The sequence below is a fragment of the Oncorhynchus nerka genome, linkage group LG15 (genome assembly GCF_034236695.1).
Source record: "Oncorhynchus nerka isolate Pitt River linkage group LG15, Oner_Uvic_2.0, whole genome shotgun sequence".
Lineage (NCBI taxonomy): Eukaryota > Metazoa > Chordata > Actinopteri > Salmoniformes > Salmonidae > Oncorhynchus > Oncorhynchus nerka.
In genome coordinates, this window is record NC_088410.1 from 35,293,636 (window position 1) to 35,345,032 (window position 51,397).

General features: G+C 43.2%; 3 protein-coding genes across 7 annotated transcripts in view; 1 reads left to right on the forward strand and 2 right to left on the reverse strand.

Annotated features, from left to right (window-relative positions):
• LOC115142544 (SWI/SNF-related matrix-associated actin-dependent regulator of chromatin subfamily E member 1-like) overlaps positions 1-3,744 on the reverse strand; it is an 8,599-nt gene extending 4,855 nt beyond the window's left edge. The window contains exons 1-6 of one of the 5 annotated variants that reach the window (XM_065001539.1): positions 3,520-3,744; positions 2,422-2,475; positions 2,027-2,079; positions 1,416-1,520; positions 448-528; positions 1-114 (exon numbers count right to left, since the gene is read on the reverse strand). The exon at positions 1-114 is cut by the window's left edge and continues 18 nt beyond it. In XM_065001539.1, the coding sequence (XP_064857611.1) occupies positions 1-114; positions 448-528; positions 1,416-1,520; positions 2,027-2,079; positions 2,422-2,428 (360 nt within the window). In that variant the 5' untranslated portion in view covers positions 2,429-2,475; positions 3,520-3,744. The other 4 variants (XM_065001541.1, XM_065001540.1, XM_029682082.2 and 1 more) reach the window with 4 other exon arrangements.
• A 7,313-nt stretch (positions 3,745-11,057) lies between these two features.
• Positions 11,058-30,882, reverse strand: LOC115142550 (insulin-like growth factor-binding protein 4). The gene is made up of 4 exons (XM_029682091.2): positions 29,628-30,882; positions 19,792-19,955; positions 19,126-19,251; positions 11,058-15,188 (listed from the first exon to the last, which is right to left on the reverse strand). Exons 1-4 carry the CDS (start codon positions 29,986-29,988, stop codon positions 15,051-15,053), a joined length of 789 nt encoding a protein of 262 aa, XP_029537951.1. The 5' UTR covers positions 29,989-30,882; the 3' UTR covers positions 11,058-15,050.
• Positions 30,883-33,547: 2,665 nt separating this feature from the next.
• LOC115142539 (zinc finger protein Aiolos-like) lies at positions 33,548-47,910 on the forward strand. The gene is given in 9 exon segments (XM_029682078.2): positions 33,548-33,841; positions 34,580-34,644; positions 34,783-34,941; positions 41,982-42,359; positions 42,812-42,979; positions 43,942-44,058; positions 44,924-45,043; positions 46,631-46,774; positions 46,777-47,910. Coding segments are annotated over 8 exon segments (1,659 nt in total). The 5' UTR covers positions 33,548-33,841; positions 34,580-34,592; the 3' UTR covers positions 47,298-47,910.
• The last annotated feature ends 3,487 nt before the right edge of the window (positions 47,911-51,397 follow it).

Consider the following 51,397-nt stretch of genomic DNA (forward strand, 5'->3'; position numbering starts at 1 on the left):
ATTCAAGTAATCCTGTTTCTCCTCATCAGTGAGGTCCCTCCACATGCCACCGATTATCTTCCCAATTTCCCATAGCTTCAGATCAGGATTGGAGGCTTTTACTTGATCCCAAACCTGGTGATGAGAACCAGACAGGGGCTCATTATCTCTAAGCAGATAGGTCATAAACCTATGGAGGCCGTGTTTAAACTCCATCTCCAGGGAGATATCCCATAGTCTGTCTGTAGTGCTCTTAATGGCTAGGCTGCTGTATGTCTAGTTTCACAGTTCACACCTACCTCCATGGACAGGCAGATGATGTGCAGTGTACATTAAGAGTGCTCGTCCCTAACCCTGGCTAAAGTGTTGCGTGTTGTAAGGGTATAGTACAGTATTTTAATATGTCTTGCAATGGTGTGCACGATGGAGCAGTTTGGGTTTAAGTAATGTTACGTGTAGACAACTTACCTTGCGACTATATCGCATGTATGGCATCAACGGCTTGTCTGGTGGCTTGGGTGGCTTTGGAATGTTTATTCCTGAAGAATTCTGGGAAATAAAAAGGCACTTATTAGATTCAAAGTCAAAGTTAGGACACCAACAGGTGCTAAAAATGTCTAGTCATACAATTTGACACTATGCAAAGTCTCGACTGAGAACCACCCTGCAGGAAAATATGCATCCGCATAGTTAATCATCCAACCTTCAACAAAGTATATGTAAAAATCAAACTACAACACCCTCAGTCCAATCACCTTCATTTAATTAAAGCCTGTTTGAGCCCAGCCAGTGCACAGAAGTCACACGGAGACTATGATTGATTAACACTGATAGAAGAAAATACTAAATCTCCCTCAAGCTGAGACTGACACACTGCGTGACATGATGCCATTATTAGAATCCGAGTGCCAACCACAGCTTACATGCAGCGACTGTATTATTCCCGTAGCAGCCCGAAACCCATGCCAAGCATTGGGTCTATAATGCCATGGCAACACTGATGGCATGGGTTACTTAGCATGGCTGTCAGCAATGCAGACTTTGAAGGGCAGGATCGAGCGATTTTGAACACACACAGATGGACACTTGGCCGGTCTGCACTAGTATGATGAGGGCAGCAGAGGAGCGTTGGGATGGCATACATCTCAGAAAGCCTTGGTAATGGAATGGGTTAGACGAATCATCGTGTCTGTGTGTTCAAGAATGTCTGCCCTTATAAGCCCTGGAAAAAGTACTATTTCTAAACAAAGCCAAAGAGCAAAGTTGTCAAGAGCTGTTATAGCTTATATCTGCATATACGTTATTACTGAGTTTCACTAAGCAAGCTAGATTAGGCTGTTTCAATCCAACTAGATAGTTATTTTAAATATTGATGTTAGTTTCCCTCTGTGTCTGGCGTTTTCATCCCGGTGTTTTCTCTACGTCGTTATTCCTACCGTTGCCCGACTGTTGTTGCTTGTTGTCCCTCCCAGCCTGTAGTTGTTGTAAGCCAGATGACTGTAGGGGTTGTACCCCACAAACCCGGGGGTGTTGGGCAATTGCTGATGGAAACAAATGAGACGGAAACACAGATGAGAAATGACATAAAATAATGGGGTAAAGCATGACAAAATCAATGAAAAAACTGGCGAAAACATGAATGTTGAAAAGCTGTAAAAAGAATCTACTGAAAAAGACTTGCACTCATGCTAAACCAACAAGAAGGATAAATCAAGACTGCCATGTTATCTATACATTAGTGTTGTTTGTAAGGAAAATAATGTGTAGTCTACAGTATGTTGTATATGGTACCTCACATCTTAGGGAGTGGAGCTTATTATCTGAGACTGCAAAGCTTATTGCATTGACCAATTCTACTGCGGTAACAGGGACTATCTGCAGGGTATACCGTATTAATTGGCCAAATGGATTCCACTTTTAAAAACAGGTTAGCCCCCAAAAATGTGTGCCTCTCAAAATGGACAGTAGCAAGTTAACATTGAAAGATAATAGATGGCATGGACATCCCTTTCCAAAAGGCTTCCCATGTGCCATCAGAAATACTTACTGTTGTAGGGGCTGGGGGAGGGGGAGGGGCATATGGCCTTTCTCTTTCTCTTTCTGTTATGAAAGAAAAGGTCAGATGTTAAAATCAAGGCAAAAAGGACCCTTTTACATCTCTCAATGTTGATTAAATCAATCATTTCAAGGTAGATCTGAATTTTGTGATTTTTCTATTTCTCTCTCAGCAAATACATGACGGAAAAGTATTAACCTATCAATTATAATACAAGGAAATCATATATCCTACCAGAAACTAATATTTCATGCATAAACTACATTTATTTTTATTGTGATCACTTTTGTAGCCATAGTTGCCCAGCTTTGTCAGAGACCTAACAGAAGTACTCATATTTTCATTATCTGATGGCTAAACTTGTATAATTGCAAACAATTTCTTACTTGACATCTTGGCAGAGAGGAAGAATTGTATCAGTTTATTCCAGTCATTTGGGTCTGTAATAAACACATTATAATGGGGAAAAAGCATTTAGGTGTTTCATTAACTTCATTTGTTATTACAGTACTTCTACAATTGAATAGAAAATAAAGTTAATAGCTTGAGAGGGAGAACAAAAGAGATGTTGGTGCCAAAATGATGTCAGGCGACGTATGTGCAACTTCACAACAGTGTCAGTGGACAGGCATGAACATGACAGAGGTTTGATGTGACTACTAGCAAGCTGTTCGCGTCCAAAAACATCGCTTACACTATTTGGAATGGCATTTGCTTATAATTGCACATACGCAAATACATCAGATAAATGGAAATGTATTTGCTGTAAAATAAAGCGCTGTCATCTTGCGTAGTTGGCTGACACCCAGCTGTGCTAGCTAGCGAGGCTAGTAACGTTGAGTAACTACTTTATTAGTAGTATGCAGCTACTAGCTATAGCTAGCCAGCTGGCTAACTTGGACCATCTGATCAATAGATGATGAGTATGCGAACGTAGATAACACAATCAGTTATCTTGCTAACTGAATAATCTGCCGTTTAAATGATTTAACCATAGCTAAAATACAGAATATTGTATTTGATACACCGCATACGTTGTCAGGTAGCTCGCATTAGCTAGCCACTAAGCATTCAGATTAAAGCAATCTAACGTTAGCTATCTAGCTGTCACTGAAACAATTTGATTTTGATTTGAGGCGGTAAAACAGCAGATTAACAGTGACTATACCCGAACCGTTTTGGATGTGGATTTAGCAGTGGAAAACCTTGGATCAAATAATTTAGCAAGCACCATGCTAGCCACTACCTCATACGCTATATATGAATAAGCGCTATTTTCTAGTTAGAGCTGTCACAATATAGTCACATCATCACCTTGCATGCATCTGTAAATCTGTTATTCAAACAAAAGTGGCATTTTACATACATTTTTGACATACAATTGAAAGACGATTCAACATAAATCAATTAATGAATATTATTGCGTTTCATATTTTGGTTAGTTCACATAGCAAGCAAGTGAAAGTAATGGCCAGCAAACTCACCCCAAAATCCTTTGTCCCCACCAGTGTGTGTGTGTGGCTAGAATCAGGTTTAGTTAGCTAGCTAGCAGAAACAGTTCTCAAAATGAAAAAAAATAAATAAATAAATGATATGGGGTTCACACAGATTTCAGTCGAATTTTCCAGAACTATTCCTTTCTCCTCTGTTAAGGGAATCATGTTTGCATTACACCCCAAGGCTAGCCTACTCTAAATTGAATCATCTAATTTAATTGCTAACATTTTTCAATCAATCTATTACTAAAATAATTGCTACGTAATGAATACACATTTGTGATGATTTTGCATTATAATACTGCATTTGAGACTATCAAATTCATAATTAACCCATTACTGATTTGAACTATGAATGAATCAGTGATGAACATGAACATACAATAAGGAGGACATTGCAAGAATTCATTGACAATTTATAATTTATACATAACCCATATAAACTGCACTAATTGAACTATGCTGCTGCAGTTACATGATGACAGGTCTTGTCATCGGTGCACTGATCCAAGGTTGAGCTGCTGCTGCTTATGGCAGAAGAATGCATCTTGCTAATTCATTCTGACCATACATTTTCATATTCCATTGCTTGCAAAGAGCTATTATCCTTAGCTTCAAATTCCATATGATAAAATGCACCATTTATTTTATTATGTCACCCAAGCATGAAATTTAGCTGCATTCATTCTGCATCACTGACAAAAAAAAAGGGTTTTGAGAAAAGCCAAGGCTGGTCCATTTGTATCTTCTATATTGTTAGCAGTGGTGACCTGTCATTCAGGGCAGGTGGGGCTTACCTTTTTTGCATGTTATTTTGGCATTAATACGTGTCACATATCAGTTTGTAGACAATGTAAGACATAAAAATAATAATTATTGAGTCAATAAAGTCGCATACAAACACGGTCTCTTTTTTGCTTTCTTGAGTAAGGCAGCTCCAAAATACAGGTGTTTCAGCCTAGCTAAATACTTTCTGTGGTGGTGGGAGTGCTAGCAGAAAATACAGAGCGTAGGTGTTGGTAATGTTCTCTAGTTGCATTACATTTTACATTTAAGTCATTTAGCAGACGCTCTTATCCAGAGCGACTTACAAATTGGTGCATTCACCTTATGACATCCAGTGGAACAGCCACTTTACAATAGTGCATCTAAATCTTTTAAGGGGGGGGTGAGAAGGATTACTTTATCCTATCCTAGGTATTCCTTAAAGAGGTGGGGTTTCAGGTGTCTCCGGAAGGTGGTGATTGACTCCGCTGTCCTGGCGTCGTGAGGGAGTTTGTTCCACCATTGGGGGGCCAGAGCAGCGAACAGTTTTGACTGGGCTGAGCGGGAACTGTACTTCCTCAGTGGTAGGGAGGCGAGCAGGCCAGAGGTGGATGAACGCAGTGCCCTTGTTTGGGTGTAGGGCCTGATCAGAGCCTGGAGGTACTGAGGTGCCGTTCCCCTCACAGCTCCGTAGGCAAGCATCATGGTCTTGTAGCGGATGCGAGCTTCAACTGGAAGCCAGTGGAGAGAGCGGAGGAGCGGGGTGACGTGAGAGAACTTGGGAAGGTTGAACACCAGACGGGCGGCGGCGTTCTGGATGAGTTGTAGGGGTTTAATGGCACAGGCAGGGAGCCCAGCCAACATCGAGTTGGACCATGATTAGTTCAATGTTCTGTCACTCGTGAGGACAGTACGTCACCACCAAGTCTAAGGGTAGACCTCTAAAATTCAAGATCCTTGGGTGCTGCCATAGAGTTACATTAGAAGTGTCGATCCAAGAAGGCTCAAGGTCATCGGCCATTGGACATAAACATTACACAAGTTGGAAATCGCAAATTCAACAATGAGGGGTTGGGAAGGAATCAGTGACAGTGGCTAACTGAAAGCATTGCAAAGCAATCACTAGCTTGCTATTCAGCGAAGTGGCTGTGTGGTCCCAAATCTGGGATTAAGTGTCTCTTTTCCAAGTTTAAAATGGTAAACATTCAACATTGGCCATGCTGTCAATGAAGCATGATTGGTGCTGCGCTCAAAACAACTATTAACTCTGAACAGTGAAAACTCGACTTCAGTGAGTTCAAGACAACTGGGAATTCCGGAAAAAAAACGAATGAGAAGTATGTTTTGAACGGTTATCCAACTCGGAATTGTAAGTCGGGAACTCTGGCATTTTTCTAGAGCTATGACCGGAGATCAATGATGTCATCATGATTCAACCTAGTTTTTTTCCCCAAGTTCCCAGTTGTCTTGAAAGCACCATAAATCCAAAGAATGCCAGACTTTGAAAGACAACATTTTCCTACGAAGGACAGCCGTACCATCTTCCTGTTCAAGTGAGCACAGACTCCAAAAATGTTTTGTATGCTGTTGCATGAATTATGTAATATGCCAGGGAGATACAGTTGAAGTCGGAAGTTTACCTACACTTATGTTGGAGTCATTAAAACTCGTTTTTCAACCACTCCACAAATTTCATGTTAATAAACTATAGTTTTGGCAAGTCAGTTAGGACATCTACTTTGTGCATGACACAAGTAATTTTTCCAACAATTGTTTACCGACAGATTATTTCACGTATAATTCACTGTATCACAATTCCAGTGGGTCAGAAGTTTACATACACTAAGTTGACTGTGCCTTTAAACAGCTTGGAAAATTCCAGAAAATTATGTTATGGCTTTAGAAGCTTCTGATGGGCTAATTGACATAATTTGAGTTAATTGGAGGTGTCCCTGTGGATGTTTTTCAAGGCCTACCTTCAAACTCAGTGCCTCTTTGCTTGACATCATGGGCAAATCAAAAGAAATCAGCCAAGATTGTAGACTTCCACAAGTCTGGTTCATCCTTGGGAACAATTTACATACACCTGAAGGTACCACGTTCATCTGTACAAACAATAGTACGCAAGTATAAACACCATGGGACCACGCAGCCGTCACACTGCTTAGGAAGGAGAAGCGTTCTGTCTTACATTTACATTTAAGTCATTTAGCAGACGCTCTTATCCAGAGCGACTTACAAATTGGTGCTAGAGATGAACGTACTTTGGTGCGAGAAGTGCAAATCAATCCCAGAACAACAGCAAAGCTTTGTGAAGATGCTGGAGGAAACAGGTACAAAAGTATCTATATCCACAGTAAAACGAGTCCTATAACGACATAATCTGAAAGGCCGCTCAGCAAGGAAGAAACCACTGCTCCAAAACCGCCATAAAAAAAGCAGACTACAGTTTGCAACTGCACATAGGAACAAAGATCGTACGTTTTTGGAGAAATGTCCTCTGGTCTGATGAAACAAAAATAGAACTGTTTGGCCATAATGACCATCGTTATGTTTGGTGGAAAAAGGGGGAGGCTTGCAAGCCGAAGAACACCATCCCAAACGTGAAGCACAGGGGGTGGCAGCATCATGTTCTGGGGGTGCTTTGCTGCAGGAGGGACTGGTGCACTTCACAAAAGAGATAGCTTCACGAGGGAGGAAAATTATGTGGATATATTGAAGCAACATCTCAAGACATCAGTCAGGAAGTTAAAGCTTGGGTCTTCCAAATGGACAATGACCCCAAGCATACTTCCAAAGTTGTGGCAAAATGGCTTAAGGACAACAAAGTCAAGGTATTGGAGTGGCCATCACAACGACCTGACCTCAATCCCATAGAAACATTTGTGGGCATAACTGAAAAAGAGTGTGCGAGCAATGAGGCCTACAAACCTGACTCAGTTACATCAGCTCTGTCAGGAGGAATGTGCCAAAATGCACCCAAATTATTGAGGAAAGCTTGTGGGAGGCTACCCGAAATGTTTAACCCAAGTTAAACAATTTAAAGGCAATGCTACCAAATGCTAATTGAGTGTATGTAAACTTATGTCCCACTGGGAATGTGATGAAAGAAATAAAAGCTGAAATAAATTATTATCTCTACTATTATTCTGACATTTCACATTCTTAAAATAAAGTGGTGATCCTAACTGACCTAAGACAGGGAATTTTTAGTAGGATTAAATGTCAGGTATTGTGAAAAAGTTTAAATGTATTTGGCTAAGGTGTATGAAAACTTCTGACTTTAACTGTATGTATACTGTAGCTAAGAAAGTAATACTAAGAGTATGTTGTGTAGTAAGCTGTTAGTAGCCCATGTGCCTCAGCCTATAATTTTGTCTATTTACCCCTCTTCATTTTGCCTACTGTTCTGACTTGGTGGTGCACATGTAGTCCATAACCTGTTTTAGAGAGGTGTAATCATCAAATTTTGTAAGAGCTTCCATTGTCTGCTTATATGCTCCCTTTATTTATCCTATGGTTCTGACTTGGTGTACACGGAGAACACTGTAAGAATGGCCCATGTTCTGAATTTGGTCGCTGTACATTTCAAAAGTGCTAAACAAATAGTTATATTGATTACGTCCGTCCTAGCTCGCTCATTAATGTCTTTATCGAAATTACAGATTGCCTCTGATCTGCTTGTCGTCACCTTATTCCATAGTTTGTACATCTCAATTGTCATTAGGAACCACATTTGTTTTTACCAGGTCAGCCATATCAGTTGTGTTTTTTTAAAAGGCAGTAAATGAGGCTGAATTAATTGTTTCTCTGCCAGCAAAGGCTCCGCTGACAGCCAGGTGGAGCAGTGGTAAAATGTTGGGACAGCTTTATGTAGGCCTTAACCTCTTGCGACGAGCAATCCCGTATCCGGGAGCATAATCATAGCCTCAAACGCATTAGCATAACGCAGCGGACATAAATACCCCTAGAAACGTTTCCTATTCATGAAAATCGCAAATGAAATTAAATAAATATATTCAAACACAAGCTTATCCTTTTGTTAACACCACTGTCATCTCAGATTTCAAAATATGCGTTACAGCCAACGCTAGACAAGCATTTGTGTAAGTTTATCATGGCACAATGCTATGCTATCTCTGCTGGCAGCAGGCAACATTTTCACGAAAATAAGAAAAGCAACCAAATTAAATAATTTACCTTTGAAGAACTTCGAATGCTTTCACTCAGGAGACTCCCAGTTAGATAGCAAATGTTCCTTTTTTCCAAAAATATTATTTTTGTAGGCGAAATAGCTCCCATTTCTTCATCATGCTTGGCAGAGAAATCGACCGGAAAATGCTGCAACTATAACGCCAAACTTTTTTCAAAATTTGCTCCATATTATCGACAGAAACACGGTAAACGTTGTTTAGGTTCCATCCTCAAGGTGTTTTTAACATATATATTCGATAATATATCAGTCGAGGCAATTGGTTTCTCATAAGAAGCGATTGGTAAATGGCTACCTCAGTATTTTATGCGAGATTTTCTGCGAGCGTCACCATGTGACCACATGCTATATATGGTCCCTTACGGCCATTCTTCAATGGAAATGCCTAAAAAGACGTCACAATGCTTTAGACACCTTGGGGAATACGTGGAAAACGTAAGCTCATTCGTAGCTCATTCACAGCCATATAAGGAGTCACTAGCATGAGGCGGTTTCAAAAAATGCGGCACTTCCTGGTTGGATTTTTATCTGGGTTTCGCCTGTAACATCAGTTCTGTGGCACTCACAGACAATATCTTTGCAGTTTTGGAAACGTCAGAGTTTTTTCTTTCCAAAGCTGTCAATTATATGCATAGTCGAGCATCTTTTCGTGACAAAATATCTTGTTTAAAACGGGAACGTTTTTCATCCCAAAAATTTTATAGCGCCCCTAATGCATAACTGCTGAAGAAATGTTTTGATAATGGTGTGTGCCTTTCCAAATCATGTCCAATCAAGTTGTAGAAAGATCTCAAGGACGATCATTGGAAACAGGATGCCCCTGTGCTCAATTTCGAGTCTCATAGTGAAGGTTCTGAATAGTTAACAGTTTGTGGGCACCGTTTGTCACCGTTATAGTGCAATTAATGAATTGTTTACTGTTGTGTTGTGTAGTGGCTTTCATGGTATGCATCCCACTGTTTCATTTTGTTTTTTGCCCCACCAAGATTTACATGCTAAAATCGTCACTGATTGTTAGAACTCAAATACTTTGCATTCTTGCTCACATTCTTTGCAATCGGTACAATGTCAACAGTAATGCTTTATTTGCTTGTTGCCATCTTTATAATAACACATTAAGCCTCTTCTGACCTGGATTGAAATGTTTGTCATTTTTTCTTTATGGCTCTGCCATAATCCACTTGTTGTTTGATTTGTCAGGCTATTGATCATGGTGTGACCCTCTATTTGTATTGTCTTCCAACACGACCTTGAATACAGTTCAAATACCTTGAATACAGAAAAAAACGTCATTTTCTCTGCGACAGTTATTGAGATAGTACTGTTCGATATCTATGGAATGGCCAGCTTGCGTACGTTGACCTCCATCACTGCATCACTCACTTGATGTGTGGCACCTGTTATGCAGTACTCCATTATATTTCGTAAGTATTTCATATAGCCTATTGTTCATGTACTGGGGAGAAGTGTGCAGAGATGGATGACCCCTAGACTAAATGCCAGATGTAAGGGCTTAACTGACACACCCCCAGGCCTCCTTGGCACAGTCCTGTGATTCTGGATGCCTGCAGGCTGGGAAAATCCAATCCCATTTTAAATCAAGCAGAGGATTCCACGTAAATCCCTATTGACTTCCCATTTTTGGATTAGGCACATGATTTTTTTTCTGAAAGTTCTGGGGTATTCTGATTCAGGCTCAGTTCTTCTTATGCCTGTAGGGCTCACCAATAATCTCAGGCAGTGGAACGAAGCAGCCTTGAAAGTTGACTCTGGTGGTGGACCATGCAGGTATTTTTAGAAGCGGTGGCAGTCACACTATTATGCTGTATCATTCCTAAGGTATTCGTTGGACATGCCTTGAGTATTACTGTTAACGACGTGTATATTTAAGCGGAGTTAGAAAATGTATTTCTGTTAACAAGTCTTCAAAAGTTACATCCGGCAAAATACATTCTTGAGATTTTCAGTTGACAGAAACTTCAGCCTTTCTGACTCGGTTGGTTGACCTGGAGCTATGATTGTGTGGTGGACCTGGAAAACAGTAATGAGATTATGTTTTTCTTAGCCTTTGATGGTCCAGACATAATGATAGAAACAACCCGTTTAGAAGTGCACCCTCAGTTCTTGTGCAATGTATGGCCTACATACAATGTATGGCCTACATACAATGTATGGCCTACATACAATGTATGGCCTACATACAATGTATGGCCTACATACAATGTATGGCCTACATACAATGTATGGCCTACACTTAGCACAGTATGCACTTTCCCTGAACTCAGTATTTTATTTAACTAGGCAAGTCAGTTAAGAACAAATTCTTATTTTCAATAATGGCCTAGGAACAGTGGGTTAACTGCCTTGTTCAGGGTTAGAACAACAGATTTTTACCTTGTCAGCTTGGGGATTTGAGCTTGCAACCTTTCAGTTACTAGTCCAACGCTCTAACCACTACTAGGCTACCTGCCACCTCAGTATCTCCTGTGTGGTGGAATATTTGATATGCCATGCAGCCGTTTAGAGAGGAAAAGAATCAGGCCAGAGATCAGATGCTACACGTTTATGATTTCATTCGATCTAATACAATGTATACAATTCTCTCATAGAGTAAACATTTCTATGGTAACCAAATTATTATTCCATAACAAGCACAAATTATTGCTGCGTGTTCTTCAATGTTTGTAAAGCATGGCCCTGTTCTGGACCACACATACAAGATCTTGACATGTTTAAACCCAGTATATAGCTAGGCTACACATGCAAAAGTTACTTTGAATCTTTTTACAGTAGAATTAACAGGTAAAGTCCAAGGCAAACAGGAATATCCCTCGGAAATACAAAGACAGTAGAGCAAAAGTTAGAGATCAAGTAATATAGTGTAAATATACACAGTTTAATGTAAATGAAACACCAAGGTCTTGGATCCAACAGGAAAACCAGGACCATTGACTTGAAACATAGCACTATTTTACCTAGAGATAATATCTACAGTAGCACAGAAATGGAATGTTCTACTGTATGACCCATGTGACTTTTTAAACCTTTATTTAACTAGGCAAGTCAGTTAAGAACAAATTCTTATTTACAATGACAGCCTGCTTGTAAAGATAAGGCCTTAGACTTATGTATAGTGTTCTTCAGTACATGACAAGGGAATACAATGTAATGTACACAAAGCACTCCTATAGTTTTTGGGCTTTCATGCCTCAAAATACCTTCGCTCATAACATCTTTGGGGATGCCTTTCATTGTTTGTGTCACTTCATTGCGTTTGGAATACAATCAACTCATCAGCTACAGTATATCCTCCTTCCTTAATACCATTTCCTATGTCTTTCTAGTTGGGAATGACATCAGTAGCTTTGTTGAAATTATGTGTGATAACGGTTAAGAACAAGGAATTTTTACAATGACAATTAAAATATGACCAGCTTTTTGAAGATGGACTTTTCATTGGGTGCTGCTGGGGTGGAACTGCTCTTATGTAGTCTAGGGGAATAGTGGATGTCATGGTGGAATGTGGCTGAAAGTAAGAGCATCCCGTTTCATTGAATAGCCTCAGAGAGCCAAAAATACACTTTAGGGACTTGTCTATTGGAGAAAAAGCTAATATGAACTATTAGTGATCATCAAGAGGCTCCGTTTCAAGGTTAATGACCCAGAAGCAGGCAAAACTGGATGTCGGTTCAACCAGCCCACCGGGGATGTTTGTTTGTTTGGTCACAGGTTTGGTCAAAGTTTACCATATGTAGGTTAAGTAAATGTCTACAGGTTAGTAATAAGTTCAGAAGATAAGTCATCGATTGAGGGACTGCTAGGTAAACTACAACAGTATTAACATACAATATCCCATAGATCCTTTGGATAACTTTGGCAGTGTTTTTATTATATATATTTTTTTTTTTACAAGGAAGCAAGTTACAGATACAGTACAATTGGCTAAGTCCGCAATAATAGTCTTTGGCCCGGCTCATGTCAGGTCATGTCACACATCGACCCAAATGTCTTTGATATTGTGATTCTGAATGGCAATGTAATACAGCTGGTGTTCTATCTACTTTGTCCCCAGGCTGGGAGGTGTGAATGTTCAATGTTGCCTAATGAAATAAGATGTTTCTGTCCCAACATTTACTACCCATGGTAGGTAGCAATGACAGCACAACCATGATGAAGGGCGTTGCTATGTTGGGCTTAGTTGGACTTGCTACAGTATGTGTTCTGCTGCTCTGGATAACAGCCAGAGGAAAGGCCTTGAATGACTTCTAGGCTCCTCTGTCAAACCAGAGGGGTATGTGAGAGAAAGAGTGAATGGTAAAAGTTGTGTGCCTTACAGACACGATGTGGCTTTGTGAGAGCAAATCAGTGCAATCCCAATGTAGCTTGGACTCTCTAGCGCTCTATCACTCACACGGTCTCTATTCCCTCTCCCTCTAGTCTATCTACTCACATCTCTGCTGACAAAAAGAGCTGCCTATCATTTGTAGGAGTCAGTTTTCGGACAGCCTGTTCTGCACTCTTCTTTCAGTTCTTGAAAGAGGAAGCAGGACAACTGCTGCCCACGTCCGTCTGGTTTACCCCCTCGGCACTGTCCCCTCGCCTCTACATGAAGCTAACTGTGCCAGTGTACTGTTAACACCAATAATGAATGTCCCAGCGAGATGAATCCTTCCTGGAGTCAATTAGTAACCCAACTCTCTCAGGGGAGGATTAAGTGCACCATCCGTTTCTAGAAATGACAAACGACCGACCTCACTGAACTCACTGATCAGACTGTCCTGCATTCAAGGGTCGTCTTCTCTCCTGTACTCCCTGTGGTCCACAGGTTTAGCCTGAGTCAGTCAATCAACCAATCACATCATAGATCATATTCCGAGGGAACCAATCATGATCTTTTCCACCCATTTGCAATACAGTACAATCAAATCGATGTAGGGATGTTAACAGTCTTGTCCACGTAGTATATGTGGAAGGTATGTAGAGTATGATGCACCAGTAAGTTTGTCAACATAATAATACAAATCAACGATTCCTTTGCTCATATACTGCTTCATCGATGATGTCAAACCTGATAACTGGCTCTGCCAGAGTAAAAGTCAAGGGTGTTCACTTATTTATACTGGAGGGAGTCCATGTATGAGCATGATGCTACCTCTCTGTGAGGTTTCTAATGTTATTATATTGACATCTGATGTTTCTCCAAACATTTCAACTAGCTAGCAATTACAAAGGATGTCTAGAGCGTGTTTTTTTCATCATGCAGTCATTAAGTCCTCTTCTCTTATAGCCGTAAGGAGTTTTCACTAGCCACACATGCTACAATCATGCAAAGTCTCTACATTAGTCCATGAAACAGTCAGGCGGTTAACTATAGTAATGCTCCCACTGAGATCTGTGTATTTAGTTGTATGTTTTATTTCATCAATGTAGTATAAAAACTTGGAGATATTTGTGTGACAGCTAGACAGTATTTGTGGTCAGTCACACATTTAGGCTATTCTAAGATTGTCCCCCTCATCTGGGAGTTTGTATCTCTGTCTCCTTCTGAAGAAACAATCCCCCTCAAAAAGCACAGGGGGAAGAAAAAAACATTTTTGGCACAATGAGTGTATAGCACCACTATAAACTACACAATACTGCCAACAAGCAGTCTCTTGGTTGGAAAGAAATCCTGTATATAGAAGCATATTCATACAAACATGAGAGCAGCAGCACTGGCGTCTTAGCACTTTAGCCCCAGCTGGAGAAACAAGATTATCCTATCAGCACTGTACAGAGTCCCGAGCCCAGCTATGATGCCAGTCCCCCTGGACAAATAAGCCAGAGAGAGAGAGCTCCCAGTCAAAGAGAATGGGGGGAAGCAGAGAGGAGGGAACGAGAGGGGGGGTAGCGGTAAAGCACATCTATTCTGGGCTCCTCTTGGAGGTACAGTTTATTCTTTCAAAAGTAATCTCTCTTTTCACTACATGTCTCCAAATGTTGTGAAAAGCTGCGGCTTATCATCAATTGGTAATTCTCTCTCTCTCTCTCACACACACTCCCAATATTCATTATTTTCTACAGCTGCTGCTGAATGGTCGATGTTGAGCCATGTTAGGACACTTAACTCATGCGAAAAGGTTTTATGTTTTTTGTTTCAAAGATGCTAAGAGATGGAAATCAGAGTTCAACTGAACTATACAAAACCAACGTTGTCCTGTTTTGAGAAGAATGATTACAACACTTTTATTTGGGGGCCTGTTGTTTGCCACCTGTTATTTAAAGCAAGAGCATCTTCCCAACTTCACAGAATCATAAAATACACACGTGCTCAAAAAGATGCATACAGACATACACTCACACACGGAAACAAACAATAATAAAATAACAAAATTCTATGGTTTCCTTTTTAACTTTTTCATATCAAGCAAGTACCGTTAGCCTCACGTGAAGTGGGGCTTTAGGGTTAAGTCCTTTCCTTCCATAGTTGTAACTGAACAGCACCAGTAGAATTTGGCTGGCCCTAAGCCCTGGCCCCCCAGGGCCCCCGCCGGTCCCCTCCTCACTCTCTCATGGTTGCAGTCATTAGCTGGTGGCAGTCCAGTTCCCCCCGCAGCTCCAGGGGCCCCGGCAGCCTCATGCCCGTCTTCTGGTCGACACACCAGCACTTTCCCCGCTGCCCGTCACGTGCTGGCTGGCACTGTAGACACAGGAAACAAGACAGGTGTCAGTCACAAGCCAAATGATATACTAGTTTATACTATTTGACAAAAACAAAATAATTTCAAACCTTGATTACATTGTGATACGATCACATACGCCTTTCTATGTATGCATGGGAATACTTGCGAACAGATTTCCTAAATTGAATCATTTTGAGCTGATTTCCTGGTGATTCTATAGTATTTTATGTCCAACAACGAAATATATATTTTTGTCGCTGAAAAATTCAGCACAACATGGAGCTTGAGGAAGACCAGTGGAATTAGTTGTAAATCTGTTCAGCGATCATTCCGCTCCTTGCCACTCCTGTCATGCTAATCTTTAGCAAGGAGTGGAACGTTAGCTAAACAAATTGGTACCCAGGCCAGTGTGGCCCATGTACAGTTGAAGTCAGAAGTTTACATACACCTTAGCCAAATACATTTCAACTCAGTTTTTCACAATTCCTGACATTTAATACTACTAAAAATTCTTAGGTGTCTTAGGACAGTTAGGATCACCTCTTTATTTAAAAAATGTGAAATGTCAGAATAATAGTAGAGAATGATTTATTTCAGCTTTTATTTCTTTCATCACATTCCCAGTGGGTCATAAGTTTACATACACTCAATTAGTATTTGGTAGCATTGCCTGTAAATTGTTTTACTTGGATCAAACGTTTCAGGTAGCCTTCTACAAGCTTCAGGTTTGTAGGCCTTCTTGCTCGCACACACTTCAGTTCTGCCCACTCATTTTCAATGGGATTGAGGTCAGGGCTTTGTGATGGCCACTCCAATACCTTGACTTTGTTATCCTTAAGCCATTTTGCCACAACTTTGGAAGTATGCTTGGGGTCATTGTCCAATTGGAAGACTCATTTGCGACCAAGCTTGAACTTCCTGACTGATGTCTTGAGATGTTGCTTCAATATATCCACATAATTTTCCTCATTCAGGATGGCATCTACTTTGTGAGGTGCACCAGTCCCTCCTGCAGCAAAGCACACCCACAACATGATGCTGCCACCCCCGTGCTTCACGGTTGGGATGGTGTTCTTTGGCTTACAAGCCTCCCCCTTTTTCCTCCAAACATAAGGATTGAATATGGCCAAAAAGTTACATTTTTGTTTCATCAGACCAGAGGACATTTCTCCAAAAAGTACGATCTTTGTCCCCATGTGCAGTTGCAAACCGTAGTTTGCAACTGCAGTGGTTTCAGTGGTTTCTTCCTTGCTGAGCGGCCTTTCAGGTTATGTTGTTATAGGACTCGTTTTACTGTGGATATAGATACTTTTGTACCTGTTTCCTACAGCATCTTCACAAGGTCCTTTGCTGTTGTTCTGGGATTGATATGCACTTATCACACCATCTCTAGAAGACAGAACGTGTCTCCTTTCTGAGCAGCATGATGGCTGCGTGTTCCCATGGTGCTTCTACTTGTTTGTACAGATGAATGTGGTACCTTCAGGTGTTTGGAAATTGCTCCCATGGATGAACCAGACTTGTGGAGGTCTACAAATGTTTTTCTGAGGTCTTGGCTGATTTCTTTTGATTTTTCCATGATGTAAAGCAAAGAGGCACTGAGTTTGAAGGTAGGTCTTGAAATACATTCACAGGTACACCTCCAAATGAATCAAATTATGTCAATTGCCTTATCAGAAGCTTCTAAAGCCATAACATCAATGTCTGGAATTGTCCATGCTGTTTAAAGGCACAGTAAACTTAGTGTATGTAAACTTCTGCCCTTCTGGAATTGTGATACAGTGAATTATAAGTGAAATAATCTGTCTGTAAACAATTGTTGGAAAAATTACTTGTGTCATGCACAAAGTAGATGTCCTAACCGACTTGCCAAAACTATAGTTTGTTAACAAGAAATTTGTGGAGTGGTTGAATAACGAGTTTTAATGACTCCAACCTAAGTTGTATGTAAACTTCCGACTTCAACTTTAGATGTTTGGAAATGTACGCCCATGTATGGTCATATACGTCCATGTAGGTATCTGGAAATGGTAAACAGTTTTATACTACCCTTTGTTGTTGATTTCAGTGAACACCTGGGTTACGTTTCATGAGATGACCATGAAATGTTGATGGCTGCAAATAACGAATAGGTTACATGTCGTTTGTAATGTAACTGCTAAACTCATGGATTTTAATCTGTAAAATAGTAATTGAAAACACAAGAAACCAGACAGGTATCAGTCACAAGCCAAATGGCACTTATTGCATGATAAGCATATGATACAGATAAATGGCATCAGGTATGGTGCCTAAATACATTCAGCCGTGGGCCGATTTTTCTTTGAAAGGATCGTCGGAGGCTGGAAAATAGTTATAAATATTTTGTACACTGCAAATTGGCCGCAAGAATCTCAAACAGATATACTATTTGACAAAAACAGAATCATTTCAAACCTTGATTACATTATGATACGATCACATATGCCTCTCTATGTATGCATTCTATAGTATTTTATGTCCAACAGCGACATATATATTTTTGGCTCAGAAAACCACAGGAACTCTAACATAAGGTATTGCAGTTTCTTAATAGCACTTAGGTCCCTTAAAGCTGGATTACTTAATGGTGAAAGAGCCACGTCCGTTTGTGATATTACAACAACAAAGAAGTTACTGCAAACACCTTTTGTCATCCTCGGACATCATTGCACGCACGATAGAAGAGAGCAATATGTACTGCAATCATTTTTTTCACCATGCTGCACGACTCTCCTCAGCTCGGAAACCAAAACAATGACAACGGTGGTAGGGCGGCCAGTGGCAATGTTTACCCCCTACTGCGGATTCCATCTTTAAGGTACCTTACATTTCAAACCTGAGGTACCTTAAAAATCAAACCACTGTTATATTTGACATTGTTCCCTTAGTGAATAACTTTCTCTCAAGCCCCTCATTCTCACCAGTGCGAATATGAAGCAATTGAATAGAAACTCAAAGTTGTATGAATCATAACCACTGAGTGATACATTTCTGTACATAACCTTGGGTGGTTTTGAATCAGCTTGGCTCAACTTTCCTATTGAGATTCCCCCTGTGCAATGAAAAGATGCCTGATGACCTCTCATAACCTTAGTTATGCTCACAAGGGTTGCCGTAAAAGCTCTACCACAATGCAATTATAGATAAACAGTAAACAGATGCCTTTTACACACTATACCGAGCAGACAAGGGTACTTTAACTGTGTTACACAATCAAGCCTGACCCCAGACTCTGATGCCCTTGGCAGGGTAAGCCGTTTACCACTGGCTGACTCTGCTACGCCTGTTGCTTCGTAGCGTATTCAGCTCCACAGAGCAACGAGCCATATCTAGCTCCGTGTTCTCAGATTCGTCCCGGTCTTATCTACAAAGTCGCCCATTTCAGACATAACAAGAAATAATTGCTTCGAAAAGCTAATGACATCTATCCCAGCAATGGAGCGATTACTGTCAACCATTTCAGGTTAACCACTGTGTTGTATGTAGACGGTTCAGCTTGGATTTTCTTTGATAAATCACTGCTTGTCTGTAGATGTAGAGTCTTGGCAGGAGAAAATGTTCACATAAAACAATGCTGCTACACAGACATGTTGTGTTTCGGCTAATAGAGCAGTGACGAAGTTAGAGGGGATTGTTTGCGTAGTGTGTTCGCATGTGCCTGTCTGATGCCAGACCGAGTGAATGATAGGTGATCGGATCTCGCTTGCTAAAGACCTTCTCCACAGACTACCTGGATAAATGTATGCATCCAAAATGGCACGATATTCCTTATAGTGGTCTACTTTTTTGGTAGTGCCCAATATGGCTCTGGTTAAAAGTAGTGCACTATAAGGAATAAATAAGGTGCCGTTTTGGAGTATGTCAAGGAGTACTTCCTGAATAGTGCATAATATAGATAACAGTGGGATAATGACTACTTGTCAGTCGACAAACCTGCTTGGCATGGAAGTCTCCGTTCTTGTCACAGTTGGGTATGGGGATGCTGTAGAGATCCTCGTGAGTGCGAGTGTTGGACACCAGTCGGTCCAGCGCTCTCTGCAGCTCAGCACGACATGGAGCCTGAGGACGACCAGTGGAATTAGTTGTAAATCTGTTCAGGTATCATTCCGCTCCTTGCCACAATAAGGAGTGGAACGTTAGCTAAACAGACTGGTACTCAGGCTAGTGCGGCCCATGTAGATGTTTGGAAATGTACGCCCATGTATGCTCATATACGTCCATGTCGGTATCTGGAAATGGTAAACAGTTTTATACTACCCTTTGTTGTTGATTTCAGTGAACACCTGGGTTACGTTTCATGAGATGACCATGAAATGTTGAGTGCTGCAAATAACGAATAGGTTACATGTCGTTTGTAATCTAACTGCTAAACTCATGGATTTCGATCTGTAAAATAGTCATTGAAAACACCTGTTAGACCTGCGTCGGTCTAGTAACTAGACTCCACTAGACTCTAGTTGAACGTTATGGGGCGACATTATTTTTTACATCCAGCACCTGCTCAAATACTTTAAATGTGCGTATGTAATATTTTCCTATACGTAATCTTTATGTGTAATCTTTTCTTATATGGAGGTGAACGGTGGTTGGTGCGCTCACCAGGGCAGCCTTTGGGTCCTCCCTGGCGTTATTGCTTCTCTGATTGGTGGATTTGGCGGGGTGGCGGGCCAGGGTCTTCTGAATGCAGCGCTTGTCCTGGGGACTGCAGCGGATGTTACTGTTATTTGGGTGCTCAGGGATGATCTCATCCTGTCTGTCCATCGCTGTGGGGACACAAGAGTTACCATTGAGTCACAGCACTACAAGTCACAGGCTTTTTATTTAAACCTTTATTTATCCAGTAAGTCCTATCAATGTCAAGAGACCTCTTTTACAAGGGAAACCTCTAGAGCTACAACTTACACAACGCATGAAAGACTCGCAATCCCAACCCGTACAAAGTCGAAAATCATACGTGTCACAACACAAGAGTTAAAACAATAGACCATGCCATTTTTGACAGGCTTCTCTGTAAATTACACTGCCTCTCAGAGGCTTTACGCAATTTGTTGATTGCATGAAAATGTATAATTTAATGTACCAAATTTACAGCATATTACTGATCTGACCCAACGCAAACATTGTCATACCAACACAGAGCTATCTTTCCATTAATACGTGTATGGGACCAATAACATTTGATTTGATGAAAACACAATGGGGAATTGTAGGCTAACAACCGGGCTTAGCATCAAGGACAAACAGTGGTGTTCCCACTCAGGGGGGTAAAGTACAGTAATCTCAATTTGGACTTCAGCTCTCTTGGTCTTCCTTTAACCACTGGCACCACATTTCTGCCAAGGAGAGCTATTGATGCATTTGAAATGACCACCCCCTCTCTCCTCACTGCCTGCCTACCCATTGTGGCCTGTGCCACATTTACCTTGCAACAATCCCCCAGTTCTTTGACCCTGCAGGCAGCCAGCTGTTTCCTAAGGAAACTGCCCCCTCCACCTCCCCCACAGCAAAAGAAACCCTCACTGTGCCAGATGGAGATTGGAAGAGGGTATTTTGCAGTGTCACAAGGTGCCGGTGGTCAAAGGTATGGAGTGTGGAGAGATTTGCAGCTGTTTTGTTCTGGCTTGACTGTTCACCTGTGGCCTTTGCAGGGTTGGTTGGTAAAACCCAAGCAACTTTTTCCCCCACCAACTGTTCTTTGCTGTTCTGCTTGTGACCTGTGACCTTTCATGGATTGGCACTGCAACCATAGCACCCAGAGCCTGAGTTTAAGTGCGGCCTTGAGCTTTTTCTGCCAGATCACTGGAAAGATCAAAGCACGAATGGTGTCTCACGTCAGTGTGGCGTAATACCAGTTACTTCTGGGAACCTACTTTCTCTCATAGTCAGATCTTCTGCATTGCCCTCTCTGACCTTTCCACGTTTTCCAATTCACTCTGTAATTAGGATTAAATAGCAATTAGCTTTCAACAGGTTTTGTTGTGAAGTTATTTTTGCTATTGAACAACTGATAGACAAGCCTACTCATGAGGTAAGGTGACCTTTGTCTGTTTCAGACTTGGGGTAAAGGGCTTTGCCATTAGCTTTTCTAGTCATATTTTAGTAATGAGACGAGAGGTTTACATTTCTATACCACACCTCTGTACGTGAGGTTGAGGTGAGGGAGTTGCTCTGAAGTTGATTGACAGGCTGTGCTCTGCTGACCGGGGGTTTGTATATTTCCGTTGGCCTTACTCATCGGCACTTTTTTCCAGACCCAGTACGACTTCAGCTGTTTTCCCGTCTCCCCATAAGTTGTTCTTTCCCTCTTTTGCCATTTAGCGGTTTGCCGAATCCATGCTCTTTTGGAGTGCCATTTCATACAAGCCCAAAGTTATTTAAAAGTGGGTCAGGGGTGCCATGTCCTGTTTGCTGCCACCTCTGTTCTCCGGGGAGGAAGCTACTGCTTCATTGTGTGGTTTCGGGAGGATTGTAATCAACATCTCAGTTTCAAACACAGGCAGGCTAAGGCACAAGGCAGGCTGCTGTGATGAGGAATAGAAAGGGTGGGACGCACTCCAGGAAAAAAAATCCAAGTATAATCTTCTTTTAATAAAAAAAGTATCATGTTAAACAAACAGAAGAAGAAAAGAAACAGGGCCAAAACCATTTCAGCTAGATTCCTTTGTCAAGAGTTATGACGAAGAACACAAGTACGGACAGTGTGCAGTTTGCACTCGGATCCAACCCCAGCCACAGGTGCATAGCCAAGATAAAGAAAGACTCGATTTTAAGACTGTTCTGATGAAGGCTCTAACATTTCCCTCTGTTTTGACAGCGTTTAAAAACCAAAGTCCATCAACATGTCAACCCGGGAGGTTCGCGTAAAGTTAATGTGTTCAAGAGCTGCAGGATCCCTCAAACCATCGTCGTTTTCCGTCATATCATTGAATTAGTGCAGACTAGTCTACAACCGACCGAGTTGCAAACCATTTTTCTTGTCATTTCCTCTGACTTAACCGTCCTCCAGTGAGGTGTTTGCTAGGGAATGTTGGTGGTGTGTTCCCACTCCCAGCCCACAGAGGTTCAGAGGGTGGCATGGAACTCCACTGTTCCAGTTGCAGTTGTCACTGGGAGTCTGGATGGAGCATGTGTACTAGTCTCAACACTGTCCTGGGGGACATGTCTGGCTCCGTAGGCTGGACTTTGTTACACTATATAGCATTATAGTATGTCAGCTAGCGAGATGCTTATCGTCAGCCGCCATTGCATCAGTGGAAATCTGGGTGAGGAGACAGTGGGCGTTTGGCACGCTTGAATGTAAATAGTGCACGTTTGACACAAGTCTCCCACTGCATAGCCTATGTCAACTCTTTGCTCTATATGTAAGCTGGCATTAGCAAGAATGTGTACAATCTGTTTAACTAAAGTGTTACCCTCCACTTTTTGGGGTGTATTTTAAGCTTATTGGTCCATAGTGCTTTGTGTGGCATATTTCTATACTGTAAAATAATACATGTGGACATTATTACAATAAAAAGGGTTGTGCTCAACTACCCTTTTTTTCTTAAACTTCCATTTTACTTCTCTGCTTAAACCATAGAGCAGCCATAAATAGAGGTAGGTACCCCACAAAAGTAGGCCAAAATGAATTATCCATGAAATAAGAACTGAACCATAATTACTGGTTGGTTTGGGTTGTTTTTGCTCGTGTACAGTAAGAATATCCCACAAAACAGGATCATGCACCAAAATACAACATAAAACATTACAGCAACACACGACTCATGCCAATAGCAACACTGCTCGCAGTGATTAAGCACATTTTGATTGCAGTATATTTGAGTCTCTAGTGTGCAAACCGCGCGTAAATACAGACAACAGTTTTAATTCAAAATTAATGAGCGACTGTTCAAACAATGCACCATGGGCTGAGTCCCCTGCCAGATGTTCCCCTGACAGATGTTTGTGATATAAGTGTTTACATGGGATGTTTCCAAACAAAGCATGATGGGAGCGGTTGCTGTTTAATACGTTCACACATGAACTCACACAGTTTACGAGGGACTTTTATTTCACTGGGCTCCGAGGATTAGGCGTATTTGAATTTGACGGCCAGCTAGCTCATCGTCGCTCTGTGTTGTTACTCAGCGCCAGTTGGTTTGTTTGTGTATCTCTGTCTCCACAGCTCCAACACAAGGAGGGGGTCCTAAATCCATGGTTCCATGGAGGGATCAATTAGCTAATCACATTTACTGAGTTCTGCTGCAGAAAGCCCAGCTGTACAAATGGGATAAATACCCAAAGTAAGCAAATAATAAGGACCAAAACATGCCATCAGGGACATCTGCAATTTGTTTCCCCAACATATCCTCATTGGCCACAGAGAAATGATTGAATCAGTTTCATCATTCCAGCGAGCACACAGACAAGTGTTTTCCTCACATCGTAAGAAGAACAGGAGTTGTGGGATGGTTGACAAGAACAGATGGCTGACTAGAAGTGCCACTGATCGGGCCTGCCTAAAATGCAGATTCATACTGTGCATCAGACACATGTGGCTCCTTTCAGCTTACCACCCGCGTGAACGGCATTCGCAACACCTCATTCCAGTAATGACATTTCCATTGACATCTGTATCTGCTTGTGAATACTATTACATGTCCGAGTTTCAAAGGGTCGTGAAGCATTTGAATATGACACCAAAGGAGACCCAGTCGGAATGCTGGAATGGATTCCAAGCCCTCGTAATGATTTCTAAGAATTAGGATTGAGAGAGCGTTTCTAAGAATCAGTTATTAAGGAACTGCATTAGACCTGCGGGACATGATAAGATGCAGAATGTACTCCAGTGCTTGCAGTTGCTATGGAAATTGGGTTTCCGAAATACTGTAGCTTTGAACTTGAAGGAAAGTAACAGAATGCGCACAGTAGATTGAATCTGGACATGTATTCCTCAGATTTAAATGGGAAATGTTTATTGACAAAACATATGAAAATGTTATATTCTGAGTATTGACCGTTTCATCGGGATATGAGGCAACATCTCAGTTTCTGGGACTGCTGCTTGATGGTAGCAAGTCATCTGTACACCTACTGTCAATTCAGGATCAGTCATACACCTTCCCCCTACGGTGTCCTTTTCTTTGGGAATCTGTTCCATTAAAAAAAAAAAAAAAAACGATTCTATTTTTATCAGACATGTTCACTGTTGCTAGGTCTGGGGCAGTGCGGGAAGCGTCTCAAGGAGATGTACCCCTCGGTTTAATAATGGATAAACCCGGCAAATGTGCCACAAAGGAACTCATATACTTGTGGCTTGGGTTTTTCTCTTCCTCCCTCTCTCTTTCTCTCTCTGTTCTCTCTCTCTCTCTTTCCCTTTTCTTCCTGTCTCTCTGGCGCATGAGGTTTCAAAGGCGCTGCACCGAAGTGTTGATGTAAGACTTTATGAGTAGGGCTACGTTGGGGGGGTACTTTCCTTCATGACAGGACCCAGGGGGGGTCAACCAAAGCTCAACACTGGGATAGTGGGATTCCAGAACACTGAGAACAAAACATCCAAACATTTCGACACCATTTAGCATTTCATCAATCGCTGACACCCCCTATCTTGTCGAGAGAGTTTACGAGAACTCCCAAACCGCTGAACATTCACACTTTAGCCCACTTCTGCTTTAGCGCTGCTCGCCTCAAACAGACAACACAATGGTGGGGATGGGGAAGTCAGTCAGTCAACAATGTTTAGGGAAAAACATTCAGCCAGATTAAGCCATGCAGAACCAAAACCAAGACAGTCAACCTTTTATCATGCACTAAACAGCTTTCCCCCTGTCTCTGATTCCGTTTAGTCACGCTATGTGCTGGCCTAACCTAGGCTGGCCTCGCACAGAGCAGAAGGCTCTCATTTCTGCTCTGGCAGCAAGCGTGCCGATGAGCTCATCCTAGCAGAGCTGGACGGTGGGCGATGCGCTCCAGGGCAGGGGGGGAGAGGAGCAGCAAGTCACCCAGGCCCAGGGGGAAACTGATGCAGCAGAGCTGGACGGTGGACGATGCGCTCCAGGGCAGGGGGGGGGGGGGGAGCAGCAAGTCACCCAGGCCCAGGGGGAAACTGATGAAGCAGTGCTGGACGGTGGACGATGCGCTCCAGGGCAGGGGGGGAGGGGAGCAGCAAGTCACCCAGGCCCAGGGGGAAACTGATGCAGTAGTGCTGGAGACGACTGGAGATTTGGGTCTCTGGAAGTGCATCCAAAATGGCACCATTATTCTCCCTAAAGCAGAGCACTACTTTTGACCAGAGCCCTGAGAATAGAGTTCCATGTCAGATGAAGCCTGGAAGTTGAGGGCTGTTCAAGTCTGTCCAAAGTCTTGCCTTGCTGTGCTGCTTGGAACTGGGAGATAGTTCACCTTCATTACCGATACCCATTGGAGGTCCCGGCAGCGGCGGTGCTGGTCGAAGAAGCGATGTTGGAACAATCAGTGTGGATGAGATCTGGAACAAATGAGTGAATTGCTTCGTTCGCGGTACGTTTTTACGATCGCTACTAAACTTCTTTGGCATAATGGAAATCGCCACCATGAAAAACTGCCTACGAGTTCCCCCTGCTTTGGAAGGGGAGAGAGGAAGAATTAAAAAGCAGGAACAGTTTCATCTGCTGCAATCTGAAGAATATGATGGAACAGGAATAGCAGATAAGCCATACAGTATTAGATGTTAAAGTGGAACCAGACATCTGCAGCTGCAGTAGGAAGAAGAATGTGACTACCGTGAGAGGAAAAAGACAGGGGTTGTATCAAGATGTCTGCAGAGGGAAGTGAACAAGACATCTCCAGTAAAAGAGGAGTCAGTCAGTCAGACATCTGCAGTGCCAGTGAAGAGGAGGAGGAATGGGGCCATGAAGAGAGTGAGAATGAATTACTGATTGCAGAGAGCTCTAATAGCCTGAGACTGGCAGCACTCCATTACAGAGTAATTTCATACAGGCAGACAGGCAGCTTTTATTACCTCCTCTTGTTAAACACACCCACCCACCCACACACACACACACACGCACGCACGCACACACACGCACGCACATACAGTTCCCTGCAATACAACACACACACGCATGACCATGTATTAACATGCTGAGATCGATAACAGGATACACACAGAGATGGACATACATTCACACATATGGTGCATACGCCCACATATACTGCAGCTACATCAATACACAAATGCATGCACTCACAAATATATACAAATACACTTATAATGCATTCTCACACATTTCACATTCAGTTCACACTCACACAGACACTACATGACCACAAGTATGTGGACACCTGCTCGTTTGAAAACTCATTCCAAAATCATGGGCATTAATATGGATTTGGTCCCCCCTTTGCTGCTATAACAGCATCCACTCTTCTGGGAAGACTTTCCACTAGATGTTGGAACATTGCTGCAGGGACTTGCTTCCATACAGCCACAAGAGCATTAGTGAGGTCGGGCACTGATGTTGGGCGATTAGGCATGGCTCGCAGTCAGCGTTCCAATTCATCCCAAAGGTGGTCAATGGGGTTGAGGTCAGGGATCTGTGCAGGCCATTCAAGTTTTTACACACCGATCTCAACAAATAATTTCTCTATGGACCTCACTTTGTGCAACAACGCGGCTGAGCCGTTGTTGCTCCTAGACATTCCCACTTCACAATAACAGCACATACAGTTGACCAGGGCAGCTCTAGCCGGCCAGAAATTTGACGAACTGACTTGTTGGAAATGTGGCATCTTATGACATGCCCTGTTGAAAGTCACTGAGCTCTTCAGTAAAGCCATTCTACTGCTAATGTTTGTCTATGGAGATTGCATGGCTGTGAGCTTGATTTTATACACCTGTCATCAACGGGTGTGGCTGAAACAGCCAAATCCACTAATTTGAAGGGGTGACATACTTTTGTATATATAGTGTACGTACACACACACACACACACACACACACACACACACACACACACACACACATACACTGAACACACACGCAAAAACACATGCATACATATACAAACCCACACACAGAGCACGGAAATGTGATCACGCTCTCCACATCCGATGTGAGTAAGACCTTTAAACAGGTCAACATTCACAAGGCCGCAGGGCCAAACGGATTACCATGATGTGTACTCAGAGCATGCGCTGACCAACTGGCAAGTGTCTTCACTGACATTTTCAACCTCTCCCTGTCTGAGTCTGTAATACCAACATGTTTCAAGCAGACCACCATAGTCCCTGCGTCCAAGAACACTAAGGTAACCTGCCTAAATGACTACCGACCCGTAGCACTCACGTCTGTAACCATGAAGTGCTTTGAAAGGCTTTTCATGGCTCACATCAACACCATTATCCCAGTAACCATAGACCCACTCCAATTTGCATATCACCCAAACAGATCCACAGATTATGCAATCTCTATTGCGCTCCACACTGCCCTTTCCCACCTGGACAAAAGGTACACCTATATGAGAATGCTATTCATTGACTACAGCCCAGTATTCAACACCATAGTGCCTTCAAAGCTCATCACTAAGCTAAGGACCCTGGGACTAAACATCTTCCTCTGCAACTGGATCCTGGACTTCCTGACGGGCCGCCCCAGGTGGTAAGGGTAGGTTACAACACATCCGCCATGCTGATCCTCAACGAGGGGGACCCTCAGGGGTGCATGCTCAGTCCTCTCCTGTACTCCCTGTTCACTCATGACTGCATGGCCAGGCACGACTCCAACACCATCATTAAGTTTGCCGATGACACAACAGTGGTAGGCCTGATCACCGACACCGACGAGAAAGCCTATAGGGAGGAGGTCAGAGATCTGGCCATGTGGTGACAGGACAACAACCTCTCCCTCAACGTGATCAAGACAAAGGAGATGATTGTGGACTACAGGAAAAGGAGGACCGAGCACACCCCCATTCTCATCGAAGGGGCTATGGTGGAGCAGGTTGAGAGTTTCAAGTTCCTTGGTGTCCACATCACCAACAAACTAACATGGTCCAAGCACACCAAGACAGTCATCAAGAGGACACAACAAAACCTATTTCCCCTCAGGAAACTGAAAAGATTTGGCATGGGTCCTCAGATCCTCAAAAGGTTCTACAGCTGCATCATTGAGAACATGGTTGCATCACTGCCTGGTACGGCAACTGCTCGGCCTCTGACCGCAAGGCACTACAGAGGGTAGTGCGTACGGACCAATACAACACTGTGGCCAAGCTTCCTGACATCCAGACCTCTATACCAGGCGGTGTTAGAGGAAGGCCCTAAAAATTGTCAAAGACTCCAGCCACCCTAGACATAGACTAGGATGGCAAGCTGTACTGGAGCGTCAAGTCTAGGTCCAAGAAGCTTCTAAAAAGCTTCTACCCCCAAGCCATAAGACTCCTGAACATCTAATCAAATGGCTACCCAGACTATTTGCTTTGCCCCCCGCCCCCCTTTACACTACTGCTACTCTCTGTTATTATCTATGCATAGTCACTTTAATAACTCCACCTGCATGTACCTTGACTAACCGGAGCCCGCACACACTGACTCTGTCTGTACCTGTACCCTTTGTATATGGCCTCGCTAATGTTATTTTAATGCTGCTTTTTAATTATTTGTTACTTTTTTTAACTGCATTGTTTGTTAGGGCTTGTAAGTAACCATTTCACTGTAGGGTCTACACCTGTTGTATTCTGCGCATGTGACAAATGACATTTGATTTGATACATCCATACACACACACGGCCAGCCATACTATCCCCACAGTGCTTCTCTCTCTGACCGATAGCTTTTCTGCTCTGTCTAAGGCAGAAGGTGTCCTTTTACTGTGTACGGCCGGGCGCAAAACAGCGGGGGGGACTGTGTGCTCTCGGGTCAGGCCATGCGTGAAGAGCTGGTGTGTGTGCTCTGGGCCGAGGCTTAGCGGAGATTAGAGCAAACAAGCAGCAGATTGCCACACCCTCCCCAGCTCAGGTAAGAGCAGGGAGCAGGGAGAGAACACTCTGGCCCAGCCCCGGCACCCTGGCCCTCTTAAGTGCGTATGGTCCAACCGGACCAGCTATGATCCAACATGAGAGAGGGAGAGAGAGGAAGAGAGGGTGTGAGAGAGATACCAACCAGTCCACCAGGCTTGATTTACAGTTACATCATATTATATACAGTACTAACCTGGAAAACGACTGAGGCTATTGTTGAGGTGTCCTAATTCTGGGTAGGCATGCCAGTGCGCCACTAAGAGTGTTGCGCACAGTAGCCTAAAATACAATATGGAGAGTCGGACCACAACTGAAGAAAAGAAGGTGGGATAACATAATGCATCACCCATTTTTAACAAAGGGTGACCACAAGTGATGCCACCTGCACATACAGCCACATCAGTGGACAAGCGTTAAAGATACCGGTATCCCGCAACCACACCTTCCCTATTGTCTCACCTGAGTTCTCTTCCACATCCCTCTCGTCGTTGCACACTCCCTGGCCATGCATGAGCGAGTGGAGGGGCCTCTCCACGTTCCGCGGTGGGTAGCAGCGGAGCCCCGTGCCGCAGCGGGGCGAGTAGACGCCGCAGTGCACCCCCTTGGCCAGGGCGCAGGTGGGGCAGCAGCCGCAGCCCGCCTCCCTCACCGTCTCTTCGCAGCTGCCATCAGGCAGCTGGCAGCTGGCCAGCCGCTCCTCAGAGCACACGGGGCAGCGGATGGCCTCCTCCGTCAGACACAGGGTCGCCAGCGAAAGGGCACCCACTGCCCACAGGCCCCAGCAGGGCGGCGCTATAGCCGCACCGCGACCTCGCACCATGGCAGTCCCGAAGGCGTGATCTCAAATCTTTGCCCTCGATTTCTCTTGCACTTCCCCGCAGTTCGTTTGTTAGTATTCCTTCTATTTCTCTGCTCTCTCTCCCACAACTGTTTGGTCTCTGCTTTAGTTTTGGAGGGTAAGGAGGAGGAGGGAGGCGGTTGGAGGGTTTGGTCTCTGCTTTAGTTTTGGAGGGTAAGGAGGAGGAGGGAGGCGGTTGGAGGGTTTGGTCTTTGATGTTGCCCGCTGGTTGGTGTTTCGGGTGGCAGGGGTTTTGGCAGGAGTTGGAACACAATGTCCCCGCTGTTTTACCTCGCCGTTTCTTAGGCTCGATTTCCTAGCCCTAGGATGTTTGGGAGGTTAGAAAAAGAATGCAGGTAGATCAAAGAATGCTAAATATCTAGTCCTTGCTCTCCCATGCGACGAAAGTCTTTACGTCTTTGAGTCGCACAAAGTGGTTATTTGTTGGGAAGTAGAACAAATGTCCACTGGTCTATTTAGGTGAGTCTTTGTCCCTTCAAGTAGAATTCACACAGAGCCCATGAAGCCTCTTATAGTGCAAAGAGAAAAGTCTGTGGTTTGCCAATGTCCAGGTGTAGGGAAGGGGCATCAAGTTTTTCAAGTCGAGTAGCAATTTCGTCTTCCATATGGGGTGCAGGGCAATGGGTTGCTCCTGAGAATGGCTCTACACGAGTGGTTCCTCTTGGAATTTATACTGCTGGCCAATGGACACGCCTCCTTCTTCAGGGGGAGAGGAGCTGAAAGGCACAGGGAAGAAATGCCAGGCTAAAGCGCTCTCGCTCTTTCTCTCTCTCTCTCCCTCACTCTCTCTTTTTCTCTTGCTGTCTCTCACTCATGCTCTCACACAGAGACACACACACATACTCTCTCCCTCACTTTTTCTCTCTCAATCTTGAATGCTCACACAGAATTGCAGGGAAGAAATACTGGGCTGAACCACCCTCACACACACACACACACACACACACACACACACACATTCACTCTCTCTCTCTACCCACTCTCACTCTCTCTTTCCCTATGTGGAATATTCACACAATGAGTATCTCACTTTTTGTCCCTTTATAACACAGAATCACAGGGACAACATATGTAACTAAAGCCTTCTCCTCTCTCACATTCAGACTCAAGAGCTGGCAGCACCTTCACAGCGACTGTGTACACACATTTCTAACTCGCATCATTACAATAGCTTGCCTTGAACCACTAACCCCTATTCCCCCTCTCTCTCTCACCCCCCCCCCCCCCCCCCTCTCATTCTCTCTCTAAATACACACTAGCCTGAATGTGCACTTGCACACTGACACACAAACCCACACACAGAGAACAACGTATCTGGAAAACTATTATTCTCACTCGCAGTAAAAGGCATTCATATACACACAAAGGGGATAAAGGAAACCACTTCCATACCATCTTAAACTCTCTTTCACAAACACACACACATACACCTCCAGCTAATGACAAAGCATTGTTGAAATAACAAAGCTTGGGCAACCTCATGTCCCTTTCCTGCACATGGCCGTGGTTAGCGTGGCCAGTGTGTGTGTTGTGTGAGAAGACGAGTCCATTAGGCACCAGCATCCCTCTTTTCCTCCCTCTGCATCTGCCCTTTACTCTCTCTCTCTCTCTCTCTCTCCATTCAATTCAATTCAAGGGGCTTTATTGGCATGGGAAACATGTGTTTACATTGCCAAAGCAAGTGAAATAGATAATAAACAAAAGTGAAATAAACTCACTCTATCTCTCTCTCTCCAACTAGCTGTGCGGGGCAGCTATAAAAGGCAAATTGACAGTGCCGTCCACGCGGTAGCCCTGCCCCCGCAGGTCTTTAAAAAGCCTCCCCTTTCCAACAGAGGGAACTTTGAACTACATCGCTAGCTGGGAGGTTTTTAATTGTGGGTGTGTGTTTGCAAATTAGAGAATGTAAATTAGTAGGCTGCCTACTTGTGTGTTAGTGTCTGTGTATTTTGTGTATATGTGTGTGTCCAGGCTCTTTCTCATTCTCAACTATTTGGTTCCAAAGCTTACAGAGCTGGGATGACGCCAATTCTCTTTTATGTTCCTCTGCTTGTGTTTTACCATGGTAACCCAGCATGTATTGTAATGCCTTTGTGTCTTTTCCTTCCCTCTTTTTTTCATTCTTCAGACTGGTGGCCTGCTGCCATAGGCTGGGCCATGGGCCATGGGCCAAACCTCACTAGGCAGTGTTGTACCACTCAGGTGGGTGGTACGTGTTGTTAGCGATGTGATTCCTTCCTTCCTCTCTTGATAAAAGAGCAGAAAACGACAGGAGTATGCAACAAATGTCTCAGCGTTCTGAAAGATATCAAAGTCTAGTCTGGCACAGTGAATGTAAGTATTTTTCGTTTTGGACTACATCAGTAGTCCTCTTTGCTGATGTAGTGGGCCTCATTTATATTCAGTACAAATCCCCACATGAACCATTATTGCTTTTTGGTAATACCTTTTGTAATTTCTATCAAAGTCTATTGGTATAGGGGCCATTAAGTAATGAATAACAAACTATTACAATATTGGAACACGTACTGTAAATAGTACAATAAAACCTTTCTTCAACTGTTTGCTTTTGGCATGTCAAATATCTTGTTCAAGTCATAACTCGATTAAGTGAATAAGCCTGTACTGTAACAGTGGTAGAGAAATCCACAGGTGTCATCAGTGGAGGTGTTTATTGGTCTCCCATCTCTCATGAAATAATAAGGCCAACTGTAGTCACTTTTTGCTGCTCTGTATTAGTCCGAAATGTCCAATGCCACAGCTCTAATGAGCACATATTCACACACACAGTATAGGCTATAGAAAGCGATGATCCCGCTATAACCAAAAAGCTTCCTGTGGTAGACAGAACAAAAGGTTACCTGTGGTAGACAGAACAAAAGGTTATCTGTGGTAGACAGAACAAAAGGTTACCTGTGGTAGACAGAACAAAAGGTTACCTGTGGTAGACAGAACAAAAGGTTACCTGTGGTAGACAGAACAAAAGGTTACCTGTGGTAGACAGAACAAAAGATTACCTGTTGTAGACAGAACAAAAGATTACCTGTGGTAGACAGAACAAAAGGTTACCTGTGGTAGACAGAACAAAAGGTTACCTGTGGTAGACAGAACAAAAGGTTACCTGTGGTAGACAGAACAAAAGGTTACCTGTGGTAGACCGAACAAAAGGTTACCTGTGGTAGACAGAACAAAAGGCTGTTTGAACCGGTAGACAACAACACTTCACATAAATACATCAATATCCTTTACCCAAACAACATTTTCTTCCGACAGCATTACCATGCTTGGTCATGGTCTATTCACACAATCACTGGAGAGACTTACTGGCAAATTATTAAATAATTGGCAGGGATACGTGCACAAAAACACTTTGAATGGAAAGAGGAGGTAGTAGCAGTCTTTGGCCACAAGGTGGATTACTTGTATATTATATGGAGCCGTCGTTGAACATATATTGTAATATCCTGTTTTGATCAATCGTAATCATTCATATCATAATGATAAATCCATGCATACATGTATAACGCATATTCACCACTTCAACAGTTTCACTTCACCTCCATTCTTAAAATGTCTTCAGTCTAGTCTTCCTATGCAATTACAAAGTATTTCCATCGCTTCGTTTTGTCAAAAATCAGCCGCCTGTTCCTTTAAGACGGTCTCCAAAGTTTAGCGTATGACGTCAACCTTGGCATATCCATACCGCGAGCCGATCCAGTGGCGGAGAAGGGAATCTGAACCGCGGGAGAGACAGGTGAATTTAAAACTGGACGTGAGCGCTTCAGTATCAGGAGGAAGACACATACGTTTACAGGTAGGACATTTTAAAAAGAGATGAGAAAAACTGCTGTTGTCTTCCTTGAATGAAACATATTTTTAATAGGAACTGGAAATGGGAATAGGAAGATAAGACTACTGTATAAAAAACAGAATAGTTCACATGAAAATAGGTGCATTTAGCTATAATTCTAAAAGTCTTATGATAATGAGAGTTTTATATTATTTTAAGCATCAACTATTAGCTTTAATGTATCCTCAAAAACAGATGTAGGTGTGCTGTAAGAAATAGGGCTTTGTCAAATATATTAACTACTTCAATGGCAAGGTGTTTTTTCTGTTGAAAATAAAATAATATTCTGGAGAATAGTATGGCTACATTGTTATAGAAGTTGGACGTCTCTTTCACAGTTTTCTATTTGCGTCAATTTGGCAGGAAATGCATGTTCAGTGAGCTCATATTTTTTCTTCTTTATTTGAATGAACTGCTAGGGTTGAGCAATGGACCATGCACCAACAATTTACCACACCTTTTGTTTTGTAGTTTTCACGGTTATTTTCATAAAAATGTTTGAATTTATATACATATTGCATTAAGTATGCCCTACTTAATGGCTTCTTGCATGAAACGTCACTAATTCCATGGGGATATGCCAAATTAAATGATTATTATTTTGCATATAATAACTGATTTAGAACTTTCTGAGGTAAATGTTAACTTTTGCAGTAATGGGTTGATTGACAAACTGCTTCCTTTGTGTATACATTTCCACAGAGAATCATTGAAGATGAACACAGAGGTAAAACAAGAGCTCAAGTCATCACAATGTGAAACGATGGGTAAGAACCTTCACTATAAGACTTATATTCCAAAAACAATGTTGTGCGCAGTGTAATGGTGGCCCAAATAACGTATACGGTTTGAGATGTGTGTTAGGCTCCGTATTAAAGACTAAGATGGTGATGGTCTCTTCACAGACGTTAGCACCGCTGTGACAGATGAGAGGTCACAGACAGAGGAGGCGGAGGGAGGAGAAGAGGCAGTGGAGAGGCAGGGAGAGGAAGAGGAGGCCCCAGAGAAGACCTCAGAGAGTGGAATGGAGTGCTCAGAACCCACAGGAAACGAGGGAATGACAGGTACGAAACACATGTTGATGAGAACATTGTCCCAAAACCATGCTGTATTGACTAGTTTACCCACTTGCGTTCAATACTCAACCGACCTATGGTATGATATGCAACAAGTCATTGGGCTTAACAGAGGCTGCGAACAAAGGGGGTCAGACGCCCAAGACCACCAAAGTGTTAACCAGACATTGACTCCATTTTACAAGTTAGAGGAGTTGCTGGTAATAAGGCATTATTAATCATTACTTCCACATTTATAAACCATTTATTAATCATTGGTAATCATAAGTATACATCGTTTTTGTTTTGCAGTCCCTAATCTAAAGTGAGCGCAATTAATACTTTATGTGTACTTTATAAATGTTTTGAGTGACCAGTGTAATATCTCACAAAAAGACGGGCATGCAATTGGTGGACATTCCTGCAGTACCTGGTAAAATAATAGGTACACAACACAGGATGTGTAAGGAAATATATATATACATGTGTGAATAACTCACTTACTAACATTTACAGATGTGGGAGCAATGATAAATGAAATGGTGAGTAAACTGTTTTTAAATGCCTTATAAATGGTTATTATGGCCCCTTAAATAAAGTGTTACCGATTTGGTGTCTACTGGAGCTACTACTGGAGGCCTTGTTCTTCCTTATTTGAGTCTTTTGCCACAGCTACACGGTCCGGGTGTAACCATGTAGCTCTGAATTTCTACTGAAGCGTGCCCCGAGGTTCACTGCTCTCAGGTCCTGGACTCTATATGGGGCCTCTCTCACTGTGCGAAGTTTCCATCACACCTCTGAGCGCTTTGCATGACAACGAAGCACAGCTTTTCAGCACATCAGCCACCGCTGAGACCACAGTGTGGTATCTGGATGGAATATAACTTGACTCTCAGCAGGGGCAGGCATTGCAGGCCAGAGCCCAGGACTTGAGGTATACACAGTTGCAGTTGTAGGATATATAGACTGTAGGACTTGGGGGATAGCCTATACTCTGCAGGTCTTGAGATGTACTTGTATGGTATGAGGTGCACACATGCAGGGTTTGGGGTACACATGGGTAGGGTTTGGGTCTTAAACTTGCAATGCTTGGGGTGTAGGCTTACTCTTGCTGGGCTTATTGGTGTGGGGCTGGGCAATACAGCCAAAATATAATTTCACTATATTTTTCTCATTTTTGATGATTGGCGGCATTTGACAGTATTTTATGTTTCTGAGTAATACAAGTTCCAAATATGTTTTAGGAGTAGTGCATGACCCTAGAATGACAACAAATTCTGATCACTTTATTCGCGATCAAACTAGGACAAAACTGACAGTGAAGTAGTCCAATATGTTGAACTTTTAAGTTATTTATTAGCACTGTATAAAAAATATGTTATTGTAAAAATCCATACCGGTATGTGGGTGTTCACAATATATTGCCCAGCCCTATATTGTTGTACATTTGCTGGGCTTGAGTTATGCACTTTTAGGACTTGGGGTGCACACTTGCGTGGTTTGGGGTAAACACTTCTAACTTGAAAGGCAATGCTACACTTTTGGGGAGGGCTATGCTCTCAATCTATATGTTCAGAAGAAGTTGAAGCGTGGTTGTTGTTTTCTTTTCTTCAACGTTGACTGAGAGGTTTCTCTATGCCGCTTTGTTCTGCCCTGGTTCTGGTTTCTGAGCATTGAAAGGAAATGCCTTGCTGTTATCTCAGAAAACATCTCCTAAATATTTCTCTGACACTCTGCCTTGTCCTAAATTAGCCTAACCACACTAGGAGATGTGCTAGTATCAATATATTAAAATATTCTACAAATGTAGAAGTGGAGATGTGGCATTTATCACAAAGCCTTGTATAAGTTTCAGTCTGATGATTGGCCCGGTGGAGCTCTGCTAACCAAGCTAGCACATTTGGTGCCTTGGAAGTTGTGGGAATGTACAGTACCAGTAAAAAGTTTGGACACACCTACTCATTCAAGGGTTTTTCTTAATTTTTACTATTTTCTACATTGTAGAATAATAGTGAAGACATCAAAACTATGAGCTAACACATATGGAATCATGTAGTAGCCAAAAAAGTGTTTAAAAAAAATTCAAAGTAGCCACCCTTTGCCTTGATGACAGCATTGCACACTCTTGGCATTCTCTCAACCAGCTTCATGATGTAGTCACCTGGAATGCATTTCAATTAACAGGTGTGCCTTGTTCAAAGTTAATTTGTGGAATCTCTTTCCGTCTTAATGTGTTTGAGCAAATCAGTTGGGCTTTGACAAGGTATGGGTGGTAAAGACCAAGTCCATATTATGGCAAGAACAGCTCAAATAAGCAAACAGTCCATCATTACTTTAATACATGAAGGTCAGTCAATGCGGAACATTTCACAAACTTTGAAAGTTTTTTCAAGTGCAGTCACAATAACCATCAAGTGCTATGATGAAACTGGCTCTCATGAGGACTGCCACAGGAAAGGAACACGCAGAGTTACCTATGCGGCAGAGGATACGTTCTTTAGAGTTAACAGCAGCCCCCCCAAAAATTCAAGTAACAGACACATCTCAACATCAACTGTTCAGATGAGACTGCGTGATTCGGGCCTTAATGGTCGAATTGCTGCCAAGAAACAACTACTAAAGGACACCAATAAGAAGAAGAGACATGTTTGGACCAAGAAACACGATCAATAGATATTAGACCGGTGGAAATCTGTCCTTTGGTCTGATGAGTACAAATTTGAGATTTTTGGTTCCAACCGCCTTGTCTTTGTGAGACGCGGAGTAGGTGAACGGATGATGTGTGATTCCCACCGTGAAGCATGGAGAAGGTGGTGTGATGGTGACACTGTTGGTGATTTATTTATAATTCAAGGCACACTTAACCAGCATGGCTACCTCAAAATTCTGCAGTGATATGCCATCCTATCTTGTTGGCGCTTAGTGGGACTATCATTTGTTTTTCAACAGGACAATGACCCAAAACACACCTCCAGGCTGTGTAAGGGCTATTTGACCAAAAAGGAGAATGATGGAGTACTGAATCTGATAACCTGGCCTCCACAATCACCCGGACTCAACCCAATTGAGGTTGTTTGGGAGGAGTTGAACTGCATGAGAGAAGGAAAAGCAGCCAACAAGTGCTCAGTATATGTGGGAATTCCTTCAAGACTGTTTTATAAGCATTCCAGGTGAAGCTGGTTGAGAGAATGCCAAGAGTGTGCAAAGTTGTCATGGCTAATTTGAAGAATGTAAAATCTATTTTGATTTGTTGAACACTTTTTTGGTTACTACATGATTTCATGTGTTATTTCATAGTTTTGATGTCTTCACTATTATTCTACAATGTAGAAAATAGTAAAAGTAAAAAACATTTTTTTTAAATAACTGAATGAGTAGGTGTGTCCAAACTTTTGACTGTTACTGTATATGTTTGGTTTCACATTGGTTGTGGGAACGAAGCCATATGTTTCCTGACCGGTAAAACTGAACGTTTTTTTAACGTTATGAGAATGTTTTATTTTTAAGTTGCACTGAGTTTATGAGAATGTTTTACTCTGGTAACTTGAAAGTTTTCATGGGATCTTTTATTAAAGCTCTGAGAATGGAAATGATAGGTTATTTGTTGGTGTTTTAATAACTTCCTTAAACATTTCACAAAATGTTTCATTAACACTGCTAGCTTATTGTGGGTTAACTTTTTTGAAATCCAAGCACAGATAGGACACATGAAAATCCATTTCCTTAAGCAATAATTATGCAAATACGTTTATTTTTGATTGTGACACACCATGAGTGAGATTTGAACCTATAATCTTCTGTTCTCTATCCATGGAACTAGTCCACTGCACCACCAGGATGGAGCTAGCATGTCATGCAAGCACTCATTAAGATCAGGTGTGGCCAATTAGTGGGCACGGCCAACACACCTGAACACCATTAACAAGATAGAGGATAGAGAGAGTTTTGTGGATGCTGAGGACGAAATGTAAATGTAAATCTCTGAACGTTACGAAAGTGTTCTTGTGTTTTTTATGGAACGTTTTCTTCACGTTCTGAAAACAGAATGTTTGTTTTTAAATAACATTCTTAGAACGTTCTCTGAACGTTACAACATTTTGGTTCTCGGGAACAATTTGAGAACATGTTTTTAAATAGAACCATGAGGAAACCTGTAGGAAACGTAATTGCTGAAGTACTGAAATTCCCACAGAAGAACATTGTTTCTTAATATTTACATTTACATTCTTGGAACAATTTGAGAACATTACTTTAACCTTCCTGTTATGTTCATTTCATGTTAATTAATTCTGTGTTCCCGGTCCAAAATGACCACCCCATTATAGCTGATTATAAATTCACAATAATACATATATTATCACCTAATGTTGTGTTAGATCTTTTTATCAACTTAAGTTCTTGTGAACATTATAAGTTTTGAACTTCTATGAACTTCTATTGGCTATTTAGGCTATTTATGGCCTGTAGACCTACTTGACTTGAGTTTTTTAGTAAAAAAAAAGCATACTGTATGGATTATTTTGACTATAGCAAATACTCAGATTAAACATATTGTGTTATTTATCACAGACTACTTTGTGTCAAAGTTTAACAAGGACATTTGATTTGAAACCATTTCACATTTTTAAATAGTGACAGGATTTTATGTCATCAACATAAAATATGGCGTATCTCGTTGGCCCTGGTGTCATTCTGATAACATGTTCAGCCGACCTCTCCTCTCAGGTGGGGAGGAAGATTCTTTGACTGGAATGTAACAACAACCTCAGCAGGGCCCTCTTTCTCACCACTGGTTGTCTCTTGGTCTTCAATTTCTGACACTTCCTCCTCTAATGCATCTTCATTGTCAGTTTCCTGGCCTCTCTCCTCACCAGTGTCATGATCAAAGATATGATCCAGAGCCTCACATACAGTATATCGTTTGGTCATTGTGCTGCCACAGAATGAATTGTGAGCAAGGCCTCAAAAAAGCTTTATATACCAGAGTTGTGAGAAAAGTTCTATATATTATTGAAACAATGTTTAGATTGTTTGTGAGAATGCCAACAGGTGTTCCCGTGGGGGAAGATTATATTGGGGAAAGGTTCCCATGGGGATTGCCATGGAAGCCAAGAAGGGGAGTTGTGTGTGTGTGTGTGTGTGCTTAAACACACATGCATGTGGGGGTCTGGGAGAGGAAGTGTGTCCATTTGATGAATGGGCATGTGCCTGAACTAAATTTTATACACTAATTGTAGTCTCACCCATTCATTTGTAATGACTGGTCATTTTTGGCCAAGAACACCACAGGTGTACAAAAGTTAAATAAAACAGCCAAAATGTTATATAAAAAAAAAATTGTGTTCAGATGCCCTGTGTGGACAAAGTCATGGAACCTTATGACAATTAGATTAAATGAACTACAATTTTCAGAGAGAAAACTTATAAATCGGTCCAATTCGACCGGAACACAGCAGGAGGGTTAAATGGAACCATGTAGGAAACGTTATATTGAAGTAGTGAAATTCCTGAAGAAGAAAGTTGTTTCTTTTTTCTTTCTTTAAAAAAAAAAAACATTTTACCCCTTTTCCTCCACAATTTCGTGGTATCCAATTGTTAGTAGCTACTATCTTGTCTCATCGCTACAACTCCCGTACGGGCTTGGAAGAGACAAAGGTTGAAAGTCATGCGTCCTCCGATACACAACCCAACCAAGCCGCACTGCTTCTTAACACAACGCGCATCCAACCCAGAAGCCAGCCGCACCAATGTGTTGGAGGAAACACCGTGCACCTGGCAAACTTGGTTGGCGTGCACTGCGCCCTGCCCGCCACAGGAGTCGCTGGTGCGCGATGAGACAAGGATTTCCCTACCGGCCAAACCCTCCCTAACCCAGACGACGCTAGGCCAATTGTGCGTCGCCCCACGGACCTCCCGGTCACAGCCGGTTACAACAGAGCCTGGGCGCAAACCCAGAGTCTCTGGTGGCACAGCTGGCGCTGCAGTACAGCGCCCTTAAACACTGTGCCACCCAGGAGGCCAGAAAGTTGTTTCTTAACATTCTCTCAACAATTTAAGAACATTCCCAAAGACAAACCATTTGGAGAAGGTTCCTAGAACATTAGTAACATTGAAATAAAATGTAACCATGTTTGAACTTTTAGGAAACATTCTGTTAAGGAAATGAAACACCAAGAATTGTATTATTATTATTTTTGGTCAAGTCTCTTAAATGTGCTGAGAATGTTCCAAAGCCAAGCAACTATCCTGCACCATTCCCAGAAAGTTGTGGGAAGGTTGTGTGTAAAATAACCACAGGACAGACCATGCTCTCACCAAGCTCTATGAAACCTCTGGTTCTCAGAATGCTGTGTGTTAGCTGGGAAGCTTTTTTTTATGTCCATATTTGCAGAAAATTGCATGTAGAATCATTAGATAGGTTTTACAACATAGACCGGCATTTTACTCTTCGCACACTGGCAGTGGACAAAATAATAACTTTTGAGGTTTAAAGTAGTAATCAGCAGTAGAAACAATAACAAAGCCAACTCCCCACCCCTGGTTCTGTAAAAAGCAGAGGGATGGGGCTGGAGAAATGTAACCACTCTCAAATTTGTAGGCAGAGCTATGGATGCAAGAATTGACCATCCATGATATCAAAATGATTTAATCATGTTTTGAGGCTATACAGTGTTTGTTACATGTTCTTTGTTTACAAACATTGGAGTTAAACAAACGTATATTTTGGGTTTTGATGGGCTACGACAGTTGAACTAAGCTCATTTGCAAGTTATATTCTTCAAGAATCAATGTGCACATATAATTAATTTATAAGTCCAAAAATGAATGTAGAAACTGCTGATTGCCCCTTTAAAGTCAGTCAGTCTGTTTATGAAACCGGTTAGCTGAAATAAGACTAGTCCCCAAAATATATATTTTTTTTATGTTGTTTTACCACCATAGACCAGTCACAACTACCGGTAGTTTTATGCAATTAGCTCCAGGTGCTCATGAAGTCAAATAACCAAGGAGGGAAATATATTTAACCCTCTCTTTCCCCTCCTTCCTAGATGGGGTTCCCGTGAAAACTGAGAGGGAAGAGTATGACGACAATGACGATCAGTACCCCAAGAGTGAAGAAGAAGGTGAACGAGACAATTACCTTTATGAAGAAGAGGAAGAAGATGAGAAGGAAAGGGATGAGGAAGACGAAGGAGAAGAAGAGGGGGACGGGGAGGAAGAAGGAGAAACCCTTAACGAACCACAGGACCTGTCTCTGGCAGATTATGTAAAGTATGAGAGCACAGGCCCGCAGGACGCCCTCACCAACTCCTCGTTGTACGCAGCAGTACCCCGCAGCCAGGCAGCAGGCAAGCTCAACTGTGACATCTGTGGCCTGTCCTGCGTCAGCATCAATGTGCTGCTCGTGCACAAGCGAAGCCACACCGGTGAGCAGAGTAACACAGCCAAACCAACCCTGACCTTAAATAATGGTGTTTTTTGTTATATAACACTGCGGCATTGTGGCTTTGATAAACTTAGTAGATCAAGGTGTTTGATTTAAAATATTTGCGTTCCAATATGTACAGTGACTCATGCGTTACACTTTGAATGGACACATTTGACTTTACATGTACTCTACATTTCTTGCCCTAGTACGGATAAAATGCCATTTCAACATCTGCTATAACACAGTAATCACACTTCACTCAATGGTCTGCTTTATTAGACATGTGGAACAAACCAAGTGTTACTTCTATTTAGTCACAGTACTACTGAGTAATACATACCAGTAAACATACCACAGTAGCTCAACTATATGCTACATAACTACTGTATCAGTAAGTCTTGACAGAGTTTCTCCATGACATAGGATCCCTCTGTTTTTTCCTACACCTAGGTGAACGTCCATTCCACTGCAGCCAGTGTGGTGCCTCCTTCACCCAGAAGGGAAACCTGCTTCGCCACATCAAACTGCACTCCGGGGAGAAGCCCTTCAAGTGCCCTATGTGCAGCTACGCCTGCCGCAGACGAGACGCCCTCAGCGGACACCTGCGCACTCACTCAAGTACCTATCCACCATCTGTGTGCCACCTGCGTTTACATATGTATGACCACACATGCATATTATAATAAGACAAACTCAGGTATTTTCCACCTGTTCGCACTTACTCACACACGTACACAAAATATATGTGTACACATGCAAACACACACACACGTAGGTACTTATAACCTGTCTGCACACAGTTATTTAGATATACCACTTCACGTTGGGGCTGCCAGTGACGCTCATTTAAAGAGGTTCTTGAGGCCTCCCGAATGGCACAGACCCAGGTTCATTTCCCGGGCTGTGCCACAACCGGCCGTAGCCGGGAGTCCCATATTTATATATTTATTTATTTTACCGTTATTTTACCAGGTAAGTTGACTGAGAACACGTCCTCATTTACAGCAACGACCTGGGGAATAGTTACAGGGGAGAGGAGGGGGGTGAATGAGCCAATCGTAAACTGGGAGATAATAGGTGACCGTGATGGTTTGAGGGCCAGATTGGGAATTTAGGGTGTGAGGACGGCACACATTTGGCCCAGCGTTGTCCGGGTTAGGGGAGGGTTTGGCCGGTGGGGCTTTACTTGGCTCATCGCGCTCCAGCGACTTCTTGTGGCGGGCCGGGTGCCTGCGGGCTGACCCCGGTTGCCAGTTGAACAGTGTTTCCTCTGACACATTGGTGCGGCAGGCTTCCGGGTTAAGCTGGCGGGTGTTATAAGGAGCGCGGTTTGGCGGGTCATGTTTCGGAGGACGCATGACTCCACCTTCGCCTCCCTAGCCCGTTGGGGAGTTGAGGCGATGAGACAAGATTTTTTTTCAAATAGGGAGAAAAAGGGGGTGAGATAAAACAGCAAAAAATATAGAAGGTTCTTGCAGAGATCGTAGTTGCCCCATTATTTAACAACAGCCTCAGTAAGCAAAGTGTATGATGGTTTGAAGTGGGAGTTTGTAGTTTTAACTGAAACTCTTTTCTCACAGTAGAGAAGCCCTACAAGTGCAACCACTGCGGTCGCAGTTACAAGCAGCGCAGCTCCCTTGAAGAGCACCGAGAGAGGTGCCATGTGTACATCCAGAACAAAGGCAACGATGAGAGAGGTGAGAGGCCCCGGGACACTCCTACATACCCTCTGTTATACACACACACACATACACACTTACACAAACACACTTTAGACATACACACATACACACTTTACTCATGCAATCACACACACATGCACACACACACACACACACACACACACACACACACACATACAACATTCACAGGCACTCACTTACACTCAGATGTGTGCACATTCTGTTATCTACTCACACATTTGTGCACACACATAAACATACATACAAATGTCCTGTCTGCAGAGTTGTGTAGCTTCATTCCATTGAGTTCATGATCGTAAGTTAGCCCACCATTAGAGCTAAATAGGTTGTGGCTGTTGCTGTGGGAGACGTTGTGATGTAAGGACACCAGAGGGGAAGTCAGTCAGAAGAGATGTAGGACAAATGTCTCAGTGTCGTGATCTGACTGCACACCCCCCAGAAGTCTGTTTGCCTGCCATGGTGGACAGCCAAGACGGTTGCGACACAAACAATACTCTGTTGTTTTGTGGTCGGTTGAATGTCGTAAGTACGGCAGATAGATAGCGTGTGGTGAGGAAGCACATCCTCGACCTGCGGTCTTCCTCCTGCAGGCCTCACTAGTCGATGAGGCAAAACACCAGGAAGTGAGGTCACGGGCTTTGTTATCTTGGCTGCGATCAAATTTTCATTGGTTTCTCCGAGGGCGAGTTTCATTTTAAAGTAATTTTGTTTGTTAGCCCTGTAAAAGAAAAAGAGAATTTCACAACCTCAAATGCTCAAGGCAGTGGACAGTTGCAGCACAGGGGACAGAAAGCACACACACACATACTGTACCTCTGTACTGCTAAGAGACCTCTCTCTCTCTCTGTGTATCTCTCAGCCGGTGAGGACACCCACGTGTCCAGGACTACTCACATGGGCACGGAGCGCGCTCTGCTACTGGACAGGTTGGCGAGCAACGTAGCCAAACGCAAGAGCTCTATGCCACAGAAGTTCACTGGTAAGACCAGTCTGACTCATTCCTCACTTACAGTTCAACTGTCTCACAGGTTGTCACCTTGGTAGGGTTAACTAGGCATGGGCGAGTGTGGGCGTTCATTCAAACAAAATGATGATTACTTTGTGACTAGACTTTGTGACTAGATGGTTGCTTACTCTTTTGAGAAATTGTTAATTTGGTAATTCAATAGCAATTTGATTAATTGTTGCTGCTGCTGCTGCTGCTATTATTTTATTAGTGTTTACTGTCAGTTGCATTTAATTTAAACAGATGTAAGTTTTAAGTGTATCATATCGTTGTCTGTCTAAGCTACATGTCTGTTTGTCTGTCTCTTTCGCTGTCTCTCTCTCTATCTGTCTATTTGTCTCTCTATCTATGCAGTTCTCCTGTCCCCCCTTGCTTTGCTTGCCAAGCAGGAATTTTGGCCAGAACAGCAGCCTCATCTGCTGCACCGCGCATAGGGTGGTAGACCACTGCCCTAATTTCCCTGCCTGATGTATATGTTAGGTGGGTATGGTTAACCACGCATAGGAATAGAATGCCAATAACATGAAGCAATCGTGGGAGATGTGCCTTTTGCACACTGGAACTCTCTCACACACAAACTGACAAGTATAAACATCCAAGTTGTAGTGCTTCATTGAAACTTCTACACTACTACTGCTGCTGAGTGTTTGAAAACCGTAAGTTTCAGTAAATTAGTGATTTGTCATCATGTTGACTTCCCAAACCCTAAGGCGTTGTATCCATTTCCTATACCCAGGTCACACTTTCTTGTCAAGCGTCTCCGCTTATCATAAACTGTTTAGTTTCAGAATTCGAGTCGCTGCAAAGAAACAGCAAGCGTCTGGCCTAAAGAGATCCTCCTATCACCCATCACCCTGACAAATGAACTGAAATCTTGCAATATAACGACCACAGGAGGAAAAGAGAGGTGGTGTGTTCGACCACAGGGTTGAAAACAGGCGAGAGCGCGAAACGTGAGCAGATGCCTCCGTCTCCTCTTGTGGTGGAACAGCAGCTGCAGCAGTGGAGACTGAGAGGCCTCTTCGTCTCCTCCTCGTCTCTGTGGCTGAGTCCTAAATGGCACCCTATTCCCTATAGTTCACCAAATGGCACCCTATTCCATAATGCACCATATAGAGAACAGGGTGACGTTTGGGACACAGCTTCTCTGTCCTGTCACGCCCTCTTAGTGTTCGTTCTGTGGTAAGAAGCTTGTTTATCTACAGGGTCAGCGTCTGCCTGCTAGTTCTCTATTGTACGAGCTATCAAGATTTCAATTGTACAGAATGTGCTTTTTATCTTCAAGTGTGACCGAGCTTGCTCTTTTGCTGCTGAAGCTCCTTATAGTTAGTGGAGTTGGCTCTTGTGGCTCCCTCTCCACTGCACGTCTCTGGCTCTTTTCTGTCTGCGAAATGGTTACTGCAGAGACATTTATATAGAGATATATGTATATATATGGCCATATGTATATATATAGAGAGATATACAGTTGATGTATTTTTGTCTCTGGGTTAGTTGCCCCACCTGCACAGTGCTGAGTGAGTGAGTGCTGAGGTGTCTCTCTCTGTGTGGGTGATCCAGGGGACAACGGCATGTGTCTGGACCTGAGCTTCAACAGGGAGCTGATCCACCGCTCTGACGTCATGGACCCTCCCCTCACCTCCCCAGGATCCGAGAACCACCACATCCACCAGCCCCTCTACACAGGCCATGACCCTGACTCTGCCTCCCCCACAGGGCCTACCCCATCCCCCTGAGCCGAGCTGACATGAGCCCCCTGGCCCTCACCAATGGTCACAAGCTGGAGCAGCAGCAGAGCACCGGTCTCGCCTACCTGCCCCGGCCCAGCCAGGGCCACCCTAGCATGGACTCACTCCACACCGATCGGGCCCAGCTCTCCCAGCCTCTCATCTACAACCTGGGGCACTTGCTGGGGCCCAGTCCCCACAACAGCCTCTCACACCCCCATACCCAGGCCCACGCGCTCCCCATGCCACCCCTAGAGGCTCTGAGGGTGGTAAGGAGCGAGGGGGAGGTAGGGGTTGGGGTAGGTACAGGAGCGGGGGCGGTGTACCCCTGCGGTCACTGCAGGGTGTGGTTTCTGGATTACGTCATGTTCACCATCCACATGGGCTGCCACGGCTTCCGTGACCCACTGGAGTGCAATGTATGTGGCCATCGCAGCCGGGACCGCTACGAGTTCTCCTCACACATTGCACGCGGCGAGCACCGCCTGGAGTTGAAGTAGTGTAGACACACATGTGCACGTGAACACACACACACATACACCCATACATGTAGTCAGACTCCTAAACAGAATAATGCATACACATTTCTACACTTACACATACGAATTGTGTATTTACATTACATACACACAAAAAGTATCTCAGGGACTTTCCTTTTTGTTTTTTATTAGCACCAGTATTACCACACACAAACACAAAGAAATGTAGCATTTCAGTAAAGTAGCATTTAAAATGTTTTATAGAGTTTATTTTTCCATCTAAAATGATGGAAATGTATGTTTTATGTGGGACTACATTTTATTCTGCTTCACTAAGCCACGGAATAACATAAATATATATATTGTTTATTTTATTTTTGATTACTATTCAACAGAAGTGTCAATAGAAGTGGTAATAGGCAGTCAATATTTGGCATTACCTTTGCCATGCCTGCTGCTTTTAGGATGTGATAAACTACAGTATGTCCAAATGTCCTCTGTATGTACAGCAGTAGTAGTAGGACATAGTACTGAGTACATTTTACGTTCACTGTAAGCTGACTGACAGACTCTGCTGTACATTTGTTTTCCTGTTAACTGTGCTGAGGTTCGAAAATAAAAAAAGAGAATTAAAGCTAATGTGTGGACTGTACCTTGTGAAAGAAGTAGCAAGCGTCACTACAGAAAAATACGTCTTCTTAATAGTCTATGTGCAAAACAAAACTATCCTTATGATCTCAAAGGTCATGTGTCTCGTTTTAGGCTGTGGTTTGAGAAGTTCACAGCTTCAAAGAAAGACAGCACTTCACAATACACTCCCCTCTTCACAACTCCTCAAAGTCAAACTGTTTCTCTGTCCTGGATTTCAACTTACAGTATTTATCTCGCGCTCCCAGAAGTTAAGGAGATGTGCTATGAACACGTGCTGTGAGAGACTGCTTTGTAGACATGTTCTGTGGCTCTGCTTATTGCACAAGTAGACAGTCATTAATAAAGAGCATGTAGGATTGATAGTAGGAATTATAATGTATTGCTGCTTGATTATTTTTCATTAATACCAATGTTTCACACTGTACATACAGTGTGACCTGAATGGGGAACTGTGCTTGCATGTAAAAGTTGGCTAAAGATATGGCAGGAGGGAACAAAATGTAAAAACACACTTGATTTGATTTGGGGGGAATGTTCCAATCACATTATGGGATTTTGAGATTCATTGTCCAATCCAGAGGCTGGTGCGATTCACTGATGGATTTCATTCTGCTTTTGTGGCTAAAGCAGGTCACTACTGTGGTTCGTCACCCAGTCAATAGTCTTGCTCTCCTGCTACGCTATACGTATTCAGTTCAACTCAATATGAAACTAGAAGTCTGGCACACAGTAAGCAATTCCCAAAGGGCAGAAGGTTCCTTAGGAAAGAACTTGCCTACCCCAATCCAGATAAGAAATACTCAAACCAATCGAAACTGCTTATGTCCACTTTCACCTGAGTATCAGTCAGTCACACCAGTAACTCACATACCTCATAACAACAGGTGTAGACTAACAGTGAAATGCTTACTTACAAGCTTTCCCAACAACACATAGAGAAAAAATTTGAAATGATAGAAAAATACAAAAATAATAACACAAGGAATAAATACACAATGAGTAATGATAACTTGGCTATTTACACGAGGTACCAGTACTGAGTCATTGTGCAGAGGTAAGATATGGTAGAGCTAGATATGTACGTATATATAGCTAGACTAATCAGACTCCCTAGTCGTATCAGTAACAGTAAGCAGGCAATAAGTTGACGAGCCAGCCACATGTCAGACAGACCAGGGACACAGTCAGTCACGACTCACTGCTCGGACCAGCGTCAGACCACCAGAACAGGTGTGAGTCTCATCTCATCCAGCTGCTGACATCTCTTTATCTGTCCTTTCCATCAGCACTCATTTCCCTTTTCTTTCTCTCTCTCTCTCTCTCTCTCTCTCTCTCTCAATGCAGAGTTGAGTGAAGAAACTTGATACTTATAAAGCAGGCTGTGCTCTCAATGAATACGCCCAGATATGCTTATCAGGATGTTTATTGTAAAGATGACAGGTTTGTATGTCTCTGCATTAAAAACAATGATGCTAAATATATATTTTTCAATGTAAACTGTAATAGAAACAACATAACTGACTCCTAGGTTGAAAGGAGAGTATAGAAAGGTAGAGAGGTGCAGTTGGTGTCAATGGTAGAAAAGCATACATCCAGTTGTTACTTCCCTCGTTTGATGACCCAGTCCTTTGTCTAACTTTCTCTATCTGCCCAAGTGTCCCTGTAAAGTTCCCTGTCTCCCTCTCTTCTACAAGCTTAAAACAAGTTACCCAGCAGCAATTTACTTACACAGACAGCAGTGGAGGCTGCTGAGAGGAGAACTGCTCATAATATTGTCCGGAACAGAGCAAATGGGATGGCATTAAACACCCGGAAACCATGTGTTTGATGTATTTGATTCCATTCCACTGATTCTGCTCCAGCCATTACCACGAGCCCGTCCTCCCCAATTAAGGTGCCAACAGCCTCCAGTGTGTCACACCCCGGTCTAAGTATTTTGTGTTTTTCTTCATGTATTGGGTCAGGCCAGGGTGTGTATTGTATTGTGGTGTGTTTTGTCTTGGGGTTTTGGTGTGTATGTTAGTGGGATTGTAGCTTAGTGGGGTGTTCTAGGAAAGTCTATGGCTGTCTGAAGTGGTTCTCAATCAGAGGCAGGTGTTTATCGTTGTCTCTGATTGGGAACCATATTTAGGCAGCCATATTCTTTGGTTGTATTGTGGGTGATTGTCCTGGGTGTCTTTATGTCCTTGTTAGTTGACACATGTATAGGCTGTTTTCGGTTTTCGTTTCGTTTCGTTTATTGTTTTGTAGTGTTCGTGTTTAGTCGTGTTTTACGTTTGTTTAATAAACATGAATCGCAATCGACACGCTGCAGTTTGGTCCGACTCTCCTCCACCATATGAAAACCCTGACAGAATCACCCACCACCAACAGCAGCAGCTGCAGTGGGAGAGGCTGCACCACCTGGAGAAATGGACATGGGAGGAAGAACTAGACGGTAAAGGACCCTGGGCTCAGCCTGGAGAATATTGCCGCCCCAAGGAAGAACTGGAGGCGGCGAGAGCTGAGAGGCGCAAATATGAGGAGGCAGCACGGCGTAGCGGATGGAAGCCTGAGAATCAGCCCCAATTTCTTGGGGGGGGCTCAGGGAGAGTGTGGCAGAGTCAGGAGTCAGACCTGAGCCAACTCTCCCTGTTTATCGTGAGGAGCCAAGGAGGAGACCAGAACCAGAGCCGGTGTTGGTGAGCGAAACAGAGACTGTGAAGGAGTTAATGGGGAAATTGGAGGAGAGAGAAATGAGGAAGTTGCTGTGTTGGTGCTTTTTGCATGGAATTCGATCGACGGAACGTGTCAGGGATTTGATGGCACCTGGGTTAGCGCTCCATACTCGTCCTGAGGTGCGTGTTAGTCGGCTGGTGAAGTTGGTGCCAGCCTCACGCACCAGGCCTCCTGTGCACATCCCTAGCCTTGCACGTCCTGTGCCAACACTGCTCTCAAGATCTCCAGTACGCCTTCACGGTCTAGCCCATCCTGTGCCACCTCCACACTCTAGTCCTCCGGTAGCAGCTCCCCGCACCAGGCTTCCTGTGCGTGTCCTCGATCCAGTACCACCAGTTCCAGCACCACGCACCAGGCCTTCAGTGCGTCTAGCCTGTTCAGCACAGCCAGCGCTTTTCTCCTCTCCTGCGCTGCTGGAGTCTCCCGCCTGTTTAGCGCAGCCAGAGCTTTTCTCCTCTCCTGCGCTGCTGTTGTCTCCCGCCTGTTTAGCGCAGCCAGAGCCTTTCTCCTCTACAGCGCTGCCGGAGCCTCCCGCCTGTTTAGCGCAGCCAGAGCCTTTCTCCTCTACAGCGCTGCCGGAGTCTCCCGCCTGTTCAGCGCAGCCAGAGCTGCCAGCCTGCATGGAGAAGCCAGAGCTGCCAGCCTGCATGGAGAAGCCAGAGCTGCCAGCCTGCATGGAGAAGCCAGAGCTGCCAGCCTGCATGGAGAAGCCAGAGCTGCCAGCCTGCATGGAGCAGCCAGAGCTGCCAGCC

Excerpts from the sequence above, each read along its gene's own strand:
- LOC115142550 (XM_029682091.2), bottom strand. The coding sequence starts at position 29,988 with ATGGTGCGAGGTCGCGGTGCGGCTATAGCGCCGCCCTGCTGGGGCCTG. Across the intron at positions 19,252-19,791 it reads AGGACCCAAAGGCTGCCCTG|GCTCCATGTCGTGCTGAGCT; the intron begins GTGAGCGCACCA and ends GGTCGTCCTCAG. Across the intron at positions 15,189-19,125 it reads GAGACTTCCATGCCAAGCAG|TGCCAGCCAGCACGTGACGG; the intron begins GTTTGTCGACTG and ends CTGTGTCTACAG.